This window comes from Pristiophorus japonicus, chromosome 10, assembly GCF_044704955.1.
Source record: "Pristiophorus japonicus isolate sPriJap1 chromosome 10, sPriJap1.hap1, whole genome shotgun sequence".
Lineage (NCBI taxonomy): Eukaryota > Metazoa > Chordata > Chondrichthyes > Pristiophoridae > Pristiophorus > Pristiophorus japonicus.
This window is the reverse complement of record NC_091986.1, coordinates 19544211-19616299: the sequence shown is the minus strand read 5'-3', so window position 1 is coordinate 19616299 and position 72089 is coordinate 19544211.

Here is a 72089-nt window from a genome sequence, read left to right as displayed (position 1 = left end):
CCCGCTTGGGGAAGGCGGTCAGTCGTTGGTGTGCGTCAGCGCCCAGCTCGCGACTTTCCGTCTTCAGACCCTGCAGAGCTACCTTTACGTCGAGCCCCCTCTAGTTGGTGTGCTCTGGCTACGTATTTCTTCCGCCAGCAGCGCGACCTCAACTACAACACGCAGCTCCTGTTTGTGAACTTGGGGGGTGTCAGGACCGCCCTCCAGGAGCTGCCTGTCTTTTACAAGGAACTCATCAGGGTCTGGAACAAAGTCTCCATCAAGCGCAGCTCTCCGCCGGCTGGAGTGGCGGCTGTCCTGCAGGAGCCGCTGCTCGGGAATCCGTACCTCCACGACCGAGGTTTTATGTGGCGGTCGGAAGAGAGGGCTGTGGCTGGTGAGGTGACCAGGGTCAGGGACCTGCTCGATGGCGGAGGAGCGGGCTGGATGACGCCAGGCACGCTGGCGCTGCACCTAAATTCAGCCAACGTCCGCCACGCGGCCGAAGCCATCGAGTCGCTAAAAACAGCTCTGGGCCCTGACTCCATTAGGTGCATCGAGGAGGCTCAAGCACGTGGGGAGATCCCGTCCGAACTGACCCCCGTCCGGACGGAATTCCTCATCGGCACCAAATCCCGGAACCTCCCTTGGGAGCCGGCGCCTCACAACTTGAGCTGCCTCGAGGAAATCCCCTCCGTGCCTTTCAGTTCCGCGCGGAGGGGTTTCCTGTACGGGCTGCTCCTGCACACTCTCAACTTTGCCATCCTCGCCTGCCGTCCGGACACGCCATGGTGCACTATCTTGCCGTCCGGAGGAGGCGGGGGTCCCCGATGGAGGGCACTCTATGCGGGAGTCCTCCCACTATTCATCAGGGACTTGGCCTGGAGGGTAGTGCACGGAGCAGTGCCGTGCAACAAAATTTTAAGCCGGTTCACGAACTCCCAGGCCGCCTGCAATTTCTGCGGTCTGGAAGAGTCCGTGTTCCATGTTTTTATGGAATGCACGAGGTTGCAGCCCCTGTTTTATTATTTAAAGGGGCCGTTCCTGAAATTTTGGCTGCACTTCAGTCCCACTCTCCTAATCTTTGGGCACCCTGTGCGAAGGGGAGCGGGTAGGTCCGAGGGCCTCCTCGTAGGACTGCTCCTGGGCACGGCCAAGGGTGCCATCAGCCGGTCCAGGCAGCGGGCGGTCAAGGGGGTCGTTCAACCTGACTGCCTGCCTCTCTTCCACACGTACATCCGCACCAGGGTGTCCTTGGAGATGGAGCACGCGGTGTCCACCGGTACGCTCGCGGCCTTCCGCGAGAGGTGGGCACCGGAGGGACTGGAGTGCATCATCAGGCCCGGCAACTAAATTTTAATTTGATTTTATGTTTTAAAGTTTAATTTGTTTTAATTGCCGGTGCTTTTAGTGTCCCCCTTCCCTTTTATAGGGGGCACTGGAAAAAATGTGATTATAGTGCCCCAAAAAAAAAACACAAAAAAAAACCACAAAAAAGAAAAAAAAGAGCCTTGTAAATGTCTGGTGTGTCATCCAGGGCGGGTGGCACGGTTTAATGTTTATGTTTTTTCAGGTAAACTCCAAAAGAGTTTCATGCACAAGGACCCCCAGGTCCCTCTATACCGCAGCATGTTGTAATTACTCCCCATTCAAATAATATTCTCTTTTACTGTTTTTTTTCCCAAGGTGGATGACCTCACATTTTCCGACATTGTATTCCATCTGCCAAACCTTAATCCATTCGCTTAACCTTTCTAAATCTCTTTGCAGCCTCCCTGTGTCCTCTACACAACCCGCTTTCCCACTAATCTTTGTGTCATTTGCAAATTTTGTTACACTACACTCTGTCTCCTCTTCTAGGTCATCGATGTATATTGTAAACATTTGTGGTCCCAGCATCGATCCCTGTGGCACACCACTAACCACCGGTTTCCAACACGAAAAGGACCCATTTATCCCGACTCTCTGCTTTCTGTTAGCCAGCCAATTCTCTATCCATGCTAATACATTTCCTCTGACTCCGCGTACCCTTATCTTCTGCAGTAACCTTTTGTGTGGCACCTTATCGAATGCCTTTTGGAAATCTAAATACACCACATCCATCGGTACACCTCTATCCACCATGCTCATTATATCCTCAAAGAATTCCAGTAAATTTGTTAAACATGATTTCCCCTTCATGAATCCATGTTGCGTCTGCTTGATTGCACTATTCCTATCTAGATGTCCCGCTATTTCATCCTTAATGATAGCTTCAAGCATTTTTTCCACTACAGATGTTAAACTAACTGGCCTATAGTTACCTGCCTTTTGTCTGCCCCCTTTTTTAAACAGAGGCGTTACATTAGCTGCTTTCCAATCTGATGGTACCTCCCCAGAGTCCAGAGAATTTTGGTAGATTATAACGAATGCATCTGCTATAACTTCCGCCATCTCTTTTAATACCCTGGGATGCATTTCATCAGGACCAGGGGACTTGTCTACCTTGTGTCCCATTAGCCTGTCCAGCACTACCCCCTTCGTGATAGTGATTATCTCAAGATCCCCCCTTCCCACATTCCTGTGACCAGCAATTTTTGGCATGGTTTTTGTGTCTTCCACTGTGAAGACCGAAGCAAAATAATTGTTTGAGGTCTCAGCCATTTCCACATTTCCCATGATTAAATTCCCCTTCTCATCTTCTAAGGGACCAACATTTACTTTAGTCGCTCTTTTCCGTTTTATATATCGGTAAAAGCTTTTACTATCTGTTTTTATGTTTTGCGCAAGTTTACTTTTGTAATCTATCTTTCCTTTCTTTATTGCTTTCTTAGTCATTCTTTGCTGTCGTTTAAAATTTTCCCAATCCACGAACCTTGGCCACCTTATACGCATTGGTTTTTAATTTGATACTCTCCTTTATTTCCTTGTTTATCCACGGCTGGTTATCCCTTCTCTTACCACCCTTCTTTTTCACTGAAATATATTTTTGTTGAGCACTATGAAAGAGCTCCTTAAAAGTCCTCCACTGTTCCTCAATTGTGCCACCGTTTAGTCTGTGTTTCCAGTCTACTTTAGCCAACTCTGCCCTCATCCCACTGTAGTCCCCTTTGCTTAAGCATAGTACGCTCATTTGAGACACTACTTCCTCACCCTCAATCTGTATTACAAATTCAACCCTGCTGTGATCACTCATTCCGAGAGGATCTTTTACTCGGAGATCGTTTATTATTCCTGTCTCATTACACAGGACCAGATCTAAGATAGCTTGCTCCCTTGTAGGTTCTGTAACATACTGTTATAAGAATTAATCCCGTATGCATTCTATGAATTCCTCCTCAAGGCTACCCCGTGCGATTTGATTTGACCAATCGATATGTAGGTTAAAATCCCCCATGATTACTCCCGTTCCTTTTTCACATGCCTCCATTATTCCCTTGATTGTTGTCCGCCCCACCGTGAAGTTATTATTTGGGGGCCTTAAAAACTACGCCTACTAGTGATATTTTCCCCTTACTATCTCACCAGCCTCCAATTTTTTTTCCACATTTCATGCTGGTAACAGGTGGCGTAAAATACGCCCAGTGTCTCTTCATTCCGGATTAACATACCAGAGGAAATAGTTTCTGAGGCCCAGATCCCAAAACGGAATGCCGTACTCTGGATGGAGACTGAGCAAGGCTCTGTACAGCTGAAGCATCACTTCCTCACTTTTGTATTGCAGCCCTTGAGATGAAGGTCGCATTTTACTGTCCTTTTCTTCGTGGCAGGAATGCTGGGAGATATTTCTTCCCTGCGGTAAAATTTTAAAAGGACTAAAAGAGCTGAGTGACGTTTGCAGAAATTTTAGTCAGGAAGTGGGTTGGGAGCGGGGGGTGGGGTGGGGGAGGCTTAGAAGCGGTCTGGAAGTCCGGGGGAATAATTTTCCCGCAGGCCCTACTACATCTAACAGCAGTGCCTTATTTGCATTTGGAACCTTTGTTTCCCAATCTCAGCCAGCCAGGTGGAGAGATTGCTGGCTCCAGGCGGGTAGGCCTGTGGCACTAGGCCGCAGAGAGGAGGGAGGGAGGGATCGGTGGGGTCCCAGCTGCTGATCGGGGGAATCAGAGGATGATCATTGGGTGGGGAGGGGGGGGGAGAAGGATGATCGGGGGGGACACAGGAGGATGATCGGGGGGGGCACAGGAGGATGACCGGGGGGGGCACAGGAGGATGATCAGGGGGGGGGGGAAAGGAGGATGATCGGGGGGGCACAGGAGGATGATCGGGGGGGCACAGGAGGATGATCAGGGGGGGGGGGGAAGGAGGATGATCGGGGGGGCACAGGAGTATGATCGGGGGGGGCACAGGAGGATGATCGGGGGGGGGCACAGGAGTATGATCGGGGGGGGGCACAGGAGGATGATCGGGGGGGCACAGGAGGATGATCGGGGGGGGGGCACAGGAGTATGATCGGGGGGGCACAGGAGGATGATCGGGGGGGGCACAGGAGGATGATCGGGGGGGGCACAGGAGGATGATCGGGGGGGGGCACAGGAGAATGATCGGGGGGGGCACAGGAGGATGATCGGGGGGGGGCACAGGAGGATGATCGGGGGGGGGCACAGGAGGATGATCGGGGGGCACAGGAGTATGATCGAGGGTGAGGTGGATGATCGGGGGTGAGGTGGATGATCGGGGGGGGCACAGGAGGATGATCGGGGGGGGCACAGGAGGATGATCAGGGGGGGGGCACAGGAGTATGGTCGGGGGTGAGGTGGATGATCGGGGTGAGGTGGATGATCGGGGGGGGCACAGGAGAATGATCGGGGGGGGCACAGGAGAATGATCGGGGGGGGCACAGGAGTATGATCGGGGGGGCACAGGAGGATGATCGGGGTGGGCACAGGGGGATGATCGGGGGGGGCACAGGAGGATGATCGGGGGGCACAGGAGGATGATCGGGGGGGCACAGGAGTATGATCGGGGGGGCACAGGAGGATGATCGGGGGGGGCACAGGAGGATGATCGGGGGGGGCACAGGAGGATGATCGGGGGGGGCACAGGAGTATGATCGGGGGGGCACAGGAGGATGATCGGGGGGGGCACAGGAGGATGATCGGGGGGGCACAGGAGGATGATCGGGAGGGGCACAGGAGGATGATCGGGGGGGCACAGGAGGATGATTGGAGGGGGCACAGGAGGATTATGGGGGGGGCACAGGAGGATGATCGGGTGGGGGCACAGGAGGATGATCGGGTGGGGGCACAGGAGGATGATCGGGGGGGGGGCACAGGAGGATGATTGGGGGGGCACATAAGGATGATTGGGGGGGCACAGGAGGATGATCGGGGGAGGGGCAGGAGAATGACCGGGGGAGGGGCAGGAGGATGATTGGGGGGCACAGGAGGATGATCGGGGGAGGGGCACAGGGGGATGATCGGGGGGGCACAGGGGGATGATCGGGGGGCACAGGGGGATGATCAGGGGGGGCACAGGAGGATGATCGGGGGGGGGCGCAGGGGGATGATCGGGGGGGGCACAGGAGGATGATCGGGGGGGCACAGGAGGATGATCGGGGGTCACAGGAGAATGATTGGGGGCAGAAGGATGATCGGGGGGCACAGCAGGATGATCGGGGGAGGGGCAGGAGAATGATTGGGGGCAGAAGAATGATCGGGGGTGCACAGGAGGATGATCGGGGGGGCACAGGAGGATGATTGGAGGGAGGGACAGGAGGATGATCGGGGGAGGGGCAGGAGGATGATCGGGGGGAGGGGCACGAGGATGATTGGAGGCAGGATGATCGGGGGGCAGGAAGATGATCGGGGGGGTGTGGGCAGGATGATGATTGGGGGGGGCAGGATGATGATTGGGGGGTGGGCAGGATGGTGATTGGGGGCAGGATGATCGGGGTGGTGGGCAGGATGATGATTGGGGGGGGGCAGGAGAATGATCGGGGGTGCACAGGAGGATGATCGGGGGGGCACAGGAGGATGATTGGAGGGAGGGACAGGAGGATGATCGGGGGAGGGGCAGGAGGATGATCGGGGGTTGGGCACGAGGATGATCGGGGGGATGGGCACGAGGATGATTGGGGGCAGGATGATCGGGGGGCAGGAAGATGATCGGGGGGTGTGGGCAGGATGATGATTGGGGGGGGGCAGGAGGGTGATTGGGGCAGGATGATCGGGGTGGTGGGCAGGATGATGATTGGGGGGGGGGCAGGAGAATGATCGGGGGTGGGGGGGGGGACAGGCCAGGAAGGCGATCGGAGGCCTCGTGGGGTGGTGGGGGGTTGATCTCCGATCGCGGGAGTGGCTTATGCAGGGATGCTGGATCGAGGAGTATAAAAGCACTTACCCCCTAAATCCAGCAGTCCTTGCCTTCCATTAGCTCTCATGTGTCCCGATGAATGTAAAACCTGAGCAGCCACAGTTAAATTTAAAATGGTGGTTAAACCTGAGGCATGCCAGCCTTGTGATAATACTTAAATGGACGACCCGCCTCCTGAGAGTTATTTGGTGGCCCGTCTCCCCATCCCACCTTCGTTAAGTGGGTGGGCTGGGGTCGGGATTCATATTTTTAACATTTTAGTTTCCCACATGACCCTAGCCCTCCTGTTTTTTGGGGTTAAAGTTCCCCCCTTAGGATCCAGAGACAGGAATCTTTAAAAGTGGGGCTGATACTTCATAAAGCTGTAAAAAACACATCTGGGCAGCTGTCGTAAAATGAACAGAAACGCTGACCGGTTGTCCGCCTGTTCTAATTTACAGGTGCACCTCAATTTAGGCGTCTGGAGCGCCCGGCAGAAACAGGCGGGCGTCTGGTGAATAGGGGTCAGATGGTCTGATTTTTGCCAATTCCTCAACCCACCCACAAAGCAAAGGCAACACAAGTCGGGTGGCGGCCATTTTCTTTCACTATTTAAGGAGATCCTTGCAGGCAAAATGCTAGATAGTGTTAGGAGATGGTTTGCTTGTATTACATTGTGGGCTTTGGCTACATAGCCCATTTTAAAGTGTTTGTAATGGCTGTACAGTGTTCTGAATTCTTAAGGGACTTCGAACACCACACTTTTTTTCTTCACGGGCATCCATCTGGCAATCCCACTCTGGCTGGAGGAGTCGACGGAGAAGGAGGAGGAGGAGCAAACAGAGCGGCAGCTGCAGGACAGAAAATGGAATGAGGAGTCTTTGTAGCAATCCTTACCCTTCCAAGAGGGGTTTATAGGCCCAGGGCCACACACCTGTAGTTCTTTTTACAGGTGTGTATAAGCAGGCTTTTCTGCACCACGGAGGCTGTCAGAGTTCTATCACCTCCTCCAAAAAAAGATCTACGGCCAATCGCCACAGGTAGCACAAAATCATCATCATCATCATCATCATAGGCAGTCCCTCAGAATCGAGGAAGACTTGCTTCCTGTTATGTTTTTAAGATGTTCTGATAATGACTCCATGAGGCAATGTGTTGTACTTGAACTCTAGTGACCTTAGTCCATTTATAGATAACTCCAGAGTCAGGATCACACCTGGTGGCCTGTCTTTTATACTAGGCCTGGCACACCTGTACAGGTAACCTACAAGTCCCCCACTGCTGTGCCCTCTGGTGGCACACCTTGTAATAGTACAAACAGTAACCATGTAAGATACATGACATCACTCTCCCCCAAGCCTTTAGTGCAAATTGCCTCTGCATTGACTGTGCTCTGGGCATAGCTCTATCTGGTTGACCCTTGGCAGGTCATTTCCGACTTGGGTGAGCGGATGGTGTTTCGTTGGCAGTAGAGTGCTGGTGGTTTCTGTTTGTGTGTCCATTCTCTCCCCCGCACCCCCCACATATAGATGGTGCCACTGGCTCATTACATTCATGTCCAAAAAAAAATTGCATTTACAGTGTTGCATTAGTGCTGCATGCTTGGAGTATCCTTGGTGAGGACAAACTAGTGCCAGGACTGCTGGACGGTGTCCAGGCAGTCTGGTGATGGTGCGGTGCCCAGTGCTGGCAGTGGGAACCCGGTTGGCTCAAGTTGCCTGCTCTCGGGGCTTTTGCCGTTGTTCCTAGCGTCGGGCAGGTTCACAGATGTCTGTGACCTCCCAGTCCTTTCCTTGTGCCCCGGGTCACTGCTGCTCCCTGAGGGGCAGTCGTCCAGCAGTGCACAGGGAACTGCTGACTCGCTTGCCTGGGCGTTATTTGGTTTGGGATCCTGGCTAGTCCCGGTCCCATTTGGGAGAAGTGTTGTGGGTGACCCTTCCTTCCCGGGTGTAGCCTTGGTGGCGATAGGCTCTGGGGGATACGCCTTGACACAGTTTGCACTTTCAGGCTTGTGGTGGTTGGGTGTCATCGGATGCCTGGGAGGTGGAGCCAATCAGAGGTAAGGTATCGATACTGGTGCCGTTGCCCTCCTGAGATCGCTTGCTCTGCAGCTCGTGTGTATTGGCTGCTTGTGGCCACACTCCGTGGTGCATAACTCTGGTCCCAGAGATGCAGGCTACTACATTGGGTAGCTCGCTGGACCTGTGTGCTCCCGATGGCTGTCTGCCCGCTGCATTGACTGAATGCAGTTGAAATCCTGCATCGCACAACTTTTCATTATTCATGGTAAATAATCTGTAGCTCCAATCGCGATCGCCCGATTTTTCTTTGCTTATTGCATGAACTCTGTCCATCAGTTATACATTTTAACTAACTCGCAGTTGCTATTACATTGCTTGAGTGTGTGGACCTGTCCCTTTAAGTGTGGTGAGTTGCAAGCCTCCTTTAAGAGAGCCTTGCTTTCTTTACCCCAATCCTCTTCTCCGTTTGGTGCTACGTATTGCTCCATCAGCGCTGCACCGCGTCGTCTGGCCGCCGCCATCTTTTCCTTCAGCGCATCACCTCATGGCTCGGGTGCCATCTTTCTTCCATCCACGATGTCGACTGCGGTGATCCTCTTCTCCCCGGGTTCTGCCACCGAAGCTGGGGGGTCGCCTTTGGAACCGATTTTCTTCCTCTGGAGTCTTGCCACTATGGCCTGGAAGGTAAGTTCGGGCCGTCTCAGCTGGATCACCTCCACACAGTCGTGCTGGGTGGTCTGTGCCTCGAGTGCTGTGCTGGTCTGCTTTCTGGTGCCAGATCCAACCTCAGGTGGGGGCTTGCTTTGTCTCTGAGCATGGAGGATGTCGATCGCTGGAGGTATGAAATCTTCCCAGCTCCAATGGATCTTCTCCATCCACCTTCTTCCGAGTAGCGTTGATCCATCACCTGCAACAATCCACAGGGGTAACTTGTGCACCGCGCCATCATGGAGTACCTTTACATCTGCGCTACCAATGACTGGGATAAGTTCATTGGTGTAGGTGCGCAGCTTTGCCTGAACCGGGACCAGCTTGGGTCATTCAGCTTGATCGTCTCACAGCCTCTCAAAGGCTTCTTGGTTCATTACTGACTGGCTTGCCCCCATGTCCACTTCCATGAAGACTGGAACGCCATTTATCTCGACTTCCATCCTCAACGGAGAACACTCGATGGTGCAGGTAAACATGCTGTATACCTCATCGTGGGGCTGAGCTGCCTCTCTGACTATCGTTGCATTATCAGCGCTGGGTTCATGGCCATCTGCAGACTCTTCATCAACACAATGAGTCATAATTCTTTTACACATTCGCTGGAGGTGGCCCTTTGTGCTGCAGCCTTTGCATACATAGTATTTAAAGTGGCACTGGTGAGCCCTGTGGTTCCCTCCGCAACACCAGCATGGAGCTCCTCGGTTAGCCCCCTTCGGCAGACTCTGAGTTAAGGGCCTCGGGGGCCTGTTCTCTATTCCCTGAGAAGGTTCACGTTCAACAGTCCAGCCTCTAAAAGGCGCCATTCTGTGCACAGTACTTGTCGGGTTTGAGTCCTTAGGATGAGTCATCCGCCTAGAGCCGCAGGTCGAGGTCATGAATGCCTGGCTCACGGAGATGGCCCTCTGCAGTGTGACTGTGGTATCCGCAGATAGTAGCTTATGAAGAAGGCCCTCATGGCCGATTCCAATGCAAAGATATCCCACAGCGCTTCGGTGAGGTGGTCACCAAAATCACGCGGTGCCACCAGCCTCCTAAGGTCTGCAGCATATTCCGCGATTTCCTGGCCTCCTGGCCGTCGGTGGATGTAACACCGATGTCTGGCAGTGAGGATGCTCTCTTTGGGCTTGAGTTGTTCTTGGATCAGCGTTACAAGCTCCTCGTACGTCTTGGTCATTGTCTTCACTGGTGCCAGCAAGTCCCTGATGAGGTCATAGACATTGGGCCCACAACTGGTTAGCAGGATAGCTCTGCACTTATCAGCCAGCGTGGCCGGATCGTCGCCTGCCAGATCTTTTGCTGTGAAGAAATGGTCGAGCCTCTCCACGAAGTCATCCCAATTATCACCATCCCAACTGCTGCAACATACCAAAGGTAGCCATTTTCGCATGAAGGTCTGTAATATCATCGCCAATTGTTATGTCTTTAGATGCTCTGATAATGACTCCACGAGGCAATGTGTTGTACTTGAACTGTAGTGACCTTAGTCCTTTATTGATAACTCCAGAGTGAGGATCACACCTGGTGGCCTGCCTTTTATACTAGACCTGGCACACCTGTACAGGTAACCTACAAGTCTCCCACTGCAGTGCCCTCTGGTGACACACCTTGTAATAGTACCAACAGTAGCCATATAGGATACATGACACTTCCACTTTTAAAGTGAGTCCTTAGGTGGCTGAACAGTCCTATACAAGAACTACAGTCTCTGTCACAGGTGGGACAAATAGTCGTTGAGGGAAAGGGTGGATGGGACAGGTTTGCTGCACGCTCTTTCCGCTGCCTGCGCTTGATCTCTGCATGCTCTTGGCGACGAGACTCGAGGTGCTCAGCACCCTCCCGGATGCACTTCCTCCACTTAGGGCGGTCTTTGGCCAGCGACTCCCAGGTGTCAGTGGGGATGTTGCACTGTTTCAGGGAGGTTTTGAGGATGTCCCTGTAATGTTTCCTCTGCCCACATTTGGCTTGTTTGCCGTAAGGAGTTCCAAATAGAGCTCTTGCTTTGGGAGTCTCGTGCCTGGCACATGAACGATGTGGCTTGCCCAGCGGAGCTGATCAAGTGCGGTCAGTGCTTCAATGCTGGGGATGTTGGCCTGGTCGAGGACACTAACATTGGTGCGTCTGTCCTCCCAGGGGATTTGTAGAATCTTGCGGAGACATCGTTGGTGGTATTTCTCCAGCGACTTGAGGTGTCTACTGTACATGGCCCGTGTCTATGAGCCATACAGGAGGGTGGGTATTACTTTGAAGCACAAGATAGCCTGTTGCTGGCATGGTCACTGCAGGCTACAAGTTCTTTGTGCCTGTCTCTCTCCAGGCTGCCACAGGGGATATATGTAACATCAGTCACCGCAGTTCATGCTTGTATCAAACAGGTGAGTAATGCAATGTCTGCTGGAGCCCAGAGCCTGCGTAGCTCTAGTATGAGTGCTCCTGAGAGATTCTGTTGCTGGTTCCCCAGCAGTGTTCATTGAGGTCAATGCCAGTTCCTCGCACAAGTTAACAGTGGTCTCCTCCACATTCTCTGACATAGCTGGATCCTTACAACAATCCAACAGCTTTGATGGTCATTGTTTCTGAAGTCAGCCCACAGATGACCAGATTTGTGCAGATCTATTTCTCTACTTGCCACGGTGGAATGTGTGCGCTCGTCAAATACTAACAGTCAACACAAAGATTCCTGCAGTAATCGAACTATAACTGAAACACAGAAACATAGCAAATAGGTGCAGGACTGGACCATTCATCCCATCGAGCCTGTACCACCATTCAATATGATCATGGCTGATCATTCACCTCAGTACCCTATTCCTGCTTTCTCTCCATACCCCTTGATCCCTTTAGCCGTAAGGGCCACATCTAACTCCCTTTTGAATATATCTAACGAACTGGCCTCAAAAACTTTCTGTGGTAGAGAATTCCACAGGTTCACAATAGTCTGAGTGAAGAAGTTTCTCCTCATCTCGATCCTAAATGGCGTACCCCTTATCCTTAGACTGTGATCCCTGGTTCTGAACTTCCCCAACATCGAGAACATTCTTTCTGCATCTAACCTGTCCAATCCCGTCAGAATTTTATATGTTTCTATGAGATCCCCTCTCATTCTTCTAAATTCCAGTGAATATAAGCCTAGTCGATCTAGTCTTTCTTCATATGTCAGTCCTCCTATCCCAGGAATCAATCTGATGAACATTCGCTGCACTCCCTCAATAACAAGAATGTCCTTCCTCAGATTAGGAGACCAAAACTGTACACAATATTCAAGGTGTGGCCTCACCAAGGCCCTGTACAACTTGCTCCTATACTCAAATCCTCTCGCTATGAAGGCCAACATGCCATTTGCCTTTATCACCGCCTGCTTTACCTAAATGCCAACTTTCAATAATTGATGTACCATGACACCCAAGTCTCTTGCATCTCCCGTTTTCCTAATCTGTCACCATACAGATAATATTCTGCCTTCTTGTTTATGCCACCAAGGTGGATAACTTAACATTTATCTACATTATACTACATCTGCCATGCATTTTCCCATACACCGAACCTGTCCCAAGTCACCCTGCAGCCTCTTAGCATCCTCCTCACAGCTCACATTGTCACCCAGCTTAGTGTCATATGCAAACTTGGAGATATTACATTCAATTCATTCATCCAAATCATTAATGTATATTGTAAATAGCCTGGGTCCGAGCACTCAACCTTGCGGTACTCCACTAGTCACTGCCTGCCATTCTGAAAAGGACCCGTTTATTCCTACTCTTTGCTTCCTGTCTGCCAACCAGTTCTCGATCCACTTCAATATATTACCCCCAATACCATGTGCTTTAATGTTACACACGAATCTCTTGTGTTGGACCTTGTCAAAAGCCTCATCCACTGGTTCTCCCTTGTCCACTCTACTAGTTACATCCTCAAAAAATTCTAGATTTGTCAAGCATGATTTCCCTTTCATAAATCCATGCTGACTTGGATCAATCCTGTCACTGCTGTCCAAATGCGTTGCTATTACGTCTTTAATAATTGATTCCAACATTTTCCCCACTACCGATGTCAGGCTAACTGGTCTATAATTCCCTGTTTTCTCTCTCCCTCCTTTTTTAAAAAGTGGGGTTACATGAGCTACCCTCCAATCCATAGGAACTGATCCAAAGTCTGTAGAATGTTGGAAAATGACAATCACTATTTCTAGGGCAACTTCCTTAAGTACTCTGGGATGCAGACTATCAGGCCCTGGGGACTTATTGGCCTTTACTCCCATCAATTTCCCTAACACAATTTCCTGACTAATAAGGATTTTCTTCAGTTCCTCCTTCTCACTGGTCCCCTAGTATTTCCGGAAGGTTATTTGTGTCTTCCTTAGTGAAGACAGAACCAAAGTATTTGTTCAATTAATCTGCCATTTCTTTGTTCCCCATTATAAATTCACCTGATTCTGACTGCAAGGGACCTACATTTGTCTTCACTAATCGTTTTCTCTTCACATATCTATAGAAGCTTTTGCAGTCAGTTTTTAAGTTCCCTGCAAGCTAACTCTCATACTCTATTTTTTCCCTTCTAATTAAACCCTTTGTCCTCCTCTGCTGAATTCTAAATTTCTACCAGTCCTCAGGTTTGCTGCTTTTTCTGCCCAATTTATATGCCTCTTCCTTGGATTTAACACTATCCCTAATTTCCCTTGTTAGCCACGGTTGAGCCACCTTCCCCATTTTATTTTTACGCCAGACAGGGATCTACAATTGTTGAAGTTCATCCATGTGATCTTTAAATGTCTGCCATTGCCTATCCATCGTCAACCCTTTAAGTATCATTCACCAGTCTATCCTAGCCAATTCACGTCTCATACCATCGAAGTTACCTTTCTTTAAGTTAAGGACCTTAGTCTCTGAATTAACTGTGTTACTCTCCATCTTAATGTAGAATTCTACAATATTATGTTCACTCTTCCCTAAGGGGCCTCGCAGAACAAGATTGCCAATGAATCCTCTCTCATTACACAAGACCCAGTCTAGGATGGCCTGCTCTCTAGTTGGTTCCTCGACATATTGGTCTAGAAATCTGTTATGTCTTGAATAAAGTAACGTGATTGAGTACTGTAGACGGGTGAGTAAGTGTGACCTTAGTCTCTTTATTCTAACTCCAGAGTACTGGTACAGTGTGGGAGGCCTCCTTATTTACAGTGCTCCCAAGGGATGCTGAGATCCCTTGGATCTCCAACAGATACACCCTCTGGTGGCGGTAGAATGCTGGTTATCTGGGTTGCATACATAACATCACTCCCTCCCAAAATCAATAGTACACTTATTTACAGGGTGAGACAAGCTGGGGCTTTTCGCTCCCTAGTCGATCGTCTCGGTACAAACACAGGTGCAGGTGAGTTGGTTTGTTCTTCGCTGGGCTGCTGTGCAGCTGGCCTTGCTGGGCTGCTGTGCAGCTGGCCTTGCTGGGCTGCTGGGGATAATGAGTTCAGCTTCATGGTCAACCATGATGTCGGTTGCCACTTGTGTGTGTGTCGGAGGGTCGAAGTTGGTGGTGTCCTCTTCAGGTGGCTCGTGGTTGTTTGTGAATCGCAGTATGGTTTGGTCCAAATGCTTTCTGCAAGCTAGTCCATTTGCGAGTTTGACCTGAAACACCCTACTCCCTTCTTTTGCTATGACAGTGCCAGCAAGCCATTTTGGACCATGTCCATAGTTGAATTCAAATACAGGGTCATTGACTTCAATATCGCGTGACAAATTTGCGCGATCATGGTACATGCTTTGTTGATGCCGCCTGCCCTCGACCATGGAGATCAGGGTGGACGAGAGAGAGCCTTTTTGAGTGCCCTTTTCATGAGCAGCTCGGCTGGGGGAACCCCGGTGAGCGAGCGGGGTCTGGTGCGGTAGCTGAGCAGGACTTGGGACAGGCGGGTCTGCAGGGAGCCTTCCAACACGCGTTTCAAGCTTTGCTGATGATTTGGACTGTCCGTTCTGCCTGACCGTTGGATGCGGGCTTGAACGGGACAGATGTGATGTGCTTGATCCCATTGCGGGTCATGAATTCCTTGAATTCAGCACTGGTGAAGTATGGCCTATTGTCGCTGACAAGGACATCAGGCAGGCCGTCCCTGGTAAACAAGGCTTGTCGGTTTTTGATGGTAGCAGTGGACGTGCTTAAGGAAATTATTACACACTCAATCCACTTTGAATAAGCATCCACAAAACCAAGAACATTTTGCCTAGAAACAGGCCAGCAAAGTCAACGTGGATACGAGACCATGGTTTGTAGGGCCATGACCACAAACTTAACGGTGCCTCCCTGGGTGCATTACTCAGTTGAGAGCAAGTGTTGCATTGTTGCACACAAGGTTCCAAATCTGAGTTGATGCCGGGCCACCACACATGGGATCTGGCTATAGCTTTCACCATTACTATGCCTGGGTAGGTACTGTGTGGGTCATGTATGAATGCTTCCCTGCCTTTTTTTGGCAAAACCTGAGATTACAAAAGACAGTCCGACTGTATAGATATTTTGTCTTTATGCCGCTGGAATGGCTTGATCTCTTCATGCATCTTCGCTGGGACGTTGGACCAGCTCCCATGGAGGACACAGTTTTTTTTACAAGGGACAGTAAAGGATCCTGGCTGGTCCAGGTCCTGATCTGGTGGGCCGTAACGGGTGACTTTTCGTTTTCAAATGCATCCATCACCAAGAGCAAGTCTACAGGCTGTGCCATTTCTACCCCGGTGGTGGGCAATGGTAGCCGACTGAGGACGTCAGTGCAGTTCTCTGTGCCTGGCCTGTGGCGAATTACATAGTTATATGCAGACAGCATGAGCGCCCATCTTTGGATGTGAGCAGAGGCGTTGGTATTGATACCTTTATCTCTGAGAATATCGATATGAGCGGCTTATGGTCAGTTTCTAACTCGAACTTAAGCCCAAACGGATACTGATGCATTTTCTTTACCCCTTAAACGCATGCCAGAGATTTTTTTCAATCATGCTACAGGCCCTTTCGGCCTTGGACAAGCTCCTGGATGCATAAGCGACTAGTTGCAATGTTCCCGATTTGTTTGTTTGTTGTAACTCACAACCGACCCCGTACGAAGAAGCATCGCAAGCTAGCACTAAACGTTTACAAGGATCATACAGGACAGGCAGTTTGTTAGTAAATAACAGATTTCGGGCTTTCTCAAAAGCTGTCTCTTGTGATTTCCCCATACCAAATCATCTCCCTTGTGCTGAGGTTCTAGCAAGGTGCTTAACCCGGGTAGGAAATTACCGCAATAATTGAGGAGTCCCAGGAACGACCGCAGCTCCGTCACGTTCTGTAGTCTCGGCGCGTTCTTGATGGCCTCCGTCTTGGCGTCGGTGGGTCTGATGCCATCTGCCACGATACTTCTCCCGAAGAACTTGATCTCTGGCACCAGGAAAACACACTTCGAGCGTTTCAACCTGAATCCCACACGATCTAGCCGACTTAGAACCTCTTCCAGGTTCTGCAAGTGCTCGATGGTGTCCCGACCTGTGGTCAATATATCATCCTGGAAAACCACGGTGCACGGAACTGACCTTAGCAGACTCTCCATGTTCCTTTGAAAAATAGCCGCAGCCGATCGAATCCCAAACGGGCATCTATTGTAGATGAACAGACCTTTGTGCGTGTTGATGCAGGTGAGGCCTTTCGAAGATTCCGCCAGCTCCTGCGTCATGTAAGCCGAGGTCAGGTCCAACTTGGTGAACGTCTTCCCTCCTGCTAGCATCGCAAATAGGTCGTCTGCCTTGGGTAGCGGGTACTGGTCCTGCAGCAAAAACAGTTAATCGTTACTTTATAGTCCCCACAAATTCTGACCATGCCATCGCCATTGAGAACCGGAACAATCGGACTGGCCCACTCGTTGAACTCCACCGGCACGATGGTGCCCTCTCTTTGCAGCCTGTCCAGCTCGATCGCCACTTTCTCTCGCATCATGTATGACACCACCCCTGCATTGTGGTGGATCGGTCGTGTACCGGGAATCGAGTGGATCTGCACTTTCGCCCCGAGAAACTTCCGATGCCTGGCTCAAACAACGACAGAAACTTGCTCAGAATCTGGGCACATGAGGCGTCGTCAACGGATGAAAGTGCTCGGATATCGTCTCAGTTCCAGCAGATTTTTCCCAGCCAGCTTCTGCCAAACAGTGTGGGACCATCTCCTGGTACTATCCCAAGTGCTAGTTCATGCACTGCTCCATCATAGGAGACTTTTACTGCTGCGATGCCAATTACAGGGATCAGCTCTTTAGTGTAAGTTCTCAGCTTGGGCCTGTGTGCCTTGTTGCACCACAGCCTGTCGAAGGCCTTTTTGCTCAAGATAGACTGACTCACACCCGTGTCCAATTCCATGGATACTGGAATTCCGTTCAGTTCAACTTTTAACATGATTGGTGGACATTTCATGGTGAAGATTTGTACCCCATATACTTCTCCCTCCTCGGTTTGAGTCTCTATTTCAGTTTGATCTGCCATGGATCGATCTTCCTCTGCAACGTGGTGGTTTGCAGGTTTTGCAGCTCATCTGCACATTCGCTGGAGGTGTCCCATTATTCCACAGCCTTTGCACACATAGTGTTTGAAGCGGCATTGATGGGCTCGATGATCACTCCCGCAGCGCCAACAAGGTGTCAATTGCCTTGCATTAACGCTTGTGGCGGATTCTGTGTCATCTGAGGTCGTGCAGCTGCAGGCGTGTACATTCTGCCATCTGCATTCCTGCCTGAAAACAATATTACTTTGTGTACAGTACTAGCCGAAACATCTTTGTACTGCAAAATTTGTTTGGTGTTATCGCTGGTGGGCATAAATGCCTGGGCTATCGTTATGGCTTTGTTCACGTTCGGTGTTTCAACAGTCAATAGTTTGCGAAGGATAACGTCATAGCCAATGCCAAGCACAAAAAAGTCTCTTAGCATTTGCTGCAGGAATCCTTCAAATTCACAATGTCCTGCAAGGCGTTATAGTTCGGCGAAGTAGCTCGCTACTTCCTGGCCTTCAGACCGTTGATATATGTAAACGGTCTGAAGACAGGAGCAAGAAGATTCTTCATGATACCATAAGTTGTTGCCCTGCAGACAGTGAGGAGGATCACTCTTCATTTGGCCATGTTCACACTCCCTTCCAGCTCATTGGCCACGAAGTATTAGTTGAGTCGCTTCACGAAGGCCTCCCAATCGTTCCCTTCTGAGAATTTCTCCAGGATGCCAACAGTTCTCTGCATTCTCTGCATGGTTCGTTATCTCACTGCCAGTTGTTATGTCTTGAATAAAGTAACGTGATTGAGTACTGTAGACGTGAGTAAGTGTGATCTTAGTCTCTTTATGCTAACTTTGGAGTACTGGTACAGCGGGGGAGGACTGCTTATATACAGAGCTCCCAAGGGATGCTGGGATTCCTTGGGACTCCAACAGATACATCCTCTGGTGGCGGTAGAATGCTGGTTACATGGGTTGCATACTTAACAAAAACCATCCCTTATACACTCCGAGAAATCTTCCTTCACCGTATTGCTAACAGTTTGATTAGCCCAATCTATTTGTAGATTAAAGTCACCCATGATAACTGCTCTACCTGTATTGCACGCATCCCTAATTTCCTGTTTGATGCCATTCCCAACCTCACTATCACTGTTTGTTGGTCTGTACACAACTCCCACTAGCGTTTTCTGCCCTTTGGTGTTCCGGAGCTCGATCCATACAGATTCCACATTATTCACGCTAATGTCCTTCCTTACTATTGTGTTAATCTCCTCTTTAACCAGCAACGTTACCCAACCTCCTTTTCCTTTCTGTCTATCCTTCTTGAATATTGAATACCCTTAGATGCTGAGTTCCCAGCCTTGGTCACTCTGGAGCCATGTCTCCATAATCCCAATTACATCCATTAACAGCTATCTGCGCAGTTAATTCATCCACCTTATTACGAATGCTCCTTGCATTGATACACAGAGCCTTCAGGCTTGTTTTTTTAACACTCTTTGTCCTTTTAGAATTATGTTGTAATGTGGCCTTTTTTGATTTTTACCTTTGATTTCTCTGCCCTCCACCTTTCCTTATCTCCTTTCTAGCTTTTGCTTCTGCCCCCATTTTACTTCCATCTGTCTCCTTGCCGAGATTCCCATCCCCCTGCCATGTTAGTTTAAACCCTCCACAACAGCACGAGCAAACACTCCCTGGGACATTGGTTCTGGTCTTGCCGAGGTGCAGACCGTCCGGTTTGTACTGGTCCCAGCTCCCCCAGAATCAGTTCCAATGTCCCAGGAATTTGAATCCCTCCTTTGTGCACCACTCCTCAAGCCACGTATTCACCTGAGCTATCCTGCAATTCCTACTCTGACTAGCAGGTGGCAATGATAGCAATCCTGAGATTACTACCCTTGAGGTACTACTTTTTAATTTAACTCCTAGCTCACTAAATTCAGCTTGTAGGACCTCATCCTATTTTTTACCTATATTGTTGGTACCTATATGCACCACGACAACTGGTTGTTTAACCTCCCCCTCCAAAATGCCCTGCAGCCGCTCCGAGACATCCTTGACCCTTGCACCAGGGAGGCAATATGCCATCCTGCAATCTCGATTGCGACCGTAGAAACGCTTATCTATTCCCCTTAAAATAGAATCCCCTACCACTATAGCTCTCACACTCTTTTTCCTGCCCTCCTGTGCAGCAGAGCCACCCATGGTGCCATGAACTTGGCTGCTGCTGCCTTCCCCTGATGAGTCATCGCCCCCAACAGTATCCAAAACGGTATATCTGTTTTTGAGGGAGATGACCGCAGGGGACCCCTGCACTACCTTTCTTCCACAGCTCTGCCTGATGGTCACCCATTCCCCTATCTGCCTGAGTAACCTTTACCTGCGGTGTAATCAACTCACTAAACATGCTATTCACGACATCCTCAGCATCGCGGATGCACCAGAGTGAATCCATGCCCAGCTCCGGTGCTGCAATGTGGTCTGTCAGGAGCTGCAGCTGGACACACTTCCTGCACACATAGTAGTCAGGGACACTGGGAGCGTCCCTGACTTCCCACATAGCACAGGATCAGTTTAGGTCGTTGTGCTCTGTCGCCCCACAACCACTCGAATGCCTTTTGGGTAATTACTGATTGACTCGTCTCCGTGTCCAGTTCCATGGAGACTGGAGTGCCATTGAATTTAACTTTTAACATTATCGGAGGGCTTTTGGTGGTGAAGGTGTATATCCCATATGCTTCCTCTTCATCCTCAGGTTGAGTTGCCTCTCCTGCTCGTTCAGCGTGATCCTCGCTGGATCGGTCATCCTCTCCTGACTCTGCCACGTGGTGAGTCAGAGATCATTTGCACATTTGCTGGAGGTGCCCCATTATTCCACAGCCCTTGCACATATAGTTCTTGAATCGGCATTGATGGGCTCTATGACTGCCCCCGCAGCACCAACATGGTGTTAATGGATACGTATTCATGCCCCATGGCGGATTCTGAGTCACCCTAGAACGGGGTCTGGTCTCTGTGGTCGTGTGGGCCCTGCCCTGTCCAGTTCTGCCTGATGAAAACATTATTTTATGCACATACTTGCCGGTGAGCTTCGATTCTGTGAAGATATTTGTTTCGTGTTGTCGCTCGTGGGTATGAAAGCCTGGGCTATCGTGAAGGCCTTGCTCAGATCTAGGGATTTGGCAGACAACAGTTTGCGAAGAATGACCTCGTGGCCAATTCCAAGCACGAGAAAGTCCCGCAACATTTCCCCCAAATATCCTGCAAATTCGCACTGTCCCGCAAGGCATCTTAGGTCGGCGACAAAGCTCGCCATGTTCTGACCTTCGGAGCGACGGTGTGTGTAAAAGTGATACCTGGCCATTAAGATGCTCTACTTCGGCTTGAGGTGTTCCCGAACCAGCTTGCACAGCTCTGTGTAAATCTTGTCCATTGGTTTGTCCGGTGCCAGCGGATTTTTGAGGAGGCTATATATCGAAGACCCACATACGGTGAGGAGAATCGCCCCGCGTTTGACCGCCGTCTCAGCCTTGTCCAGTTCGTTGGCCATGAAGTACTGGTCGAGCCGCTCAATGAAGGCTTCCCAATCATCGCCCTCAACAAATCTCTCAAGAATATCAACGGCAGCCATTACCGCGTGAAAGTTAGTGATCCGTTACTCGTCGCCAATTTGTTATGTTCAGAATAACTCCACAAGATTGTATTGTAAGCTCAAACTGTTGTGACCTTGGTCTCTATATTCAGACTCCAGAGTGAAGAGGCAGCATGGTGAATCACCTTTTATACAAACCTTAGGTGACCCTTAGGTCTCCCACAGGTGTGCCCCCTACATATTGGTGAGGTTTACATTCACACATAACACTCGCCCCTCCTCCCCACATGTTCAGAAGGGCTAAACAGCTGGACTGGCCTTCCCAATGGGCAAAGCCCTGTTCTGTACAACAATGAAAGAGGAACAAGAGTAGCAGAGACAAGAGCCTCTGAGACCAAGGCAGCCTGACAGAGGATAGCAGCCCATTTGCTATTCCCCCTATTTGCACGTGTGCTTATTTTACGTTGGATTTTACAATTCCAGCAAATGAGTTCTACAGGACATTTCAGTATAAATTTCCGTCAGCAAGATCAACGCAGCAACTGGCGTGATTTCTGGGTAGGTGCGTTCCAGGAACTTTCGGGCCTAGCTCCCAATTCTCAGCTGGCCAGTACTTCTGGGTTTCGTGGAGCAAAATCATAATCAGATTCAAAATGCAAAAATACAACAGACATACATTTTTAAAGGAATTAGATCATTTTTCAAAGAAGAATACTAAAGAGTATAGACAGTGAGCAGCAGAGAGGATTAGACTAGATGGCCCAGATTTGAGTCGAATGGTCTGTTGCTTTGCTGTCACAATCTATGTAATACATGAACAGGAAAATGATGGACAGGAAGAGAGCTGCTGGTCCATCAAGCGTTTTCCAATCTGTCACACTGTCAGAGTGCCACTTATGTGAGCCCTGTCCCACCAGTCAGGCATGCCAAGAGAGGCTAAAGGACCCAGAAAAAAAACAAAGAATGTCCCTCACAGGTCGACGATGGTCTGTGAAAAGAAAAACCTCTCAACAACTAATCTAGTCCTGTGCTTACGTAACTTGTATTCTTCCCCCTGTTTCTGCCAATCTAATTCAAAGAGCCTAGCCACATGAACCGAATCGAATGCTTTCACTTCAGTCAAATCTCCTCAAGGTCTACGTTTTTCTACAGTAAAAAGCTTCAGCTCTTCAATCCTATCATGGTCCTGAAGCGCCTTTAAATTTCAATGTAATGACCAACCTATTACATTCTATAGTATCACTTCTCCATCCCTCCACCACTTCCCATTCCGCAATAAGCTATTTCCTTGGATCATAAAGGAATATAATTAGCGTGGTTAGCATTACACTCATTATGATCCAGGGACGAGGGAGATGCGGAATTGATACAATAGAATCATATTGATATTTCAATGAATTCCATATTTCAGTGAGATTTGAAGGGCAAAAGGAAGCATGGGAAGACACACATGCATCATTTTGCCATGGCCTTGAAGATGAAAAGGTTCAGTAAATATGTAAATGCCATTGAAGAAAACATTACAGAAGTAATTTGAGAAGAGGGTTGGAGTGATGACGCAGCCCTGTTTGATCCCGGTCCATACGTGGATTGGGTCTGTAATGGATCTTTTGGTAAGGATCACGGCCTGCATGTTGTCGTGGAGCAGGCGAGGGATGTTGTCGAACTTTTGGGGGCATCCAAAACAGAGGAGGACGCTCCATAGACCCTCGCGGTTAACAGTGTCAAAGGCCTTTGTAAGTTCAAAGAAGGCCATGTATAAGGGCTGGTGCTGCTCCCTGCATTTTTCTTGCAGTTGTCATGCTGCAAAGATCATGTCCATTGTGCCCCGTAGGGGACGAAATCCACACTGCAACTCCAGGAGGAGCTCCTTGGCCACAGGGAGAAAACGGTTGAGGAGAACTCTGGTGACAACTTTCCCAGTGGCTGATAGCAGGGAGATTCCCCTGTAGTTGCCTCAGTCGGACTTGTCCCCTTACCTCACAGTTAACAAGCTCTTCACTAGAATGGAACTAAACTACAGAACCAGTGGGAAGCTGTTTAACCTTCGCCGTCTCCAGGCCAGGTCCAAAACCACCCTAACCTCTGTCGTCAAGCTACAGTACGTGGACGACGCCTGCGGTACCTCGAAACCACCGGCATAACTCAGGTAGGGAATTTTCCGCTTACCTGATTAGCGCCCACAATGGCCAATATCGCCCAGAAACTGGGTGGTAAGCCATTGCAAATTCCAGCCCTGTCTTTCTTACTTTGTACATTTATTTTCTTTAGGTTTAGGTGGTTCCATAATAACCAACAGCCATATATCTACATTCCGAATGCCATTTTACTGGGACAAAGTATTCTTATGTTTTGGCTCTAAGCTTCTGAGTAAATTATATTTTGATTGTACAAGTACACCATCCAAAATCCGGAATCCTTGGAACCGAGTCCGTTCAGATTTTTTGGGTGGAAACTGACACGGTGTTTACAGGTGATGTCGCCAAGGGGCAACATGTAGATGAGAAGTAGGTTACAGTCTAAGTTAGACAACGTTTAGAATCTAAAGGTACATATTGGGCCAGAAATTCCGGCCTCCCGGGTCCGTACGGAGTGTGTACGGACCCGGGAAGGTATTGCAAAAGCCGGTTATCAGCGCACAATGTGCATGCGCTGAAAACCGGCTTTTCCGATCTGTGAAGCTCCAACTTGATAGATCATCCGCATCTCGGGAGCGAGGACATTTGCAAGGGCAAGATTGCGGTATTTGTCCATATCTTGCCCAGCAAATGTCCTCAAAATTCTTGTGCCTGATAAAAGCAGGCAGATAGCCTAGTTTTACAGGTGTAAGAGTTTTAAAACATAATTAAAACATAAAATATAAAATTTAAAAAACACATTTCATTTTTAAAAACCCTGCCCACTACATTACATTTATTTTAAAGCATAATTAAAAAAACTTTTTTAAAAATTGGAAAAATATATGTTTTCAATAATACATAAATAACTTTAATTTAAATTAACGTTAAATATGTAGTGTATTTTGTCTATTTTTTATTAATGTTTTGTGTGTTTGGGGGTTTTCTCATTCATAATAATGGGAACTCCAACTTACGGAGTTCACATTATTATGAATTAGAACATACTTTACCTTGATTGACCAGGTTGTACTCAAGTCACACGTCAATATGCCACCTAATGCTATGTTAGGAATAGTGGATGTGATGCTTGGGACTTTGCAAACATTAAACACTTTTCAACATGAAGTGGTCAATTTTACTACAGCTTGTTCAGGCTGCATCCTCAAGGTGGCCTAACATCCAGAATTTCTTCCTGCTGGCTTTAGTCCATGTTATACTACACAGTTTGTGCTAATTTAAAGCTGAAAACACTTTGCATCAATGCAAACTATATGGTAGATGGAGCAGTGGCTAAAAGGAGGTGTTCCAGTAGCACCGGAGAAGAAATTTACTAATATTGCATAAAATTGGTTAAACCTCTCAAAGCATGGAGTGAAGATTTTTATCTGCTCTCCCACAAAGGTGAAGGCCAATCCAGATCACCTCATGTAGGATCCTACCACTGTTCAATCCACATGACAAATTAGGTCCAAGGCCCAAAATCCTGGGCTCCTCAGACCTGCTCAATTGAATGGGGGGGCTGCTCGCATTCTGTGGGTAAGGTGCCCAAAAATAGATGCTACTGAATTTCTAGGCCCCAGTGTTTTCCTTTTTTTCTTTACATAGAAACATAGAAAATAGGTGCAAGAGCAGGCCATTCGGCCCTTCGAGCCTGCACCACCATTCAATATGATCAGTGCTGATCATGCAACTGCAGTTCCTGCTTTCTCTCCATACCCCTTGATCCCTTTAGCCGTAAGGGCCACATCTAACTCCCTTTTGAATATATCAAACGAACTGGCATCAAAAACTTTCTGTGGTCGAGAATTCCAAAGGTTCACAATTGTCTGAGTGAAGAAGTTTCTCCTCATCTCGATCCTAAATGGCTTACCCCTTATCCTTAGACTGTGACCCCAGGTTCTGAACTTCCCCAACATCGAGAACATTCTTTCTGCATCTAACCTGTCCAATCCCGTCAGAATTTTATATGTTTCTATGAGATCCCCTCTCATTCTTCTGAATTCCAGTGAATATAAGCCTAGTCGATCCAGTCTTTCTTCATATGTCACTCCTCCTATCCCAGGAATCAATCTGGTGAACCTTCACTGCACTCCCTTAATAGCAAGAATGTCCTTCCTCAGATTAGGAGACCAAAACTGTACACAATATGCAAGGTGTGGCTTCACTAAGGCCCTGTACAACTACAGTAAGACCTTCCTGCTCCTATACTCAATTCCTCTCGCTATGAAGGCCAACATACCATTTGCCTTCTTCACCACCTGCTGTATCTGCAAGCTAACTTTCAATGACTGATGTACCATGATATCCAGGTCTCGTTGCACCTCCCCTTTTCCTAATCTATCACTATTCAGATAATAGTCTGCATTCCTGTTTTTGCCACCAAAGTGGATAACTTCACATTTACCTACATTATACTGCAAATGCCATGCATTTTCCTCACCTAACCTGTCCAAGTCACCCTTTAGCCTCTTAGCATGCTCCTCACAGCTCACACTGCCACCCAGCTTAGTGTCATCTGCAAACTTGGAGATATTACATTCAATTCCTTCGTCTAAATCATTAATGGTATACAGCTGGTACATCTGATAACTGTACAGGTGGTGCTTACTTATGCCTGACTGCACAATGTGTCGTATTCTGATCACAGTCCATTGACTGGTCTGGTGATAATTGTCGTAGATTGGACCCGAAGAATGCCATTCTGCTACTCAGTAAACATTGCTGTCAATATCTTTAAACTTGTTTGATGCCTACGTTGGTTGAGTGGGTATATCCAAATAATATGGCCGCAGAAAGTATTATCACAGACAATGGGCTCAATTTTCCCCAATGCCGTTTTTGGCGTATTGCCAGAGTTACGCCCATTTTTCTAGCCCCAACTACTCCAAAAAAAATGTAGCAAGTTTCTCCGTCCTATTTTTTGAAATTGGCGCCGCGTAGCCCGTCCAGTCGCCTCAGGGGGTGAAACCTAATGTCTACACCGAAAAAACGATGCCACCCCTTCTGCGCATGCGCAAAAAAAAGGACGATTTTGACATGATTCCGATGAGCACGCATGCCCAGTACAGCTCCCAGTCTGCAATCGGCCATTTTTAAAGAGCCAGTTGCATATGAGAACTTTAATTCTCATTGGAAAAATCGGAGCTGCAATACAAGATGCAACGTGGCGCAAGGACCAAGAATTTCTTACAAGATGAAGTGGAGGCACTAGTTACTGTAATTGAGGCCAGATGGCAGCAGCCAGACACCTGCAGAGGTCGCATAAAAGTTCCACCAAAAGTGTTATGTCTGCAATTACCATCGAATAACTTCACGAGGCCTTGTACTGTGAGTAAGAGCTGTGTGACTTCAGTCTATTTAATACGACTGTAAAGTGAGGGGCAGCATGGCTGACCGCCTTTTATATGCCCCTGCACACCTGGGCAGGTAACCCCTGGGGCCTCCAACAGCAGCACCATCAGGTGGTACATCGTACATAGTTACATAGTGAATACAAAGAGTTTGCATACATGACATCATTCCTCTCCAAAGTCTTTGATGCGAGTTGATTACAGGTTAAGGCGACCCGGAGCCCTGCACTCCCTGGTTGACTGTCTGAGTGTCGCTTCTGGCCTGGGTGAGTTGCTTGGGCCACTGCTGTCTTGCAGCGCGATTGGTTGGGCTGGATGTTGGGGATGGTGGGATCATCCTCATGGTTGGCAGCAAGGTCTGTTGTCGATTGGGCATATATCGGTGGGTCGCTGAAGATGAGGTCCTCTTCCGGTGATTCATGGTTATCTGGGAAAGATGTCCCTCGTTGTTGTGGATGCCTACTCCAAATGGATTGAATGTGTAATAATGGCATCCAGCACGTCCGCAGCCACCATTCAAAGCCTCAGGGCCATGTTTTCCACCCATGGCTTACCCGACAATGGTCCATGCTTCACCAGCTCAGAATTCAATGAATTCATGACCCGTAATGGCATCAAGCAAGTCAGATCAGCCCCGTTCAAGCCCGCACCCAACGGCCAAACAGAGCAGGCAGTCCAAACCATAAAGCAGAGCTTGAAATGTGACACGGAAGGCTCCTTACAAACCCGCCTGTCCCGAGTACTGCTCAGCTACAGGACACGACCCCACTTACTTACCGGGCTTCCCCCTGCAGAATTACTAATGAAACGCGCACTCAAAACCAGGCTGTCCTTAGTACACCCTGACCTCATTGATCAGGTGGAAACCAGGCGTTATCAGCAAAACACGTACCATGATCGTGCGGCTGTATCATGCGACATCACTGTAAATGACCCTGTGTTTCATGGAATCGTAACTTGGTTTGGTCCAAATGTTTTCTGCACATTTGACCATTAAGCAGTTTGACAACAAACACTCTATTCCCCTTCTTGACTAATACAGTGCCAGTGACCCATTTGGGGCCCTGACCGTAATTCAGCACAAACACAGGGTCATTTACAGTGATGTCGCGTGATACAGTCGCACGATCATGGTACGTGTTTTGCTGATAACGCCTGGTTTCCACCTGATCAATGAGGTCAGGGTGTACTAAGGACAGCCTGGTTTTGAGTGCTCGTTTCATTAGTAATTCTGCAGGGGGAACCCCGGTAAGTGAGTGGGGTCATGTCCTGTAGCTGAGCAGTTCCCGGGATAGGTGGCTTTGTAAGGAGCCTTCCGTGACACATTTCAAGCTCTACTTTATGGTTTGGACTGCCTGCTCTGCTTGGCCGTTGGATGCGGGCTTGAACGGGGCTGATTTGACATGCTTGATGCCATTACGGGTCATGAGTTCATTGAATTCCGAGCTGGTGAAGCATGGACCATTGTCGGGTAAGCCATGGGTGGCAAACATGGCCCTGAGGCTTTCAACGGTGGCTGCGGACGTGCTGGATGCCATTATTGCATATTCAATCCATTTGGAGTAGGCATCCAAAACAACCAGGAACATCTTTCCCAGAAAGGGGCCCGCATAATCTACATGGATCCTGGACCATGGTTTTGAGGGCCAGGACCGAAACTAAGTGGAGCCTCCCTGGGAGCATCGCTCAGTTGTGAGCATGTGTTACACTGGTGCACGCACGACTCCAGGTCCGAGTCAAGGCTGGGCCATCAGACCTGGGACCTGGCGATAGCCTTCATCATGACTATGCCTGGGTGGATGCTGTGTAGGTCATGTATGAAGGTTTTCCTGCCTTTCATTGGCAAGATAATGCGGTTGCTCCATAAGAGGAAATCTGAATGGATCGACATTTCATCTTTACGATGGTGAAACGGCTTGATCTCGTCTTGCATGTCTCTAGGGACCGCTGACCAGCTCCCATTGAGGAAGCAAATTTTACAAGTGATAGCAGAGGATCCTGACTGCTCTAGGTCTTAAATTTGGCGGGCCGTTACGGGTGACCCTTCGCTATCAAAGGTATCCATGACCAGTAGCAGGTCTGCGGGCTGCGCCATTTCCACCCCGGTGGTGGGCAATGGTAGTCGGCTGAGAGCATCGGCGCAGTTTTCAGTGCCTGGCCTGTGGTGGATCACATAGTCGTAGGCAGACAGTGATAGTGCCCATCTTTGGATTCGAGACGAAGCATTGGTGTTTATGCCTATGCTTTCCGAAAACTGAAATTAGGGGCTTATGGTCCGTCTCTAACTCAAATATTGGTGCATCTTTTTTACACCGTAAACACAGGCTAAAGCCTCTTTTTTGACCATGCTGTAGTCTGTTTTGGCCTTTGATCGGCTTCTGGATGCATATGCAACCAGTTGGAGCTTGCCCACTGCAATGGCTTGCTGCAAAACACACCCGACACCGTATGGTGACGTATCACATGCTAAAACTAGACGTTTACATGGGTCATATAATATCAGCAACTTATTCGAGCACAGCGGGTTTCTGGCCTTCTCAAAGGCAGCCTCTTGATTTTTACCCTAAGCTCAATCGTCTCCCTTGCGTAACAACTTGTGCAACGGTTTCAGCAAGGTGCTCAACCCTGGAAGAAAGTTACCGAAATAGTTGAGGAGTCCCAGGAACGCGCGCAGCTCTGTTACAGTTCGTGGTGTGGGTGCATTCTTGATGGCCTCTGTCTTCGAGACCGTGGGTCTGATGCCGTCTGCCGCAATTTTCCTCCCCAGGAATTCTACCTCTGGTGCCAGGAAGACACATTTGGATCGTTTCAACCAGGGTCCAACTCTGTTTAGTCGACTTAAAACTTCTTCCAGGTTGTGCCGGTTTTCGGAGGTGTCGCGGCCAGTGATGAGGATGTCGTCCTGAAATACGTCGGTGCATGGAACCAATTTCAACAGGCTCTCCATGTTTCTTTGGAATATGGCTGCAGCCGAGCGAACCCCGAACGGACACCTGTTGTACACGAACAGTCCTTTGTGCGTGTTAATGCATGTTAATTTTTTCGATGACTCAACCAGCTCCTGGGTCGTGTAAGCGGAGGTTAGATCCAGCTTGGTAAACACCTTTCCCCCTGCTAATGTCGCGGAAAAGTCATCGGCTTTGGTAGTGGGTACTGGTCCTGTAACGAGACTCGGTTGATTGTTACCCTGTAGTCGCCGCAGATTGTGACTGTGCCATCGCTCTTTAGTACCGGAACAATCGGGCTGGCCCACTCGTTGAACTCGATTGGCGATATGATTCCCTCGCGTTGAAGTCTGTCCAATTCGATGTGCACTTTCTCCCTCATCATGTAGGGGACCGCTCGAGCCTTGTGATGAACGGGCCATGCCTCGGGGACCAAGTGGATCTGTACTTTGGCGCCTGTGAAGTTGCCGATGCCTGGTTCAAATAAAGATGGGAACTTGCTCAGCACTTGAGCACAGGAAGCATTGTCCACTGACGATAGTGCTTTGACGTCTTCCCAGTTCCACCGAATCTTCCCCATCCAGCTTCTGCCAAGCAGCGTTGGCCCATCGCCTGGTAAAATCCACAGTGGCAGCTCGTGTGTCTCTCCATCATAGGATACTTTTACGTCCACACTGCCAATAACTGGTATCAGTTCCTTGGTGTAAGTGCACAGCTTTATCTGAATCAGGCTCAGCTTGGGTCTTTATGCTTTGTTGTTGCCCCACAGCCTTTCAAATGCCTTCTGGCTGATAATTGACTGACTCACCCCCGTGTCCAGCTCCATGGATACAGGAACGTATTTAATTTGACTTTTATCATCACGGGAAGACATTTTGTGGAGAAGGTGTGCACCCCGCACACTGCTCCCTCGGGCTGAGTTGCCTCTCTAGCTTGTCGATTGTGATCCACTCTGGATCGGGACTCTTCTGTCGACTCCACTGCCACATGGTGAGTCGCAGTACGTTTGCACATTCGCTGGAGGTGGCCCCTTGTTCTGCAGCTTTTGCACGCATAGTCTTTAAATCGACATTGATGGGCCCCATGATTACCCCCCCGACGCCAGCATTGTGTTAATGATTTCACATTTACACCCCTTGGTGGCCTAGCAGCAGCAGGCATGTCGGCTCTGCTCGGTACAGTTCTTATTAGTTCAACAGTTCTGCCTGCAATGTTATTTTATATACAGTATTTGCCAGTGAGCTCCGATTCTGGTAAGAAGTCATCTGTATGGTATCGTGACTCGAGGACATGAACGCCTGGCTTATGGTGATGGCCTTCTTCAGGTCAATGGTTTCGGCAGCCAATAGTTTGCAAAGAATATCCTCGTGGCCGACGCCCATCACAAACGCGCCTCGCAACGCATCGTTCAAAAATCCAGTGAATTCACATGGTCCCACGAGCCATCTTAAGTCGGCGACATACTTCGCCATGTCCTGGCCCTCTGGGCGGCGGTGTGTGTAGAAGCGATACCTGGCCATTAGGATGCTCTCTGTTGGTTTGAGGTGTTCCCGAATCAGTGTGTGCAGCTCTGAGTATGACTTCTCCATTGGTTTCACTGGTGCAAGCAGATCCCTGCTGAGGCCGTAGACTGTGGATCCACAGCTGGTCAAAAGAATCGCCCTGCGTTTTCTTTCCAGTGAATCGCCATCCAGGTCGCTGGCCAGGAAATGCTGGTCAAGCCACTCGATAAAGGCTTCCCAATGTTCACCTCTGCATGCTTTTCTAAAACACCAACGGCAGCCATGACTATGTAAAATTTTGTGATCTGTAACTTGTCGCCAGTTGTTAGGTCTGCAATTACCATTGAATAACTCCACGAGGCCTTGTACTGTGAGTAAGAGCTGTGTGACTTCAGTCAATTTAATACAACTGTAACGTGAGGGGCAGCATGGCTGACCGCCTTTTATATGCCCTGCACACCTGGGCAGGTAACCCCTGGGGTCTCCAACAGCAGCGCCCTCAGGTGGTACATCGTATAGAGTTACATAGTGAATACAAGGAGTTTGCATACATGACAAAAAGAAATGAAGAAACGCTGGAACCAACTTGCAGAAGATTACTGAGCAATGGTGACCACCCCGAGGTCTGGAGGCCATCGCAAAAGGAAGTGACAGGACCTCGGTCAAGTAGTTAGTGTAAGTAATATTTTCATTTATTCAATGCAATTGCAATTATAACTGTGACTAGCTGGTATATGTCCCACCCACCTGAAAGACCCCCTCTCTAAAAAGTTGTATTTTCATCTTTGCAGAGGAAGGTGGCACTTAATAAAAGGGAACGAACTGGAACAGGAGGAGGCCTGGCAAATCTGCACCCACTGACACCCTGGGAAGAGAGGGTCGCTGCTTTGATGGGTCCTGCCTGGAGAAAAGCAACCACCACTGCACAAGCTGGGCTCACACTCGAGGGAGGGGATAAGTCCTGCAAATTCCACAGTCGAGCTTTGCTATATGTTAAGTACTGTGCATTCATGGGGATGTCTCCGTCAGCTATGCTTCAGTTGATGCAATGTGCTATCATTCAGTGTGGTCCTTAAATCAGCCTGCTGCCTGCACTGTGTGAGCCTACTCATGCCACCCACCCTGCCCCCTCCTCCGCTGCTAACCATTTGTCTCTTCTGTTATATTTTGCAGGACATGATGCCAACCCTGACGGTGGAGAAGAAGATTCAGATGAGGACGAGCCTGAAGAGGAGAACATCTTCCAATCCCACATTCCAGACCAAGAGCATGGGGGTGAGGGGGAGGTGGAGGGGATGAATGAAGCCCACACTTTTGTACTCACTCTGGAGGAGGTGTAGGTGCCACCCATTGAGGTGCCAGCCCCTTCCCTGACTAGTGGTTTGAGTGTTGGTGGGACATTCCATGGTTTCCCTTCGTCCAAGGGTGGGGATCCCTGTGGGATGCAACGAGACACACCTGGGGCCCCACCATCTGAGGCTGTGGGTCCCAGTGGGATGCAGCGAGCCACATCCATGGGGAGGAGGGGAAGGAAAGCTTGACAGCACTCTCCTGAGGTGCAGGATCTAACACATGTAGTTCAGATGATGGCAATGAGTGCGGAGATCATTGACCTTACTGGATCACTCCTGGACATCATCAATATGGTGGGTGATGAGGTAGCGGGACAGTCGGGAGAAGTGACAGCATTGACACGAGAAATGAGAACACGGTCCGGGAACATGAGCGGGGGAATGTTTTAGGTAGTTGACACACTGTCAGGGCACATGAGGGAGGGAATGTCGGAGTTAGCTGCTGCAATAAGGGAACACGCCCAGACCCCGCGCCCATTGACAGATCCAACTGCCAGTCCCACTCCAATCCCCAGACCAACCTCTGAAGATGCCCAATCCTGGCCCTCCACGTTGCCGCCTGCCTCCGCTCACCCCCCGCCTGCCCCATCAACAAGTGCGCATTACCCGAGATGTTCGAAAGAATAAGCTTGATACCAACCCGAGAAACGCTGCGGGCAGGGGTGGTGGAGAGATGGGTGCAGCCTTTCTTTGCTGCTGTTGTTGTTTTTGTTGCAACTGTTCTCAAATTAAACGTTAATTAAAAATGAAAAGGGCCTTACACTGAACATCCATAAGACAAAGGTCCTCCACCAACCTGCCACTGCCACACAGCACTGCCCCCCACACACCTACCCCCCCCATCATCAAGATCCACGGCGCGGCCCGGGACAACGTGAACCACTTTCCATATCTCGGGAGTTTACTATCAGCAAGGTCAGATAGTGACGACGAGATTCAACACCGCCTCCAGTGCGCCAGCGCAACCTTCGGCCGCCTGAGGAAAAGAGTGTTTGAAGATCAGGCCCTCAAATCTGCCACCAAGCTCATGGTCTACAGGGCTGTAGTGATACCCGCCCTCCTGTATGGCTCAGAGACATGGACCATATACAGTAGACACCTCAAAACGCTGGAGAAATACCACCAATGATGTTTCTGCAAGACCCTGCAAATCCCCTGGGAGGACAGACGCACCAACGTTAGTGTCCTCGATCAGGCCAACATCCCCAGCATCGAAGCACTGACCACACTCGACCAGCTCCGCTGGGCGGGCCACATTGTTCGCATGCCTGACACAAGACTCACAAAGACACGGCAAGCAAGCCCCAGGTGGGCAGAGGAAACGTTTCAAGGACACCGTCAACGCCTTCTTGATAAAATGCAACATCTCCACCGACACCTGGGAGTTCCTGGCCAAAGATAGCCCTAAGTGGAGGAAGTGCATCCGGGAGGGTGCTGAGCACCTCGAGTCTCGTCGCCGAGAGCATGCAGAAACCAAGTGCAGGCAGCGGAAGGAGCATGCAGCAAACCAGACTCCCCACCCACCCTTTCCCTCAACCACTGTCTGTCCCACCTGTGACAGAGACTGTAATTCCCGTATTGGACTGTTCAGTCACCTAAGAACTCACTTTTAGAGTGGAAACAATTCTTCCTCGATTTTGAGGGACTGCCTATGATGATGATGATGTTCTCAAATTTAAAGTTTTTTTGTAAGTTATGTAAATTTACAAGTTTAAAAGTGATCTTAAAATATGTAAGTGATCAGAGAGTTTGCACGTGATCTTAAAGTTTGTAATTGATCTTAACTGAAAACTTTAAAGTTTGATACTAGAATATTTTTATTAAAGTTAACTTAAGTACAAACAAATGTTTGTTAAACTTTTGAATAAAATATATTTTAAATTATAACCTTATTTGTTCCATTGTTCACACAACTTTTGAAACTAAAGAAGAATCATTTCTATCATTTGTTCCATTAACACAACACATTACGGAACAGGTCCAAACAGTAAACATGGTCCATGTGGAAGATTAACCGCCGAGCCTTGAGGCAGCAAAGCGTTCATGGATGAGCTGCTGGCGCAAGGCTCGATAAATCGTTAAAGCGTCATGACGGCCCGCCCTCCTCCACCGTCGTGCTCCAGGTTCAGGTAGTTGCATGGCTTCCTCGTCCTCCTCCTCCTCATCATCTGCATCTTCCTCATCAACCACTCTCGCCTCAGTTGGATCTTCTACTACCAGCTGCTGCTGCCTCATGATGGCTAAGTTATGCAGCATGTAGCACACAACAGGAAACTGACCGACAATCTCAGGGGAGTATTGCAAGAAGCCTCTGGAATGGTCCAGGCATCGGAAACGCTGCTTCAAGATGCCAATGGTTCTCTCTATTATGCTGCACGTTGCAATGTGCGACATGTTGTATTCCCCGTCAGCTTCCGTCTGGGTTACGCGATGGGGCATCATGAGCCAGGTGTCGAGGCTGCACTCTTTGTCTCTCGGTAGCCAGCTCTGCCCTGCTGGTTGCTGCTGAAACATGGCAGATATAGTGCTCTCAGGTATATTGCGTCAACTGAAATGATGCGATGCATGTAGTCACACACAAGTTGCACATTGTCAGAGTGGAAGCCTTTTCTGTTCCAGTACATCTCGGAATCCTCCAAAGGTGCTTGCAAGGCGATGTGGGTACAATCAATGCAGCTCTGTACCTTCGGGAAGCGAGCAATCCTGGAAAAGCCCTCAACCCATTCTCGCATTGCTTGGGCAGTCATGGGGAACTTTATGAAGCCATTCCTCCAGGCATATAGTGCAGCAGTCACCTGCTGAATGCAGATATGTGTTGCATGTTGAGAAATGGTGCACACATCCCCAGTTGTAGCCTGGAACGATCCAGATGCATAGAATGAAAGTGCAGCTGTAATCTTCACTTCAACTGACAAAGCAGTCCTCCTGATGTTTCGAGGTTGCAGGTCTGCTTTCCTAACTCACAGATCTCAGTTGCAACTTCTTTGCAGAAACGCAGCCTTCTGACACAGTCTGCATCAATCAGGTACAGGTACGAACGCCTGTCTCGACATACCCGACGTGGGTAAGGCCTCTTGCCCATCACCCTATGAGCTCTGAGGTACCTCATGTGATGACGTCGAATCAATTGCTTCCTCCTCTGCACCATCATGCAGAAGGCTTGCACAAAGTGTGGTATTGTCGGTTTTGCCCCCATGATTAAATTGTACCTTTGCAAGAAGCTCAAACCGGCAGGCAGGGCAAGGTTCTTTGTTCTCTCTTCCCACAAGGTCTAGTATGTATCACACCCAGGTCGAAGCAAGTGCAGTGATTGGAAAAACCCGCCCAGGCTTCATTTTATGCGTAGGGCAGACTTCTGATGCCTTCCGTATTCCTTCTACATCCCCCCACCCTCCTCTCCGGGCTTCTTTTGAAGCTGCACCCTTAGCCCCTGTGTCCAGGCAAGGGACCAAGCCCTGTTTGGAGACATTCGGTGGTGGATTGTCAGTTTTAAAAAAATGGAAACTTGAAGAGTTCCATTAAACTTCCATTTCTTCCATTTTAAGTCAAAAAAATTTAAGCTTTATTATGCAAATTTCTGTGTTCTTGACTCCCTCCCAAAATTCGCCTAAAAACAATGCGCCAATTTTTTCACGTGCGCTGGTTTTTCTTAAATGCCCAGAAGGTTTTTCGGGAGTGGTCACATACGCCGTCCTGGGAGAAATTTAAATTGAGAAAAACTGGTGCAGACATCAGGTTACGCCCCCATGACGTAAAAAAAAATGAACCTAAAAAAATCGTAACTGAGTTACGCTGGCACACAAAGATTGGGGAAACTTGGATTTTTTTAACTTAGGCAAAAATAAGCAGTGCACGCAAAGAAAACGGCGCAAATCACTGGGGAACATTGAGCCCAAGGCTACACTAATATCGTGAAAGCTATTAAGGAGGGTGACCAACAGGTGGGCCCTCTGGTGGTCAGGTGTCATGCAGGTTAGAAAGGGTTAAATAATTAACATCACTCCCCCGTGAAGTCAACAGTACACTTATTTACAAGGTGAGACGATCTGGGGCTTTACGCTCCCTTGTCGATCGACTCGGTACAAATGCGATGATGGGTGGGTTGGTCAGTTCTTCACTGGCTGTTTGGCAGCCGTCCTTGCCGGGCTGCTGAGTTCAGTTTCGTGGTCAACCATGATGTCAGTTGCCACTTGTGTGTGTGTTGAAGGGTCAAAGTTGGTGGTGTCTCTTTGGGTTGTTCGTAGCTGTTGGTGAACCGCAATTTGATTTGGTCCAAATATTTTCTGTGCGTTTGTCCATTGGCCAATTTGACCTGAAACACCCTACTCGCCTCTTTGGCTGTGACCGTGCCAGCAAGCTATTTGGGACCATGTCCATAATTGAGCACAAACACGGGATCATTGATCTCAATATTATGTGACAAATTTGCGCGGTCATGGTGCACACTTTGTTGATGCGGCTTCCCTTCCACATGATCATGGAGATCAGGTCTTGTTTTTAGCGCCCTTTTCATGAGCAGCTCAGCTGGGGTACCCCGGTGAGTGAGTGGGGTCTGGTGCGGTAGCTGAGCAGCACTCAGGACAACCGGGTCTGCAGGGAGCCTTCCGACACACGTTTCAAGCTTTGCTTGATGGTCTGAACTGCCCGCTCTGCCTGGCCGTTGGATGTGGGCTTGAACGGGGCAGATGTGACGTGTTTGATCCCATTGCGGGTCATGAATTCCTTGAATTCAGCACTGGTGAAGCACGGCCCATTGTCGCTGACTAGGACATTAGGCAAGCCGTGCGTGGCAAACACGGCTCATCGGCTTTCAATGGTGGCCGTGGACGTGCTTACAGACATTATTGCACATTCAATCCATCTATGACAACTAAAAACATTTTGCCTACGAATGGGTCTGCATAGTCTACATGGATCCTCGACCAAGGTTTGGAGGGCCACAACCACAAACTTAGCGGTGCCTCTCTGGGTGCATTGCTCAGCTGAGAGCAAGTGTTGCACTGGCGCACACATGACTCTAAATCTGAGTTCATAACGGGCCACCACACATGGCTTTCTTCATTACGATGCCTGGGTGGGTGCTGTGCATATGAATGTGTCTCTGCCTTTCTTGGGCAAGACCATGTGATTGCCCCACAATAGACAGTCCGCCTGCAGTGACAACTCATCTTTGCGTCTGTGGAACGACTTAATCGCCTCTTGCATTTCCACTGGGACCAGCTTCCATGGAGGACACAGTTTTTCACCAAGGACAGGAAAGAGTCCTGGCTGGTCCAGGTCCTGACCTGGCGGGCCGTAACGGGGGACTTCTCGTTCTCGAAATGCCTCCATGACCATGAGCAAGTCCGCTGGCTGTGCCATTTCCACCCCGGTGGTGGGCAATGGCAGCCGACTGAGAGCATCAGCACAGTTCTCTGTGCCCAGTCTGTGGCGGCTTACTTAATTGTATGCCGACAGCGTGAGCACCCATCTTTGGATGTGGGCAGAGGCATTGGTATCAGGCCTTTGCTCTCAGAGAACAGCGATATGAGCAGCTTGTAATCAGTTTCAAGCTCAAACTTGAGGCCAAATAAGTACATTTACTTTATCCCATAAACACACGCTGGAGCCTCTTTTTCAATCATGCTGTAGGCCCTTTTGGCCTTGGACAAACTGCTGGATGCATAAGCGACTGGTTGCAAAATCCCCGATTCATTAGCCTGTTGTAACACACACCCGACCCTGTATGACGACACATCGCAAGCTAGCACTAATCGTTTACATGGGTTATACAGGACAAGCGATTTGTTTGAACACAACAGATTTATGGCTTTCTTAAAGGCAGCCTCTTGTGAATTCCCCCATACCCAGTCCCTTGCGCAGTAGCGCATGTAGGGTTTCTAGCAGGGTGCTTAACCCAGGTTGGAAATTACCGAAATAGTTAAGGAGTCCCAGCAACAACCACAGCTCCGTCACGTTCTGTGGTCGCGGCGCGTTCTTGATGGCCTCCCTCTTGGCATCGGTGGGTCTGATGCTGTCTGCTGCGATTCTCCTTCCCAAGAATTTGGCGTCCTGTGCCAGGAAAACACACTTCGAGCTTTTCAACCTGAGCCCCACACGATCCAACCAACCATGAACCTCCTCCAGATTCTTCAAGTGCTCCATGGTGTCCCGACCTGTAACCAATATGTCGTCCTGGAAGACCACTGTGCAAGGAATCGACTTTAGCAGGCTCTCCATGTTCCGCTGGAAGATTGCCGTGGCCGACCGAATCCTGAATGGGCACCGGTTGTAAACAAGCAGACCTTTGTGCGTGTTGATGCAGGTGAGGCTTTTCGAAGACTCCTCCAGCTCCTGCGTCATGTAGGCCGAGGTCAGGTCCAGCTTGGTGAAGGTCTTCCCTCCAGCCAGGGTCGCAAATAGATCGTCTGCTTTGGGTAACGGGTACTGGGCCTGCAGCAAAAAACGGTTAATGGCTACTTTATAATCCCCACAAATTCTAACCGTGCCATCCTCCTTGAGTACTGGGATGATCGGACTGGCCCAGTCGTTGAATTCCACCGGCGCGATGATGCCTCCACGTTGTAGCCTGTCTAGCTCAATTTCCACTTTTTCACGCATCATGTACGGTACTGCCCGTGCCTTGTGGTGGATGGGTCGCATACCAGGAACCAAATGGATCTGCACTTTCACCCCCGAGAAGCATCCGATGCCTGGCTCGAAAAACGTTGGGAACTTGCTCAGAACCTGGGTACATGAGGCATCGTTGACGGACAAAAGCGCTCGGATGTCGTCCCCGTTCCAGCGGATTTTTCCCAGCCAGTTTCTGCCAAACAATGTGGAGCCATCCCCTGGTACAATCCACAGCGGGAGTTTGTGTACTGCTCCGTCATAGGAGACTTTGACTTCTGCACTGCCAATTACAGGGATTAGTTCCTTGGTGTAAGTCCTTAGTTTGGTGTGAATAGGGCTGAGCTTGGGCCTGTGTGCCTTTTTATCCCACAGCCTGGCGAAGGACTTTTTACTCATAATGGGCTGACTTGCCCCCATGTCCAGCTCCATAGATACTGGAATGCCATTCAGTTCAACTTTCAACATTATTGGTGGACATTTCGTAGTGAACGTGTGTACCCCGTACACTTTTGCCTCCTCATTACGTGTCTCCAACTCAACCTGATCCGCTGTAGATCGATTTTCCTCTGCAACGTGGTGGTTTGCAGGGTTTGCAGGGTTTGCAGCTCGCCTGCACATTTGTTGGAGGTGTCCCATTGTTCTGCAACCATTGCACGCATAGTGCTTATAGCGGTATTGATGGAGCCGATGATCACCTACGCAGTGCCAACAGGGTGTTAACTGCCTCGCATTAATGATTGATGGCGGACGCCGGCGTGTACGTTCTGCCATGTACATTTCTGCTCGAGACCGACATTACTTTATGCACAGTACTGGCTGAAACTCCTTTATTCTGTAAAATTTGCTTGGTGTTGTCGCTGGTGGACATAAATGCCTGGGCTATCGTTGTGGCTTTACTCAGATTCGGAGTTTCTACAGTCAACAGTTTGCGAAGGATTGTCTTATGTCCAATGCCCAGTACAAAAAAGTCTCTGAGCATTTGTTCTAGGAATCCCTCAAACTCACAATGTCCTGCGAGGCGCCTTAATTTGGCAAAGTAGCTCGCCACTTCCTGGCCCTCTGATCGTTGACACGTGTAGAACCGATATCTCACCATCAAAACGCTTTCCTTAGGATTTAGGTGTTCCCGGACCAGCGTACACAATTCTTCGTATGATTTCTCTGTTGGTTTTGCCGGGGCCAGGAGATTCTTCATGAGGCCATAGATTGTTGCCCCACAGAGAGTCAGGAGGATCGCCCTTCGTTTGGTAGCGTTATCATCCCCTTCCAACTCGTTAGCCACGAAGTATTGGTCAAGTCTCTCACCGAAGGCCTCCCAATCATCCCCTTCTGAGAACTTCTCCAGGATGCCGACTGTTCTTTGCATTTTCGCGCGGTTGTTCGTTACCTCGTCACCAATTGATACACTCATAATAAAGGGTGAAGCTGAGTACTGTGTGCAATGAGCAAGTGTGACCTTAGCTCCTTTATTAAGATTCCAGAGTGCCGGTACCTCGTGGGTGGCCTGCTTATATACTCTGCTCCCAAGGGATGCTGGGATCCCTTGGGACTCCATTAGGTGGGTCCTCTGATGGGTCAGTTGCCATGCAGGTTACAAAGGGTTAAACACATAACAATAAGTTTTGATCTTAAGCAATATTCTGCACAACTCCAATTGAGCAGTGAATTTTCAGGTTGACGGAACTAGTATCTCAACTCACATGAAGTGTTATTTGGATGTCTGAAGTGTACAGCTTGAGAAATATATGTCAGAATGCACATAGCGGAATTTAGCAGAGGCAAGCATTATTTTTGCAGGGCGGATTTGGAGCAGTAATACCATTCTTGAGATGTTTACTGCTGTTTGCAAAAGGGAAATTCACAGGAATCATTTAATGGGGCATTGCAATAAAAACAGAAGAATCAGGAAACGCTTAGCGGGTCAGGCAGCATCAGTGGAGGAGAGAATCAGAGTTAACGTTTCAGACCAATGAAGTTTCGTCAAAACTGGAAATGTTAAAGAGGGACAGCTTTCAGGTCAATGCAGAGCCGAGCAAAGGCGGGGTTGGTGGGGGTTGGAGTGGCAATAAAAGAACAAAATGGAGAGTTCTGTGATAGGATGGAGAGCAAGAGTGATTAAATGACAAAAATAATTGGTAAAATTAGGTGATAATAAGATAAATAAAGAAACAAAGGAGTTATAAATGTTTACAGCAGAGTAGCAGAAAAAAGAAGGCTGAGGGGTGACCTAATAGATGTCTTTAAAATTATGAAAGGTTTGATAGAGTGGGTACAGAGAGAATGTTTCCACTTGTGGGGAAGAGCATAACTAGAGGCCATCAATATAAGATAGTCACCAAGAAATCCAATAGGGAATTCAGAAGAAATGTCTTTACTCAAAGAGTGGTGAGAATGAGGAACTTGCTACCACAGGGAGAGGTTGAGGTGAATAGTATAGGTGCATTTAAGGGGAGGCTAGACAAGTATATGAGGGAGAAGTGAAAAGAGGGTTATGCTGATAGATTTAGATGAGGAAGGATGGGAGGAGTCTTGAGTGGAGCATAAACGCCGGCATGGACTGGTTGGGTCGAATGGCCTATTTCTCTGTGCGTATCCGATGTAATCCATTGTAAGCAGAGGAACATAGGAACACAGCAACAGGAGTAGGCCATGCAGCCCATCGAGCCTGTTTCACCAAACAAATAGATCATGGCTGATCTGTACCTCAACTGCATTTAACTGCCTTTGCTCCATATTCCTTAGTACCCTTAGCTGACCAAAATCTATCTCATTTTTGACATTTTTAATTGACCTAGCCTCATTTGCCTTTTGGGGCAGAGCGGTCCATCTTTCTGTTATATATGTGAACTTGTATTTACTCTGTACAGCCACCAGAGGGCATCCCCTGGAGTCACAAGGGATCCCATAATCCCTTGGGCGCACAGGTATTTAAGGATTCTTCACAGGTTGGAGAGGCACTCGGGAGACCTGCAACAAAAGACTAAGGTCACACTTTACTTTGAACTCACAGTGTTCAGTCTGACTCTTTCTCCATACACAACAACTGACGATGAGATACAGATAGTGAACCCAAAGATGCAGAGAACAGTGGGCATCCTGGAGAAATTCTCAGAGGGAGATGATTGGGAACCTTTGTGGAGTGAGTCGACCAATACTTCGTGGTCAACGAGCTAGATGGGGAAGAGAGCGCTGCCAAATGAAGGGCGATCCTCCTCACCGTCTGTGGGGCACCAACGTATGGCCTCATGAAGAATCTGCTCACTCCAGCGAAACCCACGCCGATTTGTGCATGCTGGTCCGAGAGCATTTGAGCCCGAAGGAAAGCGTTCTGATGGCGAGGTACCGGTTCTACACCTATAAAAGGTCTGAAGGCCAGAAAGTGGCGAGTTATGTCGCCAAGCTAAGATGCCTTGCAGGACATTGGGAATTTGAAGGACATTTGAAGCACATGCTCAGAGACTTTTTCGTACTTGGCATTGGCCACGAAACTATAATTCACAAACTTTTGACTGTAGAGACCCCAACCTTGAGTAAGGCCACAGCGATAGCCCAGGCATTCATTGCCACCAGTGACAATATGAAGCAAATCTCTCAGCACACAAGTGCTGCTACAAGTACTGTGAACAAAATGATGTTGTTTTCAGGGCAGGTCACACATACCTGCAGCTACACGTCCGCAGATGTCTCAGAGTCCAACATCAAAGGTGATGAATGCAAAGCCATTAACACCTCGTTGGCGCTGCGGGGGTGATCATTGTTTCCATTCATGCTGATTCAAAGAGTACGTTTGCAAGGGCTGTGGAACAATGGGACACCTCCAACGAGTGTGCAGGCGAGCTGTAAAGCCTGTTAATCCTGCAAACCACCATGTTGCAGAGGAGGACAGATCCACGGAGGATCACGACGAATCAGAGCCTCAGACCGAGGAGGCAGAGGTACATGGGGTGCATACATTCACCACGAATTGTCTCCCGATAATGCTGAATGTTGAACTAAATGGATTCCCGGTGTCCATGGAGCTGGACACGGGTGCGAGCCAGTCCATCATGGGCAAAAAGACTTTCAAAAGGTTGTGGTGCCACAAGGCCTCAAGGCCAATCTTAACTCTAGTTCGCACAAAACTAAGAACTTACACGAAAGAACTGAATCCTGTAATCGGCAGTGCTACCGTAAAGGCCTCCTACGATGGAGCAGTGCACAAGCTACCACTCTGGGTGCTACCTGGCGATGGTCCCACGCTGCTCGGCAGGATCTGGCTGGGAAAGATATGCTGGAACTGGGACGACGTCTGAGGGCTATCGCCCGCTGACGACACTTCATGTGCCCAGGTCTTAAACAAATTTCCTCCGCTGTTCGAACCAGACATCGAGAAATTCCAAGGAGCAAAAGTGCAGATCCACCTAATTCCGGGGGTGCGACCCATCCACCACAAGGCGAGAGCTGTACCGCACATGATGAGAGAAAGGGTAGAGATCGAGCTGGACCGGTTGCAAAGAGTGGGCATCATTTCACCGATCGAGTTCAATGAATGGGCCAGTCATATGATTGCAGTCCTCAAAGGAGACAGCATTCTCAGAATCTGTGGTGATTACAAAGTAACTATCAATCGTTTCTCCCTGCAGGACCAATACCCACTACCAAAGGCCAATGACCTCTTTGCAACGCTGGCGGGAGGAAAGACGTTCATAAAGCTGAATCTGACTTCAGCCTGCATGACGCAGGAACTGGAGGAATCATTGAAGGTGCTCACCTGCATCAACACACACAAAGGTCTTTTCATTTATAACAGAGGCCCATTTGGAATCCGATCAGCGGTGGCGATATTCCAGAGAAACATGGAAAGCTTACTGAAGACGGTCCCGCACACTGTGGTCTTCCAGGACAACATCTTGGTCACAGGTCGAAACACAGTCGAGCATTTGCAGAACCTGAAGTAGGTTCTTAATCGACTCAACCGTGTGGGGCTCAGGTTAAAATGCTCGAAGTGCATTTTCCTAGCGCCTGAAGTGCAGTTCCTGGGAAGGAGGATTGCGGCGGATGGCATCAGGCCCACCAACACGAAGACGGAGGCAATCGAGAATGCACCGAGTCACAGAACTTGACGGAGCTGCGGTCATTTCTGGGACTCCTGAACTACTTTGGTAATTTCTTACCGGGTCTCAGCACACTGTTAGAAGCACTGCATGTCTTACTATGAAAAGGGGATGAATGGGTCTGGGACAAGAGCCAAGAAAATGCCTTTGTAAAAGCAAGAAAATTGTTATGCTCACACAAATTGCTTGTGTTGTATGATCCATGTAAGCGTTTGGTACTAGCATGTGATGCGTCGTCCTATGGCGTCGGGTGTGTATTGCAACAAGCTAATGATTTTGGGAAACTGCAACTGGTTGCTTATGCATCCAGGATTCTGTCTAAGGCTGAGAGAGCCTACAGCATGATTGATAAAGCAGCGTTAGCGTGTGTCTATGGGGTAAAGTAAATGCATCAATACCTGTTTGGGCTAAAATTCGAATTGGAAACTGACCATAAGCCACTTATATCACTGTTTTCCGAGAATAAAGAGATAAATACCAACGCATCGACCCGCATCCAAAGATGGGAACTCATGTTGTCCACATACAACTACGTCATACGCCACAGGCCAGGCACAGAAAACTGCGCAGATGCTCTCAGTAGAATGCCATTGCCCTCCTCGGGGATGGAAATGGCGCAGCCCGCAGATCTGGTTATGGAAGCATTTGAGAGTGAGAAATCACCCGTCACTGCCCGGCAGATCAAAACCTGGACAAGCCAGGACACCTTATTATTTCTCGTCAAAAGTTGTGTGCTTCACGGGAGCTCGTTCAGTGTCCCAGTGGAAATGCAGGAAGAGATAAAGCCGTTCCAGCGGTGCAAAGATGAAATGTCTATACAAGCAGACTGCTTTCTGTTGGGCAATCGAGTAGTGGTCACCAATAAAGGCAGAGACACCTTCATCAATGACCTTCACAGTGCCTACCCAGGCATCGTAATGATGAAAGCGATAGCCAGATCCCACGTGTGGTGGCCCGGTATCGATGCGGACTTAGAGTCCTGCGCTCGTCGATGTAATATATGCTCGCAGTTAAGCAATGTACCCATTGAGGCGCCGCTAAGTTTATGGTCTTGGCCCTCCAAACCGTGGTCTAGCATACACATCGACTATGCAGGCCCGTTCTTGGATAAAATATTCCTTGTGGTTGTAGACGCGTACTCCAAGTGGATTGAATGTGAGATAATGTCGGCTAGCATGTCCGCTGCCACTACTGAAAGCCTGCGGGCCATGTTTGCCACACACGGCCTACCCGATGTCCTGGTGAGTGACAATGGGCCATGTTTTACCAGTGCTGAGTTCAAAGAATTCATGACCCATAACGGGATCAAACATGTCTCATCTCTCCCGTTTAAACCAGCGTCTAATGGTCAGGCAGAGAGAGCAGTGCAAACCATCAAGCAAGACTTGAAGAGGTTAACGGAAGGCTCACTGCAGACTCGCCTATCCCAAGTCCTGCTTAGCTACCGCACGAGACCCCACTCATTCACTGGGATCCCACCTGCTTAACTGCTCATGAAAAGAGCACTTAAGACAAGGCTCTCGTTAGTTCACTCTGATCTACATGACCAGGTAGAGAGCAGGCGGCTTCAACAAAGTGCATACCATGATAGCGCAAATGTGTCACGCGAGATTGAAATCAATGATCCTGTATTTGTATTGAATTATGGACAAGGTCCCAAATGGCTTCCCGGCACTGTCGTGGCCAAAGAGGGGAGCAGGGTGTTTCGGGTTAAACTTTCAGATGGATTCATTCATTGGAAACACTTGGACCAAATCAAACTCAGATTCACGGACTATCCTGAGCAACCCACCTTGGACCCTACATTTATGATCCCCCAACATACACACAATTGGCAACCAGCACCACGGTTGACCATGAGGCAGAACCCATCATCCACAGCAGCCCAGCAGGGCCCAACACACCAGGCAGCCCAGCAAGGCCAGCTGCACAGCAGCCCAGCGAGGGCCCAACAACTGATTCAACAACACCAGCTTTCACACCGAGACGATCAACCAGGGCAAGAAGGGCCCCAGATCGACTCACATTATAAATAGTTACACTATTGACTTTGATGGGTGAGTGTTAACTTGTTAACTTGTATTTACTCTGTACAGCCACCAGAGGGCTCATCCCCTGGAGTCCCAAGGGATCCCATTGGGAGCACAGGTATTTAAGGAGGCCTCACAGGTTGGAGAGGCACTCTGGAGACCTGCAATAAAAGACTAAGGTCACACTTTACTTTGAGCTCACAGTGTTCAGTCTGACTCTTTCTCCATACACAACAATTTCCACTACTTTTTGTGTGAAAAAATGCTTTCTGAGGAGGGAAGTATGGATAATCTGGCTAAGAGAAGACTTCTGTGGCCCAAGAATAAAAAGGGCACAGATGTTTCTGGAGAGCAGTGGACAGCAATAGCCATCATTTCTGACAGTGTAGCAGCCTCAGGTGTATCAGTAGCTGGAAGGGTGCTCAGATTCTTCAATACTTTTGTTAGGTCCTCTTCTCTGTTGGGCAATGAGAGCAGGAAGCCTTGTTATAAGGTGGTTCATGCTGTGTGGAGGGAATATGTGAATATAATTCTGCACATTGATCTTTTTACTACTATCATTCCACAGTATTGGATTCAGAAAAACATGGCTGATTAAATGAAATCTAGCGACATTACATTGAAGTCAGTTCCAGTATTATAGTCAAAGATTCTCCCAATTATTAGTGGGTACATGCATTGTCTTTTCTGGCACCTAAAACATATAGAGCAGAAGGTCGCAGATTTGTTTCCTCGCTATACTAAGTGAGGATGTTAAGTTAGGGAGGCAAATATAAGGCATGGTTTTCACTCTGGATCAGTACTATTTAGGCTCTAACAGAAGAATGGTCAATCGGGTGAGATACTGGAGAACTATTGGCATCCATTGACCCATACTCTGGCCAATATCGACAACTTCAGGAGATAAGAGCCATGTGTATTTAAGTGCTATAATATGATAAAGGCATATGCTTTCGCGGATTAAGCAGTGCTCGGTCATTTTGTGTTCTTCTAAACAATGCAAGACCTCAGGAAGATGGCATCATGACTATACACTGCGCATCTGTTAACATGCAAAGGTATTCCTCCTTCGAGCTATCGACCTTGAAGTTGCATGTCACACTTGCCTACTATAATGCCACTGCTTAGCACTGGAGTCAGAATTAGTAAATGTTGCACAATAATCTTCTCTGTTCATGAGCGAATGCTCTGGGAAATTATTTTGTTTTTTCAATACATCGCACCAAAAATTAGAACAAGCATTTTAAATCGGTTCTTATCCCAAATGTTGAGTTATTTTGTGCATGGCAGATAATAGTATCGTTTTTCCAATGCAATAATTTCAATGGATGTTATCTTTGATGAAACGATGACTAAACATGGTATCACTGTACAAATTGTATATTTTTCTATTAAAACAAGATGGAGGGTGAATTTATGAATGGCTAAGCCTACCTACACCAACAGACAGCGGTTGAGTGTTGAGTGCGCCAGTGCAGCTTTTGGCCACCTGAGGAAGAGAGTGTTTAAAGACCAGGACCTCAAATCTGCCGCCAAGCTCATGGTCTACAGGGCTGTAGTGATACCCGCCCTCCTGTATGGCTCAGAGACGTGGACCATATACAGTAGACACCTCAAATCACTGGAGATATACCACCAACGATGTCTCCGCAAGATCCTGCAAATCACCTGGGAGGACTTTCGCACCAACATTAGCATTAAAGCACTGACCACACTCGACCAGCTCGGTTGGGTGGACACATTGCTCGCATGCCTGACACAAGACTCCCAAACCAAGCGCTCTACTCAGAACTCTTACACGGCAAGCGAGCCCCAGGTGGGCAGAGGAAAGGTTTCAAAGACACCCTCAAAGCCTCCTTGATAAAATGCAACATCCCCATCGACAGCTGGAAGTCCCTGGCTAAAGTCTGCTCTAAGGGGAGGAAGCGCATCCGAGAGGGCGCTAAGCATATTGAGTCTCGTTGCCGAGAGCATGCAGGAAGCATGCGCAGGCAGCAGAAGGAGCGTGCGGCAAACCAGTCCCACCCACCCCTTCCCTCAACAGCTGTCTATCCCAACTGTGACAGAGACTGTAATTCCCGTATTGGACTGTTCAGTCACCTAAGAACTTACTTTTAGAGTGTAAACAAGTTTTCCTCAATTTCGAGGGACCACCTATGATGAATCTTCTTTTACATTAAGAGAAGATGGTGTGCAGAGATTTAATCACATTTTGATCGCACAGGGATAGAACTTCCATGAGCTTTCTCCCAACAGCCACTGTAACTTCAGTGGAAGTTCGGCAGAAACCTCAGTTAAACGGCTCCTTTGGCCTTTTCTCTAGGCTTTCTGCGAAAATTTCAGCACACAATCGGGAGAACTCCTGCAGAAGTTACCGACGATGGTACATGATAGATTAAGGGAGAGGAATTCAGCATCGCAGTGTTTTAATGGACAGTAACAGACGGATGGCGTGAGACCTAGCGTCAGGCGGTGAAGTCTCCCCCTTCTTGAGAAATTGGGGTTAATGTCCCCGGAAGGTAGTGGAGATGCTAAATCACGTGCTCCACTTCCTTCCTGGGGTGCATCAGGGCAGGCACCTTAGCAGCACTGCCCACTGGGCCATGCAGCGCTGCCACGTGTGAGGGGCACTTCCCTCACTGAAAGGGAAAGGCCCACGTTGCCGACTCTTCCGGAGAAAATGAGACCTACCTGCACCAGGGAGCGGAGCGGAGGTGACTCGCAATGAGCCCGCCACTCAAGCAGATCGCTGGCTGAGCGATCGCGGCCCCGACCCCGCAGAGAAATCGGATCGTGAGTGGCAACAAGAAGGCACGTTTTTTTTCTCCATCGACCACCTCGCCTTTAATTCCCGCCCCGGTCCCCACCTCCTGCAGCTGTCGGTGTTTTCGCCCGGCGCTGCTGCTGGAGGAGAAAGTGAATTTCGGGGCCGGGGCGATGAGCGTGGTGATGACATCATGATCTCCAGGCGCAGGAGATCGGGACGCAAAGCCGAAGTGCCACTGTTACACTGCCGCCCAATATGCCAGCGCCGTGCCTGGGCGGTAAGATATTTACGCCCACAGAGGGCGCTAACGGGAGGCACAAATACGCCGAATTTCTCGCCCTAAGAGGTTGATGTCATTGCACTGTGCGGTCACAATATTGTGGTCCACCAGCCACATTAGCATGGCTAGAGGATTGGCTAAAGGACAGAAAACAGAGAGTAGGGATAAATGGTTCATTCTCAGGTTGACAATCAGTAACCAGTGGGGTGTTGCAGGGATCAGTGCTGGGACCCCAACTATTACAATCTATATTAATGACTTGGAAGAAGGGACTGAGTTTAATGTAGTCAAGTTTGCTGATGATACAAAGATGGGAGGAAAAGCAATGTGTGAGGAGAACACACAAAATCTGCAAAAGGACATAGACAGGCTAAGTGAGTAGGCAAAAATTTGGCAGATGAAGTACAATGTTGGAAAGTGTGAGGTCATGCACTTTGGCAGAAAAAAATCAAAGAGCAAGTTATTATTTAAATGGAGAAAGATTGCAAAGTGCTGCAGAACAGTGGGAGCTGGGGGTACTTGTGGATGAAACACAAAAGGATAGTATAGCAGGTACAGCAAGTGATCAGTAATGGAATCTTGGACTTTATTGGAAAGGGGATGGAGTATAAAAGCAAAGAAGTCTTGCTATAGTTGTAAAGGGTATTGGTGAGGCCACATCTGGAATACTGTGTGCAGTTTTGGTTTCCATATTTACAAAAGGATATACTTGCTTTGCAGAGAAGATTCACCAGGTTGATTCCGGGGATGAGGGAGTTGACTTATGAGGAAAGGTTGTGTAGGTTGGGCCTCTACTCATTGGAATTCAGAAGAATGAGAGGTGATCTTATCGAAACGTATAAGATTATGAGGGGGCTTGACAAGGTGACTGCAGAGAGGATATTTCCACTGATGGGGGAGACTGGAACTAGAGGGCACAATCTTAGAATAAGGGGCCACCCATTTAAAACTGAGATGAGGAGAAATTTCTTCTCTCAAGGGTTGTGGATCTATGGAATTCGCTGCCTCAGAGAGCTGTGGAAGCTGGGGCATTGAATACATTGAATACAGTTTCTTAAACAATAAGGTAATAAGGGGTTATGGGGAGCGGTCAGGGAAATGAACATGAGTCCATGATCGGATCAGCCATGATTGTATTAAATGGCGGAGCAGGCTCGAGGGGCCATTTGGCCTACTCCTGCTCCTATTTCTTATGTTCTTATTTGTGCTCAGAAAGCAGAGTTGTTGTATTTGAGTTGTGTTTTTCTCATCATGTTTATCCATGCTCTCTCCTACTAAAGACACCGGCTTTTTGCTGTCAACCTGCGGTACTTTGCCCAAGAGGCTATCTATTCAGATACGAGCCACAGCAGTGAGTATCAACAGACTATGCAACGACGAGGGGTTAAAAGCCAAGTGCAGCATTCCTTCCTCCGATGTTGACATCCGCCTTTTCAGCAGAGATCACCAGATTTTCCCCTCCCACGCGTGGGGATGGGCGCGGGGAGGTGGGGCTGAGGACATTTTTAGCCTCGGATAAACTAACTGATCCACTAAACAAAGTGCCACACTTTTTATATTTCAATCTACCGTCACAGAACCCCATGGTGGCTCAGAAATTCTTTCCACCCGAGATCAATTTCATGGCAGGAAGACGTAATTCAATATTTTTCTGTCAGGCACTATGCAATAATTTGATATCAAAATGTCATTTAGAATAAAACTGATATATTTTTCTGGTACATGCATTATAAATATCGACGGAGAACTCCACCATATGCTCTCACAGTCATGTGAGTGTTTGTACTGGAAATCAGAGTAGACAATAAAATGTTACTTACATTTTGGTTATTGGTCTGAATCCTCATTGTATATGATACTATTGCAATATATACAGATTAGGAAATATCTTGGTAAATCACGGTATATTATTTGACACCAAATCTTCCTCCCTCAACTAGTAAACAGATCATGGGGCCAAAATTCAGCAGAGCAAGAAAGCTGGCGCACCTATGATTTCTTTCTCTGTAATTACCGCACGGATCCTCGATATGGTCAGAAGAGCCATTTTCAGGACTTTGACATTTTTTCAAAGTCCCAGAGGAAATATGTCATCATGGGGGCGAGCCATAGACTCAAAGCCAGGCTGAGTGGCTGAATGTAGGTTGGACCGGGACTCCGCCGCTGTCAATCAACAGTGGAGTAGTGGTGATGTCACAGCGCATGTGCGTCATCACGCTCTCTCCCCTCCGTTAAAGGGGAGAGATTCTGTCAATTTTTATCTTCGGCCACTGGGCCACCAGAGAGGGGGTGCCAGGCTGCCTGTTGGAGGCCCGGCCGAAACCAGGGGGCATTAATTTGCCTGCCGCTCAGGAAGTCGGCCGGCAAAAATTATTACATGGGACAGAGATAGTTCCTGCCTGGGTTATTGTTAGAGTCCTGTCATGCCTTAGCTGCACGTGGCCTTCTCCTGCTCCAGCTGGTCCATGGTTTAAGGCTCTCTGATTGGTACAGTTGTGCCGCTTGGTGAACACAATGATCACCTTGGCAAAGCTGCAACATAATGGACGTGCTTATTTGTACTGCAAAAATGGCCAACATGCTCCACCCTTTATTTCTGATTGGTCCCTTTGGACCCTGAAGTTTCACAAGAACGTGTAACTGGAACTGCCCATTCCAAGGTCTCACTGACTTTGCAAATTGTAATCTGATCCACTTTGGCTTCCTGAAGCGACAGAGGACAGAGCCCCCCAGAAGACAGTAATGGCCACCCGAAGTGCCTTACCCCAGTCCAAGTGCATGCCTCCCCCAGCCGAAGTGCCTTACACCAGCACAAGTGCACCTTCCCCACACCCCTCCTTGCCTCCCTCCCCCCTCCGCCGCCCTCACCAGAGATGGGGCATGCATTGTGTACGGATTGTTAACAAGTTTATCGGGTATGAAGTGAACAGTGACAGTGTCGCGACTTCTGGATATCATCCACTCCAACGATGTCCTTTGCAGGGGATTGGAAGAACGGGATCCATCTTCCCCCCACCCATGTCACCTCCATCCCCTCACCTGTGTCTCTCTCCCCCACCCCCGCCCCTACCCCCACCCATGTTTCTCTCTGGCCCCCCCCCCCCAGCCTTCCACTCTCGCACAGCCTCTCTCCCTATCCCCCAGTCTCTCTCTCCCCCATAGCTTCTCACTCTCCCCCCGCAGCCTCTCCCCCCCCATCCTCTCACTCTCTTCCCTCCCAGCCTCTCTTTTTCTCCCCCCAGCCTCTCTCTCTCTCCCCCCAGCCTCTCTCTCTCTCTCTCCCAGCCTCTCTCTCTCTCTCTCTCCCCCCAGCCTCTCACTCTCCCCCCCACCCCCCAGCCTCACTCTCCCACCCCCCGCCAGCCTCTCTCTTCCCCAGCCTCTCTCTCTCTCTCTCCCCCCAGCCTCTCTCTCTCTCCCCCCAGTCTCTCGCTCTCTCCCCCCAGCCTCTCCCTTCCCCAACCTCTCTCACTCTCCCCCCCCAGCCTCTCTCTCTCCCCCCAGCCTCTCTCTCTCTCCCCCCAGCCTCTCTCTCTCTCCCCCCAGCCTCTCTCTCTCCCCCAGCCTCTCTCTTCCCCAACCTCTCTCACTCTCCCCCCCAGCCTCTCTCTCTCCCCCTGCCTCTCTCTCTCCCCCCAGCCTCTCTCTCTCTCCCCCCAGCCTCTCTCTCTCCCCCCAGCCTCTCTCTTCCCCAACCTCTTTCACTCTCCCCCCCAGCCTCTCTCTCTCCCCCTGCCTCTCTCTCTCCCCCAGCCTCTTTCTTCCCCAGCCTCTCTCACTCTCCTCCCCAACCTCTCTCTCTCTCTCCCCCCCCAAGCCTCTCTCTCTCCCCCCCAGCCTCTCTCTCTCCCCCCCAGCCTCTCTCTCTCCCCCCCCCCCAGCCTCTCTCTCTTTCCTGCCCAGCCTCTCTCTCTCCCCCCCAAGCTTTTCACTCTCCCCCCAGCCTCTCACTCTCCCCCACGCAGCCTCTCTCTCTCCCCCCCAACCTCTCTCTCTTTCCTGCCCAGCCTCTCTCTCTCCCCCCCAAGTCTCTCACTCTCCCCCCAGCCTCTCACTCTCCCCACAGCCTCTCTCTCTCCCCCCTCGCCCAGCCTCTCTCTCTCCCCACCGCCTCTCCCCCCAAGCCTCTCGGTCTTCTCCCCCCCGCAATGTCTCTCACTCTCTCCCCCCCCCAGCCTCTCTCTCCCCTCACCCCCCCACTTCCCCGCGCCCCAGCCTTTCTCTCGCTATCGGGCCCACGCCGGCCATTCTTGGGCCCAGGACCGCTGGGTGGGAGAGAGTTGGAGCCTCAGGTCTCAGGTCCTGCTTATCGGCACCACGTGCATGGAATGATTCGGGCCGGCAAGGGCGGGGGGGCGGGTGCGGTGGACCTTGATAGGGGGCGGGACTTGTCGCCTGTCTGTCAATAAAAGTGCAGTACAAATAGTTACATCATAAAATAATATACTCCAGATAGGTCCAGCTATATAAAGGACTGATTCAAGATGCCTACAGTGAACTCAATGATTATCCTGGCAGCTGCATGAGTGTATCGTCACTCGGTTGATGTTCTTGGTTGTTATAATGTTGTCGTGACCAGGGTTGAAAAGGACAGCCTTGGTCTCAGAAGATTGCTTCAATATGAAGTAATCATGACTGCTGTCTGGAAAATAAGAAATTACCTGATGCTGCCGAGTTGTTGGTCAATGGCCACTTAAACATCACTGGGTGATAACCCTTGAATGGGATTGTATTTCTGCACCCAATGGCTCTTTAGCTGCCATCTGTAAGGCCCTGGACTTTGTCAAATCCTGCAATGCAGACAAATTCTGTTAGCACGCTGGCAAACAGCACATCAGTGATCTGCTTGATACATCTGTACCGCCATTTGACAGATGCTGTTGATGTTGCCTAAGGTAACTGAGAACAAACCAAAGGCTATGCATTTCAAGGTTGTCTGCTCCTCCTGGCCCACCAGGGAACCTTAGAATAAGTTTCAAAAAATTAAACATGCAGCCTCATTTAAACATCATGACCATACATTCTGCTGTTAAAATGAGGCTGAAAATGCACTTCAGCCTAGCGTAAAACCCCAGCTAAAAGATTACCTCCTGCACAACTCAGCAAGGATCCTTCAATAGGGATTTCTGCTTAATTTCTGTGCCAGCAGTAATGATCCAGCAGATTATATTCAGTGAAACTTTCTACTCCCGCCATGCACTCAGACAACTCATTTTTCTTGTAGATCTCAATTCCTATCCTATGGGGTTGAGTTTTCTCGATCATAATTTTAGCAAAAAAGTCATGAATAGAAAATTTCCAATAATGTACGCAGGCAGATTTTTTATGACCAGCGGGAATTTCATCTCAATGATGTAAAATTACATGGCAAAAGCTCAAACCACTATTTTGCAGTGAAGGGAAAATTGATAGTAGTTAATGGAGCATAAAAATCAAATGGTAAAACTTAAATGCAACAGATTAACAATAGCAAGGCATCAGGCTGTGGGTTGAATTTTCCACGTTAATTGCAGATTTACAGTGCAAATACTTTGAAATTATAATGAGCAATATTAGTGTTTGAATGCTTATTGTAATTGTAGGAAATTCTTATGACTGCTATTTAAAAAAAGGCAATAACCCGATAAAAGGATTTTAATAGAAATGTTTCAAGCATTCAGACACTAGTATCACACAACTTAATTTCCAGCCTTTTGTAATGGTGAACAAAATCTGGTTTCCCATCCACCCCTCCTCCCCTCTGATGGTAATCACATTTTATCTTATCAAATTGCAGAGGCAAGCAGCCATGTTGGACTCGGTATTGGAAAACAGTTGGAGATGATGCCTGTCACAGTCCCACATATCAACCTCGAAAATTGGGTCGGGCTGCAAGGGGGCAGCTATATCGGGGTCAGTTTTAACGTTACCCGCCCAGGTGCTGGGCAATCAAAAGCAAGCGGGTTACATACCCCCGTCCAGTCCCGAGCATTTCCAATATTAACCTGCAGGGTTTTTGCAGGCACACGAGGGCGCCGCCTAAAGTAGGCGAGGCCCACTTAACTTTATGCAAATCGGGGTTTTATTGCGTCAATAGGACCGTGATGCAGTTTGAACCGTGTCTCTGAGCTGGTGGCTTTCCCGCTACAGGCCCTGAAGACAGAAGAGGCCCTTCGGTTAGGTCTAAAACTTTCCGTGGAGATGCATGCTGGCCGTCAGCCGGTCTAGACCCGTTGCATGTCCGTTCTCGGCAGGAAGTGGACCAGCAACATTTAAATGAAGCCCGGCAATTAAATTCCTGCTGCCTCTTGCCGGAAACACGTTCTGAATTAAAACCCATGCTAGACTTGTTATGGGGTGCGGGCAGGGAAGTGGACCTGAGTCCATGATCAGATCAGCCATGATCATATTATGTGGTGGAGCAGGCTCGGGGGGGGGGGGCCGTATGGCCTAGTCCTGCTCCTATTTCTTATGTTCTTATACACTTCTGTGATCGACACGCTCAAATGCTAAGTGACTGCAGGTAATCACAGCACGACTGTTCTTAAGTTTCATTTAACCTGTATTTAGTTTCAAACTATACATTTTAATTGCTCATGCCAGAATTGCAACATTAATGATTCTGCTGCCATTAATACTAACCAAAGAATATAGCTCTTTTTAAATAAGCAATTTAAACAGGCTGACATTCTTAGGCTATGGTGATGGACAGAGCAATCAGCTCATGTATTTACAAGTTTAAAAGTAAATTTTTAGCTTTGAGTTGCAGCAGCCTATTCTTGGCCAATGTCTTGTGCAATAAGCTGTTTGTTTGACACTTGGAAGGGAGAATTGGAGAGGGAGCCCTTGGTGGGTGGGGAGGGGGAGGAAATTCATAGTGACGTTGCAAATTTGTGCATAAAGAACATGCTTACAATTTTGCTACAAATATCGAACAAAGGAAATCTCCTCCCCAATGCTACGATGGATGACCCAGTGCGAATTTGGCAGCCTTGCTCTTTGTGCATAACACAAACGTTATTGCCTTATCAGCCGCAGCTCAGCGGGTAGCACTCTCGCTTCGAAGTCAGAAAGTTGTGGGTTCAAGTCCCACTCCAAAGGCTTTGAGCACATAAATCTAGGCTGACACTCCAGCACAGTACCGAGGGAGTGCTGCACTGTCTTTCGGATGAGACGTTAAACCGAGGCCCTGTCTGTTCTCTCAGGTGGATGTAAAAGATCCCATGGCACTATTGCGAAGAAGACCAGGGGAGTTATACCCTGGTGCCATTGTTAATATTTAACCCTCAAACAACATCACTAAAAAAAACAGTTTATCATGTCATTGTCACATTGCTGTTTGTGGGAGCTTGCTGTGCGCAACTGGAATGCATTTCCTATACGACAACAGTGACGACACTTCTAAAAAATACTTCATTGGGTGTAAAGTGCTTTGGGATGTCTTGAGGTCATGAAAGAGGCTATAGAAACATAGAAACATAGAAAATAGGTGCAGGAGTAGGCCATTCGGCCCTTCTAGCCTGCACCGCCATTCAATGAGTTCATGGCTGAACATTCAACTTCAGTACCCCATTCCTGCTTTCTCGCCATACCCCTTGATCCCCCTAGTAGTAAGGACTTCATCTAACTCCTTTTTGAATATATTTAGTGAATTGGTCTCAACAACTTTCTGTGGTAGAGAATTCCACAGGTTCACCACTCTCTGGGTGAAGAAGTTCCTCCGCATCTCGGTCCTAAATGGCTTACCCCTTATCCTTCGACTGTGACCCCTGGTTCTGGACTTCCCCAACATTGGGAACATTCTTCCTGCATCTAACCTGTCTAACCCCGTCAGAATTTTAAATGTTTCTATGAGGTCCCCTCTCATTCTTCTGAACTCCAGTGAATACAAGCCCAGTTGATCCAGTCTTTCTTGATAGGTCAGTCCCGCCATCCCGGGAATCAGTCTGGTGAACCTTCGCTGCACTCCCTCAATAGCAAGAATAAAGGCAAGTCTTTTTTTCAAACTTGCTCCATCAACCAACCAGTTGGTGATATTATAGGAGTCCCGCAGAATGGATAGAAACTCCATTAAGATCCGGAAAGACTGGATCCTGGCTTTACATGTCCCGTGGTGATGAAAGGCGCTATATAAATGCATGTCTTTTTTTCTTTTTTACACAGTAGTTTTCCACCCATTTCACTCACGTAACCTAAGCACATGGGAGTGATGCGGCCTGGTATGCTTAAGCAGTCTTTCTGAACATAGATGACAGGTTTTGACTTTAGTGGAAGGAAAATTGAGCGGGGCGTATGACTGCCAGACGACCTGCTCCTGCTCGTTTTACGTCAATGCACGGCGCCTCATCAAATTTTCTATTCCATACTCAAGATTTTCATCTTGCCATGAGCCTCTTGGAGTTAGGGGCGAAGGACAGGAAATTCACCATGGCCTGCCGTCAAGCCCAATGTTACCACCATTTAAAGATCAGGGTTATTGTATTCATTGGGCTTTTACTAAAACCATTTGGGGGCTCAGGGCCAGCACGGGCCAGCCCACACTGCGATATGTGTGTGCACATTAGGTCCGTGCAACAGAGCAGCTCTCCAGTCGTCCTGGCTAACCCTCCCACTGGATAAAGGCCTCGCTCTGTCAAGCCCGTGTGGTGGCTGATGTGCAACGGTCACCACACGTTAAAAAAACCCACGCACAGGCACCTTCCACCCCCTCAACTGAAGTTCAGGACTGGAACGTCGGGTCCTTCATTGAACCCATGTGGAAGCAAGTCATCCTCGTTCGAGGGACCGCCTATGATGATGACTAAAATCATTAGGGTAGATTTTCAACTTATTGCCTGGGCATAAAACTGGCATCATGGACCAGCAACCTTCATGGAAACCGTAGGTTTTTTTGATACCATTGATAATCCACCCCGTAGTTTCAGGAATAAATCTTAGCAGAAGACTTTCCCTTGAATGGCACCGATTATACGAAAATGCCACTATCGAACAGACCTGCTGAAATATACAACCTCTAACCTGCCACGTGTAGTACATAGCAGTTCCACTTATACTCGGATACTTGTTGTAAATTGAATTTGATGTTTGTTAAAGCCTACTGCTTCAGCTGTCTTAAGGCTAATGTAAGGTCGAGGAAAGCAAGATACCACAGCTTCACTTTTAGTACTGTGTAAAAATAAGGTTAAATAAGAATAAACAATTGCTGGTGTCACATTTCTTTAAAGGGGCATTGTGTCTTGCCAAAGAACTTTGGAGGAAACCCTTTTTATGCCAATATATAAAGTTGTGATTCATTAATTTTGTTCATAGGAATGACCAGATATTGGGCCCAAATATCGGGCCGCGCCTAGAACGGCGCAGCCCCGACCTGGACGCCCGTTTTTCGCGCCTGAAAGTGCGCCTAAAAAATACCTGCAGATTCTCCGGCTCCCTGCAGGTCCTTTGCAGCTTGGCGCAGCGCAGCACGAGCTGTGGGGGGCGGAGCCAGGTCCCTGCGCTGAAATCAGTGCCGGGACCTCTGCACATGCGCGCATGTGCAGTAGTTCCAGGCGCCCGAAGCACGCAGCCCCCAGCCCTGGCCGAATGAGCTCACTGGAGCTGTGAGGATCAGGCTGCACCTCCCTCGTCCAGCTCCTGCTCTGGCTCCAGCTTCCTCCCCAGTTCAGCTGGCTCTCTCAACCCTCCCCGCCCTCAGCTCCCGCTCTGACATCCCCCCAGCTCCCGCTCTGCTCCCCCCTCCGGACCCCTCCCCCCAGCTCCCGCTCCGACCCCCCCCCCAGCTCCCGCTACCCCCCCCAGCTCCCGCTCCGATGACCCCACCCCGAGCCCCAGCTCCGACGACCCCCCCCCGCTCCCGCTCCGACGAACTCCCCCAGCTCCCGCTCCGATGACACCCCCCGCTCCGACGACCCCCCTCCAGCTCCAGCTCCGACGACCCCCGCCCCCCAGCTCTGACGAACCCCCTCCCACGCCCGCTCCCGCTCCCGCTCCCGCTCCGATGACCCCCCGTCAGCTCCCGCTCCCGCTCCTGCTCCAACTCCGACAACTCCCCCCCGCCCAGCTCCGGCTTCCCCTGACCACCTACCTTTAACTCCGATCCGCTCTGCTCCCTCTTCCTTCAGCGTGGCCCGCCCGCCCGGCATCTGGCTGGGGGCAGGCCCCGCCCGAAGTCTTGGGCCTCGCTTCTTCACATCCACTGGGCCCGTTCAGCCTCCTCCCTCTCCTCTCCCCCTCCCTCCCTCTCCTCTCCCCCTCCCTCCCTCTCCCTCCCTTCCCTCCCTCTCCCTTCCCTCCCTCTCCCCACCCCTCCTTCTCCCTCCCTCTCCCCACCCCTCCCTCCCTCTCCCCACCTCCCCCCTCCTCCTCCTCCTCCCCTCCCCCCCTCCCCTCGCTGTCAGAAACACATGGACACTGACAGACAGAGAGAGACACACTGCGGGGGCCCCATCCCAGCATGCTGTTGGAGGGTTTTCGGTGTTGCAGTCGGTGAGTAGAAATGTTTTTATTTATTGATTTTTACATTTTTTAAATTTTTTTTGATTGATTTATTGGTTGATTTATTGATGTATTTATCATTTATTATTGATGGCTCTTTATTTGTAAAACTGAAGTGTTTAATGTTTGTAAACTTCCCTTTAAAACCCTCCCCCCACCCCATTCCCTACGCCTGATTTGTAACCTACGCCTGATTTTCTAAGTGTAGGCAAGGTTTTTCTGAGCGTACAAAAATCTGCACTTACTCCATTCTAAGTTAGTTTGGAGTAAGTCTAAACTTTCAAAATGAGTGTAAGTGGCTGGACACGCCCCCTTTTGAAAAAAAATCTGTTCCAAACTGAAACTGTTCTAACTGACTAGAACTGGAGCAAACTAAATGGCGAGAATTGCAATTTCTAAGATACTCCATTCTAAACCAGTTGCTCCAAAAAAACAGGAGCAACTCAGGCCGAAACTTTGCCGCATTGACACTGCTAACATTTCAAAATATATAAGACCTTGATCCTAATACATGAGATTGATGTTTAGATTATTCATCAATAATTGACCATTTATAAACATTGCAATAATGAAGCTGTCCATTATTAAAAATCTTGCATCCTGTCCACAAACCTATTTTCCTCTTTCATTATTTTTAGTCACACTTTTATGTTCACATTTAACACAGTATGGGCTAGATTTTCCCAAGCTTAACGCACATTTTAATGCGATTTTTTCACGTTAAAAATGCTTTTGTGTTCTTAAAATGAAGTGCACAAAATTCCCCAAAGCTTAAGAATGGCGATTTGAAAATATCGACAAAAAGCGGATTGCCAATGTACAACACGAAAAAATACACACCACCTATATTTGGCCATTCGGCGAATCCGTTCTCGGATTAAAAAAAACACACGAGAAAAACAGGCGTTGCAGCCTCAGAAACGTCAGTAATTATGAAGATCTGCAAAAAAGCTAAGTTAAAGTTTTTATTTTTTTATTCTTTTGCTGCGATTACTTAGCTAAGGCTCTTGCAAATGTTTTGTGAGTTTTGATATTTTGTTTCTTGTTAATTTTTTTTGTGTTTTCTCCACTGCCAGGTCCTGTATTTTTGGCTTGATAAGTCTTGGGCTAAAGTTGGCAAGATCACGATATTCACCACGAATCCTCGTGCCACGCCGTTTTTTAACGACAGGTGTATTTTGTGGCCAAAGTTACCCCCTTAAAAAATGGCAAAGATGTTTATTCTTATTTCTTCACAAAAATGAAGTCATTTATCAAATAACGACAGGCTGGGGAATTTCTAGTGCAAACTTTCTATCGTCACATTTTTAATAGAAATTTTCAAGACAAACAGATACCTGTTATGGTTTGTAGATGAAGCAATTGAATCTTGCTTTTTCTGAAAATAATTCATCTGCTGTGTTGTTTCAGGAACTTAAAGCTCTGTGTCCAAAATAAGGTTTAAAAAAAATAATAAAAAATTAAAAAAATTACATATTTCACAATACAATGAAATTTACCCGCTGAATTTCCTTTTGTGTCTTTTAAAGCTCTCCTTAAAATGTTAACTTCCTCAGGCTGTCTTAAAAGCTTGGGGTTCAACTGGAAACTTTTATGTCAGAAACGTTGGACATCTGTGCAATCTAAGCTTATTCAGCTTGCGAAATTTCCCAAGATGGAATCGGTGCACCAACAGGAATTGAAAGATAAAATGATGTGTTCTGTCATCTAGTGAATGTTTGTGAATGTCACTTCTTTTCTTGTCAGTAGATTGAAAATATAATTCTCAAAGATTAATTCCAGGCAGCTCTTACTTAAAATATTAATAATGTTTCTATTACAAAGTGCTCAATAAGATAAGACCTCTGTATAGCACGTCTGTGTTTAGTGCAGCTGTGATTTTTTTTTTTCCTAATTGTCAACAACTTTATTTTAATCAAGAATAGATTACTTTTTTGTCAATTAATGGGTAAAATGCAATTAAAAATGTCTCTCCTGTAATATCGTTTGGGCACTCAAAGGATTTAAGCTGAAAAACTTATTGTATCACTTTTAAGCATCCTGTGAGGTAATATTAATTTATTTTTCTCTATGAAAAGGTAAAAGAAGCATTTAAACACTGCATTTTAATTGAATTTTAAATCAACAACCTTAAGCGATGGTATTTATTCAGACATTGCTTCATTAACAGGCTACAATCACCATTCACCAACATATTGGAAAAACGAATGCCTTAATCCATAAATACATTTAAATAGGAAGTATCTACCTCCATACCTATCCACCTAGCAACATATGATGTAAACCAGAAAGGGGACAGGAAAATAATAGTGATCATGGAGAGTAGGTGCCAGGCAAGGAGGGCATACTTAGGCTTTTCTCTATTTGTTCGTGGAACATGAACAACATGGACAAAGCAATATTCATTGCCCACCCTTAGTTTCGCTGAAGATATTTTAAGTCAACCTTATACTGTGGAACTGGGGTCAAATAGACTAGGTAGGAAAGGCAAGTCTGTCCCTAATGGACCATAATGAAGCAGTGAGTTTTTACAACAATCCAAAGACCTTTCATGATCATTCTCTGGTGCCAACCCAAAAATTACCAGATTTATAGAGGTCCATTTCACAACTTGCTATGTTACAATTAGAACTTTCAACATCTATCCAGTAACATGATCAGTCGGCCACTCCACCCTAAAATAGTGTCAAGTTGATCTGTAATCAGTGAACTGGACTACATGCGATAACATCCCCACCGACACCTGGGAGTCCCTGGCCAAAGACGGCCCGAAGTGGAGGAAGTGTAACTGGGAGAGCGCTGAGCACCTCGAGTCTCGCCGCCGAGAGCATGCAGAAAACAAGCGCAGGCAGCGGAAGGAGCGTGCAGCAAACCAGACTCCCCACCCACCCTTTCCTCCAATGACTGTCTGTCCCACCTGTGACAGAGACTGTAATTCCCGTATTGGACTGTTCAGTCACCTGAGAACTCACTTTTGGAGTGGAAGCAAGTCTTCCTCGATTCCGAAGGACTGCCTATGATGATGTACTGCATGCAATGTATTTACCCCATGCCATACCTTAAGCGACTGTGCCATCAAAGCTGTGTTATCATTTTATAAAAGCACAAATTAAAAGATTAGAAATGCCAAAGAAAATAGAGAGGCAGGAGTGCATTACAATGGAATTTTACAAAGATATAGCTTCCTGTCTGTGTGCTCCTGTTGAGGACTGGCACCAGCAGGAAGTGTGATCTGGAAATCATTGTCCATAGCCATTGATTTTTTGCCCATTTTCATTAATTAAAAGAAAGTCAGGTGCTTGATTTCACGACCAGCACACCCAGCAAGCACTGTTCCTTGGCGTGTCTTCCTGATCAGGGAATAAGCTCTACCATGTATTCTATTAACAAGGGAGCTAAAAGAAAGCCTGAACAGGGGAGGCAACGGACCAGAAAGAATGGGTTGTCCCAACTATTTGAAATGAACGAGTTCAAATAGCATAGCAAGTAATTAGTTCGTGGATCTTCGAATTCACATCATGGCTAGGTGGCAGACTTTTTTTCAAGGATATTAAGAATATGACCCGGAATTTTCAGTGGTAATGACAGCGAAACTTTCAGTGTTCACTGTCATTACCTCTCTGAAACTGACCGTAACTTCAGGATTTAGCGCATGCGCAGATAAATGCGGAAATCCTGAAGTTGCCATCATGTCATTCCCTGCTCTGCCACAGGCTGCGCTGTGGAACTCCTCGTAGGCGGCAATCAGTGAAATCACTTGAACTATTGAAAACGTCCTCTTACCGCTCTAATATCGCTATTAAACAGCCCATTAAAAAGTTAAGCCTCATTGAAAGAGGTGTAACTGAGGGTTTAACAGTGTATTGAATGCTGAACAACCCCTCTAGCCCTGAAGAATTAATTTTATATTTGTGGAATGTCAAATGATATAAATTACTAGATTATATATATATATGTATATGCATAAGTTTGTTTATGATATTTCATCTTCTACATTAACCCCATTTGTATGCCCCAAGCTTTAAAAAAATTCAAGTGAATGATAAAAGCTGCTTTTTATTTCCTGGTTTGCTGTCTGTGAGAATTCTTCAATGTGATTGGCTACTTAGACAGCTGATGACATCACTGATGCTGTATGCTGGAGGTCCCCTTTTGACAGCATTACAATCAATTAAGATCGAGAAAGCTAACATTTTTGCCACAGAGATTGCAAGATCTTTGTGGGCAGCTTCGCTCGAGGTCAACGGCAATCACCGTAGCTTCGCCACTGACCGCAAATTCCGGACCAATATTTTGAAGTCAACTGTACAGTATGGGTCTGATACAGTTCTTTAAAATTCTGAAGGAGTTGGACATGGTAAATGCGGAGAAAATGGGCTGAATTTTAATGGAGAAGGCGGATTGGAGGCAGGGGGACTTAGAGTCGATCATGGAAGAATGGGTTTCCTGCAGGCCCTGCCAAATTTAACAATAGACCTTGTTTTGCATGGGAAGCCTCTGTTTCCACCCACAGCCAGGCCGATTAAGAGGCTGCCTGGCTCCGGGTGGCTAGGCTTGCGGCATTATACCACATAGAAGGGGGACAAAGGCAAGGCATGGGGGCTTGGGGGCGGCTGGAGGGCAGAGGGCAGGGTGTATCAGCATTTGTGGGCCGGAGGAACAAGGGGTGGGTGGGGGTGATTTATTGCTGAACGTGGGCCGGAGGAGCGGATGGGGGTTCAGAGGAGCATGGGGGGTGGAGGCCTCATGGGGGATCAGAGGCCTGAGGGGAAGGCGTGGAGGCCTTGGGGGTGGTGGGGAGGCTTCATCGGCCGCGGGTGGGGGGGGGGAAATCAGAGGCTTCGGGGTGGGTTTGGCGGAGACATTTGATTCAGGTGATAAGTGTCCAGGTACTTAAGCTACCTTTCATTAGCTGACAGGTTTCACGAGGCCTGCAAAACCTGACCAGCTAAAGTTAAATCAGAGTCTTCCAGCCTCATTATAATATTTAAATAGCGGATTGACTGCCCATCCCCCCCTCGTCCCGTCTCTGAAAACCGGAAGTGTGCTGGTTGTAGGCGGTTTCGTGTCAGGATTCAGGTATACACTTTAACTGCCCACACGTCCACAACCCACTCATTCTTTTAGGTTAAAAGTCCTCCCAATGCTTCCACATTTGGGAGAATCCAAAACCAGGGGCCATAAATACAAGAAAGTTACTAATAAATTCAATAGGGAAATTAAGAGAAATTTATTTACTGAGAGAGTGGTTAGAATGTGGAAAATGCCTCATCATCACAGGCGGTCCCTCGAATGAGGATGATTTACTTCCACGAGTTCACAGGTGTTTCGATGAAGGACCCGATGTTCCAGTCCTGAACTCCAATTGATGGGGTAGAAGATGCCTGTGCGTGAATTTTTTTAACGTGTGGTGACCGTTGCACATCAGCCACCACACGGGCTTGCCAGAGCTAAGCCTTTATCCCGTGGCAAGGATAAACCAGGATGACTGGAGACCTGCTCTGCTGCACGGACCTAGTGCGCACACATATCGCAGTGTGGGCAGGTCCGTGCTGCCCCTGGGCCCTCGGCTCTTCTGGGCCCCGTACCCTCATTCGCCGCACCTCCGTCACGATCTCTCACCGCACCTCCGGCACAATGTTCCGGAGCCGGTCGCTCCAGCTCTATTTATAGCCCCGACCTGCGGTGGTGGTCTCACACAGGTCAGGGTGGCCCACGATTGGAAATTGCCTACATTACAACAGTGACTAGACTTCAAAAGTACTTTATTGGCTATAAAGAGCTTTGGGATGTCTGGTGGTCATGAAAGGGCTGTATAAACGCACGTGTTTTTTCTTTTACCTCGTTATCACAGGAAGTGATTGAGGCAAATAACTCAGATGCTTTCAGAAGGAAACTAGACGAGTTCATGAGAGAAGTTGGAATCGAAAGATACATTGAAATGTGTTAGATGGAATGGGAGGAAACTTGTGTGGAGTATAAACTCCAGCACACACTAGTTGGACCGAATGCTCTGTCTGTGTGCTGTATATTCCATGTAATTCTATGTAATAATCATCATCTACAAATTGCAGTTGGTGCTATTCACCAGTTAACTGTGGGTCACTCAGAAAATTCTGCTCATTAACTCCCAATATTGTATTCCTCCTGAAGCAAGAGTGAGTCATGTGAGGTAATAAACACATAGCCGGCACACCAATGGAGCAACAGAAGTAATAAAAAGGCTGAGCAGTTGCTAATTGTATTAAAGGAAACATTTAAACTACTGCAAATGTGCGGCTTAGGGCTTACCCAGCATCACTCTGCAAAATGCAGGTGTTCAGAAATTGTAAAATCATTTGGGGGCTCAACTTCCACTGTGGGTAAATTGATAGTGGTATAAGATTTCTCCCAGTTCATTTTTTGCACTGCTAGCCTACAACTATTTCTGTAGAAAACAATAAATCAATTTAATCAAGTGCCCCCTGATTAAAGGGGAGGGGCGCGGGGGAGAACATTCCAAACACTTTTCAAATGCCCTTTTTTTTTTTGAGGGCATTAAAACGACAAATTATACAATTGCCCCCTGGCTAAAAGGGGTGGGGGGTTCACTAAAACCCGGCACAATAAACAAATTAAACTTTAAACATATAAAATCAAATTAAAATTTGGTTGCCGGGGGTGATGATGCACTCCAGTCCCTCCGGTGCGCACCTCTCGACTGCTAGCCTACAACTCTTTTTGGTTGAAGACAAAATAAACATTAAATCAAGTGCCCCCCCCCCCCGATTAAAGGGGGGGAGGGGGACAAACCAAACATTTTTCAAGTGCCTTTTATTTTGGCCACTAAAACCACAAATTATACAATTGCCCCCTGGCTAAAAGGGAGGGGACACTAAAACCGGCACACTGCTAGCTTACAACTATTTTAGCTGCAATAAATAATCAAGTGCCCCCTGGTTAAAGGGGGTGGGGGGGGTCACACTCCAAAAACTTTCAAATAAGTGCCCCTGTGTTTTTTTTTGAGGGCACTAAAAACACCAATTATACAAGTGCCCCCTGGCTAAAAGAGGGGGTGGCACACTCCAAAAACTTTTCAGGTGCCCCCTTGTATTTGATTTTTTTTTTTGAGGGCACCAAACCACAAATTATACAAGTGACCCCTGGCTAAAAGCTGGGGGGGAGGGGCACTAAAAGCTGGCAAATTAAACAAATTAACCTTTAGACATTAAAAGCAAATTAAAATTTGGTTGCTGGGGGTGATGATGCACTTCAGTCCCTCCGGCATCCACCTCTCGCGGAATGCCGCGAGCGTACTGGTGGACACCGCGTGCTCCATCTCCAGGGACACCCTGGCTCAGACTGCTAGTCTACAAAGGGGTTTCCTCACTCTGCTCTCATTTAATTACTGGTAGTGCACTCTCAGTATGATTTGTGTCGGCAACAAGCTGCCTGACAGTGAGGAACAGTAATAAGTTGCCCAAGGTAGTCAGATGCTACTGAGCAGGCAATAGACAGTTCCTGAGGGGGAGAAAGAGCAAAGAGAAAGTTGGGCTCAACTGAGAGGGCGAGGAAAAGAGGTAGAGGAGAAAGATGAAGTTGCTGGAAGGTGGGTGCTCTGCACTGACCTTTGGATTTTAGGGATTCGCACTGTCTGTCTGGGCTTCTCTCAATTGTTCTAAACTAACAGAGGCTGAAGAAGGGGGAGGAAGGAACTGGATCCCATTTTGTTGGTTGTTGCTGCTGCCCAAGAGAGGAGCGAGGAGAAGGGGCGGAGGGTTGGGTGTGTGAGTGGGACTGAAGTTTCAAACAAACAAATACAGTAAGAGCGCAGAGGTCAGGATATCCTGGGCAGGATCGGAAATATGCTGATGCAGCCTCTCGAAGAGGCACCTGCACATCCTATTGTCTGCAAGGTTTGAAATTGTGCACTGTCTGTTCTATACTATGCTGAGAATTAAAAATTCTCATTCTGGTTTTCAAATCCCTCCCATGCCTTTGTCCCTCCCCATCTTTGTAACCTCCTCCAGCCCTACACCGCTCCGGGATCTCTCTGCTCCTCCAATTCTGGCCTCCCGATTTCCATAGCCCCACCATTGGCAGCCGTTCCTTCAGCTGCCTAGACCCTCAGCTCGGGAACTCCCTCCCGAAGCCTCTCTACCTCTCTTCCCTCCTTTAAGACGCTTCTTAAAACCTACCTCTTTGAGCAAACTTTTGGCCACCTGTCCCAATATCTATTTATGTGGCTCAGTGTCAAATTGTGTTTGATAATGCCCCTGTGAAGCACCTTGGGATGTTTGACTATATCATAGCCGATAATGTTCAGGGGACTGGGCGGACAGCCTATGTCAGGCAAAATGTCTCACGGAAACAAATAAACATCCAATATAAAGAGAAAAACAATGGCAGTTAATCAAAATGAGCAAAAATAAAGACTAACCTCATCAAATGATCATGTTAGACAGTTTTAAAGTTACTCCCAGTGGATGTGTGCCTGCAGGAGTAGGTTTGATTCCCGTTTTGAAAGGTGCATAGTCATGGCCTCCTCTTCAATGCATTGGAATTCCCGGGCAGCCAGTACATTTCCTCCACCCCCACCCACCCCCCCCCCACTGGCTAATATGCCCTAAATACATGTTCGAATGAGACTTGTTCTTGGAAGCCAAGGCAGCATCACAAGCCTCCTGTGCTCCCAGCACAGTCCCATGGGAAAACCCAGGGCTAGCACAATTCAAGGCAGAGCAAGTGCAAAGCCCAAGATCCTGGTTTTCAGTCCTTTGGACGACCAAGCTCTCAATGTTATTACAAGATGTAAGGAATCGGAAGGCAATACTGTATCGAACTAAAAGGCATCCTTCCTAGAAACACCGAGCAAAACAGCCGAGGGAACAAATACACAGAGTGAATACAGTCTCTGAAACTTAATGGACCTGGAAGGATTTAAGGTAGAGGATGATTGTTCTCAAAGAAGCAGCGAAGTTTAGGCTAATGTATCGTCTAGAATCACAAGTACCTTCCTCAAGTAGTTATGCTACCAAATGCATCCTCATGACCTACAAATCATTTTGTGCAGATCCATAATATCCATTATTGGAAGCTTATCTTGTAATTCTGATGGGAGAGAAACAGGATACTGAATAATTACTGCAGCGTAGAAGAAATACAGTCAGCAAATGTATAGCTCAAAGTGTGGGGACTCAAAAATCTTAAAGGGACATTACACAAGCGGGTGTAAGTTTAATTTGGGGCGGTGGTTTAAAATGTGTGATATCGAATTATATATACCTTGCCCGATTTTCTTATCCATTGATGTGAATGGAAGGGAAAATTCAGGTGGGACTGATAATGAGCAGCCAATTCACTGTTGCCCATTTTACAATATCTCCCAAAGTTTAGAATTACTCCCAAGAAATCCTTGCAAGCCAACCTAGAAGCTTGATGTGTTTATTTTGGGACAGAATAGGCCAGAGGGTGGACACATTGTACGTCAACGTAGGATTGATGCCTCAATTAGATACTGGAGAGCTGCCGTCCTCACTGGGATTTCCAATCGGAAATTCACATTCCCTCAGCTGCTGATTTTTCATTCATCCATTCAAATGTCGGCCTGTGAGCTAAACTTTGTGAATATGCCCCACTATCACCCCTGTGGTCACCGACCTACATTGACTCCCGGTTAAGCAATGCCTCGATTTCAAAATTCTCATCCTTATTTTCAAATCCCTCCATGGCTTCACCCCTCACTATCTCTGTAATCTCCTCCAGCCCCACAACCCCCCAAGATATCTGCGCTTCTCTAATTCTGCCCTCCTGAGCATCCCCAATTGTAATCGCTCAACCATTGCCGGCCGTGTCTTCTGTTGCCTGGGCCCCAAGTTCTGGAACTCCCTGCCTAAACCTCTCCTCCTCTCTACCTCTCTTTCCTCCTTCAAGACGCTCCTTAAAACCTACCTCTTTGAGCAAGCTTTTGGTCACCTGCGCTAATTTTTACTTATGTGGCTCGGTGTCAAATTTTTTATCTCGTAATACTCCTGTGAAGCACCTTGGGATGTTTCAATATGTTAAAGTCGCTATATAAATACAAGTTGTTGTTGTTGTGGTTGAGCAACTTCACCCACTGTCACCCCCATTTCAGAAAACCACATGCAAAGCTGCTCCCCACTGATGTGTACTCGAATAATTTCGGCTTAGCTTCAGGTTTTATTGTTCCCTGAATTGAAATCCAAAAATCGGGTGAAGTCAGCTGTAAGCATATACATTTTTCTCAGGTTAAAAACAAAAAGCGAATCCAGAAAAATACAGTTTCATTGCAATACTTTTTGGAAAGAAACAAATAAAAATCTTTAATAAATACATACAACTATCTTAACAAGTGTAATGTTAAAGAGAGTTGAAGTAAATCATTAGCTACATCCTCAGTGCCTCTTCTCCCATGAAACATATCGAGACATGTTACAGCTGACTGAAGGCGGACTTTACTGTTCTTCAGTATGGGGAGAGGGTGAAAGGTTTCTTGCGCATCACATCAGAACTGTTGACATTAATGTTTCTGACTTTGGAATAATAGGTACTTTGGAATAATAGTTTTGAGGTAATTATTGAGTTTAAGCCAGAAGGTGTAAGGAGACCCAATAACAAACCACTGAATAAGGAATTTAATCCACATAACCCACCAAAGTCCTTTCATCATCATCATAGGCAGTCCCTCAGAATCGAGGAAGACTTGCTTCCACTCCTGAAGTGAGTTCTTTGGTGGCTGAACAGTCCAATACGAGAGCCACAGACTCTGCCACAGGTGGGGCAGATAGTCGTTGAGGGAAGGGGTGGGTGGGAGTCGTTTGCCGCATGCTCTTTCTGCTGCCTGCGCTTGATTTCGGCATGCTCTCGGTGTTGAGACTCGAGGTGCTCAGCGCTCTCTTGGATGCACTTCCTCCACTTAGGGCAGTCTTGGGCCAGGAACTTCCAGGTATCAGTGGGGATGTTGCACTTTATCAGGGAGGCTGTCCTCCCAGGGGATTTGTAGGATCTTGTGGAGACATCGTTGGTGATATTTCTCCAACAACTTGAGATGTCTACTGTACATGGTCCATGTCTCTGAGCCATACAGGAGGGCAGCTATTAATACAGCTCTGTAGACCATGAGCTTGGTGGCAGTTTTGAGAGCCTGGTCTTCAAACACTCTTTTCCTCAGGTGACCGAAGGCTGCACTGGCGCACTGGAGGCAGTGTTGGATCTCGTCGTCGATGCCTGCTCTTGTTGATAGGAGGCTTCCGAGATATGGGAAGTGATCCACGGTGTCCAGGGCCACGCCGTGGATCTTGATGACTGGGGGGCAGTGGTGTGCGACGAGGATAGGCTCGTGGCGGACCTTTGTCTTACGGATGTTTAGCGTAACGCCGATGCTTTTGTACGCCTCAGTAAATACGTCGACTGTGTCCTGAAGTGCAGCCTCTGAATGTGCACAGACGCAGACATCGTCTGCAAAGTCCTTGACATATTATGTGACTCCCAATCAATGTTATTTTTACTATATTATAAATACAATTTAAAAATTTTTTTAAACGCTTGCAGTTCCTATGTTTAGCAATTGCATCTGGTCTTTGGCGGGGGAAAACTGGTAGCAAAAGTGTTTGCAAAAAACTGATAGATGCCTTTGCTCAGTGGTAGCCTCTGAGTCAGAAGGTCATGGGTTCAAGTCCCACTGCAAGATTTGAATACATCTGGGGTGGAGTTTAGCTCGGAACGGGTTTCTAACGGGACTCCAGCAGGTTAATTTTCTGCCTGTGAGAGGCAGCCGAAGAGCATGGTAACTTAAACCTCCGGGCCTCGTTTAAATACCGGCCATCCACATCCTGCCCAGAACATAGAAACATAGAAACATAGAAAATAGGTGCAGGAGTAGGCCATTCGGCCCTTCTAGCCTGCACCGCCATTCAATGAGTTCATGGCTGAACATGCAACTTCAGTACCCCATTCCTGCTTTCTCACCATACCCCTTGATTCCCCGAGTAGTAAGGACTTCATCTAACTCCTTTTTGAATATATTTAGTGAATTGGCCTCAACAACTTTCTGTGGTAGAGAATTCCACAGGTTCACCACTCTCTGGGTGAAGAAATTCCTCCTCATCTCGGTCCTAAATGGCTTCCCCCTTATCCTTAGACTGTGTCCCCTGGTTCTGGACTTCCCCAACATTAGGAACATTCTTCCTGCATCTAACCTGTCTAACCCCGTCAGAATTTTAATCGTTTCTATGAGGTCCCCTCTCATTCTTCTGAACTCCAGTGAATACAAGCCCAGTTGATCCAGTCTTTCTTGATAGGTCAGTCCCGCCATCCCGGGAATCAGTCTGGTGAACCTTCGCTGCACTCCCTCAATAGCAAGAATGTCCTTCCTCAGGTTAGGAGACCAAAACTGTACACAATACTCCAGGTGTGGCCTCACCAAGGCCCTGTACAATTGTAGCAACACCTCCCTGCCCTTGTACTCAAATCCCCTCGCTATGAAGGCCAACATGCCAT